Source organism: Euleptes europaea, chromosome 17 (assembly GCF_029931775.1).
Source record: "Euleptes europaea isolate rEulEur1 chromosome 17, rEulEur1.hap1, whole genome shotgun sequence".
Lineage (NCBI taxonomy): Eukaryota > Metazoa > Chordata > Lepidosauria > Squamata > Sphaerodactylidae > Euleptes > Euleptes europaea.
Window position 1 is genome coordinate 18,045,762 of NC_079328.1, and position 66,763 is coordinate 18,112,524.

The 66,763-nt window shown below is 44.8% G+C and overlaps 1 protein-coding gene and 1 pseudogene across 1 annotated transcript; both read right to left on the reverse strand.

Moving 5' to 3' along the window:
* Positions 1–17,483: 17,483 nt before the first annotated feature.
* On the reverse strand, positions 17,484–18,016 carry LOC130489051 (cofilin-1-like; annotated as a pseudogene).
* A 3,822-nt stretch (positions 18,017–21,838) lies between these two features.
* LOC130488990 (zinc finger CCCH-type antiviral protein 1-like) lies at positions 21,839–60,687 on the reverse strand. Its single transcript, XM_056862692.1, has 13 exons — positions 60,386–60,687; positions 43,731–43,863; positions 41,855–42,107; positions 41,328–41,462; positions 37,296–37,400; positions 35,465–35,588; positions 29,973–30,141; positions 29,312–29,432; positions 28,565–28,658; positions 26,679–26,775; positions 23,834–23,964; positions 22,894–23,042; positions 21,839–22,119 (listed from the first exon to the last, which is right to left on the reverse strand). The coding sequence occupies exons 1-13, from the start codon at positions 60,685–60,687 to the stop codon at positions 21,839–21,841; spliced, it is 2,094 nt and encodes a 697-aa protein (XP_056718670.1).
* Between the last annotated feature and the right edge of the window lie 6,076 nt (positions 60,688–66,763).

The following is a 66,763-nucleotide window of genomic DNA, read 5'->3' on the forward strand; positions in this document are numbered from 1 at the left end:
TCGCCATAAGTCGGCTGCGACTTGACGGCACTTTACACACACACACACACACTGTTGCCACATACCGAGAAGGAAGGGCTATTCTACATTGGGGAGGGATTAAAAACAAAACAGTGTGTGGAATGAGGTGAACTTTTTCTTTACAAGAGGGCATGCCATTGCTGAGGATGCTAGCTGGTTTGGATGTATTCCTAGGGTGTCTCTTCTGCTTATTGTTTGAGGCATTAATTAATTAGATGAGCTGATTTCAGTGGACACCACATCCTCCAGACTGACCGATGAAGGTTTCCTTGATTTAATTTTATTCCTTTTTTTCTGTAGAATCAATTGTGAGAGGGAGGCAAATAAATTATCTAAATAGCTACTTTTCCATCCAACTGCTCGGAAGTACATTTTAAACAACAGCAATTTTTTTGCCGTCAAGTCTCAGCTGACTTATGGTGACCCTGTTGGGTTTTCAAGGCAAGAGACATTCAGAGGTGGTTTGCCATTGCCTGCCTCCGCAACACAACCCTGGTATTCCTTGGAGGTCTTCCATCCAAATACTTGCCAAGGTTGAGGCTGAGAACATGTGACTGGCCCAAGGTTACCCAGCAGGTTTCCATGGCAGAGTGGGAATTCAAACCTGGGTTTCCCAGATCCTAGTCCAACACCTTAACCACTACACCATGCTGCTCTCTGAACAACAACATAAACCCCACTAAAATACAAGTGAAGCAGGTCAGTGCGTTTCAGATGACTATACTCTTAGAATCAACCACTTCCTGAGAAGTGGTATGCTTATTCAGTTAGTCACCCACTAAGCAGGACTCAACTACTTTACTCACATAAAAATGAGTCTTTTTATTGAATTGCTTCAATGTAATTTAATGTATATATGTGTATATGCAAGTATTGGAAAGTCTTAAAATTAAGTAACAATGTATACTATAAAGCAAGCAAGTTCTACATACTATTCAGTTTTAAAATCCAATATTTATAACAGTTAAAAGTCTGATTTAGTTCAAAAATTCTGATTCACAATATCTAGAATAATATATTTAAATCCATACATACCCAATAGCCAGTGTTCTGAGACCCTCTGAGAGAGGTCTGAGATTCTAGCCCTTCTGTGCCTTTATTTATACTGTTTAAGCCACCTTCAATGGGCTTGAACCTTGAGCTCGAACAGGATACAGTTGTACTGCACATTCTCTGTGGCTTCTCTTTAGACTACCATATAAGGACTTCCCCTTCCACCAGGCTATTTTGCTAAACTTTAAACAGTCAGTTTTGAGTCATGTTATCTCTATATATTTTTTAATTTTACCATCATTCTCATCACCTGAATAATACGAATAAAATGAACCTATTTATAAGTTTCTACCATCATTTTATTGTATTAAAACCCAATATAATGTTACAGTACATTAGTCAGCAAAATACAAGGTTATAGGACAGACGTTTGTGAAGGTGATGTCCTTTTAGTACAGGAATACAAGTAGAATTCCTGCATGACACTTCAAGGATAGAATGCTAACAGTATTCTAGGTCCTTCAAGGATAAAGGACAAGCATTGAGCTCGGCGACATTTAAGTCTTTCAAGGATAAGGTGCAAGCATTGTTCTGGCTTGTCACATTATCTGTCAACACCATACTTGCAAGAAAGCACATTGTTTTTCCTGTCTACAAAAAAATGTGGCAACAGAATTTGAATTTATTATTCTTGTTATTCACACAGTCTGCTTGCAGGTGCATCCCAGTCCTTGATACTCGCAAAATTCCCAGGGGAGGTTGTGGGTGGCAGTGGCGATGGTCTGAGTCAAAGTACTCTTGTCCGTGCTTTGTGCTACCAGGTCTGTAAAAACCAAAGTGTGAAATTCTCTTTGCTTTCGTAGGGTGACTACGAGGCTGCCCTGACCATTTATGACACTCACGTAAGTGCAAGTATTCTCTTGCTGGTAAAACGATGCCGTTCTCTGCATCCCCTCCTCTTCTTCAAAATCTACCTGGGATGATATCTAATCTTTTCTTAAGAAAGTTATCTCGCTATTCAGGCAGCACATCCTATAATAACTAGACTCTTCTAGCCTTGACTTGCAACAGAGAAATCGCTGTCAAAAGAAAAACTCTTCTCGGTGCCAGAGAAGAGAGAGTGAAAATACCACAGAAGTCACTGTGTTCCTCGCAAGGGGAGGCCTTTCACAGGTCACCAGGCATTAATCAAACTAAAGTCACCAGCTTGACATGTATCTTCCCAGGACACTTAAAGTATGAATAAATGTGTGCTTACTCAACTATATGGTAATATGAATATCATCAGTCTTCCCACACTTATGAATCATGCCAGGAATTACTTAAACATGAGAGTGACCTAGCATACTATTATAGAAATGCTTGTAATATTCATTCTGACCCCCCCAAACAATCTTTGCATACATTGACTGTTCTGTTGCCTTTGACAGATTTTCATTGCTTGTATTATTTTTCCAGTTTTTCAGTTCTAACTTCCACATTGTCTTTCCCTGTTTGATTGAATTGTTTTTATCATATTTTGTAATCTACCTTGCCTCTCAGGGAGAAAGGTGGCCTATAAATAATAAAATAAAAATAAACAAGACCTTATGATCACAGCAACCAAACACAGTCTTTGGACAAGCAAAGATTCATGTACTAGAAGCAGTTCTATGCAAAGTGCAAATTAGCTCACCTTGGTCAAAATTATTAGATTTACAGAAGAGGAACTGATATTTAGGATATTTAGAGAGAATCAAGGAAGGCACTAAGTCCATATGCTTGTAGTAATGAAGTAAGTTTATGAAGAGTGGTGTAATTTTTAGTTTTTAAAATTAGAAGAGCACAGGAGGGGGAGCACCATCCTGCAAGTATTCATGGGGGAGGATAAATCTAATTTCCCTCCCCATTGGCTCCTTCTTCTCTCCACTTGCTTTGTCTCTCTTCCTTGAATATGGCCAATCCGAGTTCTGTCTCTTTTGTGGCTTACAGATTGGGCCCAGGTGCCAGGCGAGCGGGACCATGTTGGATGTCGTTGATAATTGCTCCATGCTGTATCGGCTGCAGCTAGAAGGTACAGAATTGCTTTCTCCTTGCATGTTTTGCAAACGTTGTCCAGAAAAGGAAGCTTTTGGCTGAGCGATAAGCGCCTCCCACTTTTGCCTTCGCATCAGCCCCCTCATCTTTACAAGTAGCTCCTCCGTTTTGCTAAAGGGGGTGCTTGAAAAGCTTTGGTCATATCCCCACCATGGAGTGTTCAGTGCTCTGCCTGGCGGTGGGTTCACATGTGCGTTCTCTCACTACTAAAACCCTCCATGTGGGTCAAAAAGCTCAGTTCAGTTCAGTTTATTTGCAGTAATTTGACTAGCAAATGGGTCGAAAAGCAACACCTATCAAATAGGACAGAGGGGCTAAGGATCCTCCCAGTTTGCCTGTGCTTTTGGACTAGAGAGCAAGGCATCGAGATTCTAATGGGCTGATCATAAAATCATCCTAGGGCATATTTTGCAATTGGTCCTCCCCTTTAATGCCTGGTGACCTTTGATGGGCCTCCCCTTGCGAGGAACACAGTGACTTCTGCGGTATTTCACTCTCTCTTCTCTGGCACCAAGAAGAGTTTTTCTTTTGACAGCGATTTCTCTGTTGCAAGTCAAGGCTAGAAGTGTCTAGTTATGGGAACCTACTCTATGGGAGATCTGATGAGCAGTCCAATAACCTTTTGGGGTGTTTATTTCCATCCAGTTTCTTCCTCATGTCCACAAACACTAGAGTATTTTTTTTTCTTTATAGTCCTCTAGAATCTAGATGTGCATTTCTGCATCCCTAAAATGCAGGGCTCCCAAGAAGAAGACATCTCTATTGAAAAATATAAAGAAAAAACCCTGAAAAGAACCCCCATCAAAATAAGCCCTTTCAGTGCAATTCCCCCCTCATATATATATTTTTTAATTTGGGGGCTGCTTTGAAGAGGGTTCTGTTATTTGTGGTTTGTTTCTGTGGTGTGCTGTTCTCTTCTGTACCATAGAAACAAACTAATACTACTACTACTACTACTACTAATAATAATAATAATAATAATAATAATATTCCAGCATTAGCCTTTTATATGCCAAATGACACTTTGAATTATTTTCTTTTATTTTCTTTGGGAACCCAAATAGGGCTAGTTTAAAAGGGATATCTTTACTTGTTTTCGTTTCATTGTTGCAGAAATACACAACCACACACATTTCTGTCATAGGCGGACCCTTTGAAATTACCCTTTTGCATTTTGTTTTTTGGTTGTGTAGTGTGGGTGTACTTTTTACATTGCAGGCTTCTTCAAGCAGAACTCTGGAGTGGTGACAGAGAAATCTCCTAAGTAAATAAAAAAATATTGTCGAAGGCTTTCATGGTCAGAGTTCATTGGTTCTTCAGAGGAGTAACACTGAGAGACACTGTCCTTCAGTGTTACTCCTCTGAAGATGCCTGCCACAGCTGCTGGCGAAACATCAGGAAAGAAAATACCAAGACCACTGTCACACAGCCCGGATAACCTACAAGGACAAATAAAAAAATACTTCCCTGAGGATCCCTGATTCTTGGGGTTGTAAAAGTGCATGCATATGACACTTAAACTCCCTTTATAGTTTCCACATGAACATCTGAGGAAATGGAAAGGAACATTAGAGCATTAATCCTTGAGTTCTGATCCTCCAAGTTCTCACAAAATTTAACAGAAGATTGTCAGCGTGAAACTCCTGTATTAAAGATGGAGCTGGAGGAAACCACTCTGGCTGGAACCATTTTTAGATAGTTGGGGTTTCTCAACAGTCTGGTTCCGCCCCCTTCTCTTCCCCAACAGTGTGGAACAGATAGTATAAGTGCCAAAGAGCCAGCTTGGCTGTGGTATGACCTGGCAAAGCAAGACCTCCCGGTTCCCCAGCGGCTCTCTTCTTCTTCCCAGCCCTTGGAATACTGTTCTGATGGTTTTGCTACAAATCTTAGCTGAACTGAGCTAGAGGCAGCCGCTCATGTGACAATGACGAAGACGTGGGTGGACCCAAGTGGTCACTAAATATTCATTTGAATAGAGAAACTATGTTCTATATTTTAAAAAGTATTCCGCAACTAATAGATCAATGCAATGTATGGGTCCTCCAAAGTCAATTCCAGTATGTTCAGCAGGGCCTACTTCCAGGTAATTGCATAGAATTGCTGCCTAAGAAATCTGTCTTTTCTTTTGGAAAGCCCGGGCTGGATGCTCTAAATATGTGGCACTTGACTCCTAGGTGTGAAGGTGGGTGACCGGTGGAAAGGAGTAAACCATCTGACAAAGAAACATGCCTCAGATCATGTCCTGATCTTCAATGATGCTCACATTGTGATGGCTTCGTTAGGGGCCAAGGACCTTAAGACAACTCAGGAGATCTTAGCGACTCTCCAGGAACTGGTCCAGTAAGCTGCAAACACTCTTGTGAATACAGATTTCTTTTTCTTGTTCCTTGGTATAAGGACCTTGTTCTAGTTTTTTGCTTTTGTTCTTGTGATCCAGTGTTGCGCACCCAGTACAGTGGCTTATTAACAGCCTTTTATGGATGGGTAGTTAGCATCGCAATTACCGCCGGACTGCTTTGGGGCTTAGTTGGAGTTATGCATAATTTTTCTGACCTTCAGAAGTCACTTTGCTCCCTCCCCACATTTCCCCCACATTTTCAGGATGCTGTTTTGCCACAAATGTAAAGTCTGCCTTGATCCCAAATCGAAAGTCGATCCTGGGCATAGTTTTGCTTTTGGGTTTTTCTCCCCACTCCCATTCTCTGATTTTCCATCCTCCTCCCCTCCAAAGTGTCCTCATGGTCAGTTTTACTAGTGCCTTCAGACATGGGGAATCGAACAGAGCTGCGCTGATTCCCCCCCCCCCCCCGTCTTCTTGGTCAGTTTTACAGTGAGTGCTTTCAGACATCAGGGATCGAACAGAGCCGGGCTGATTTCCCACCCTCTCCTTATATGCATCCTCTTACAGGCACGAAAGGCTTTTTTTCCTATTTGTGAGTGCAAGATTACTGACAGAATGATGAAATAGGGATGCATAATTGATCATAAGGAACTCCTGGAATTTCTTCCGGGAGGGGGAAGCCCCTGTGCATAGTGTTTTGAGAATTCGGATGGAAATACTGTGCAACTAGAGAGTGGCAAATACAGCACAAACTTCCCATGCATAAAAGGCCAATGTTGCAGTTGGTTGTTGTAACTTCTGCCTCTCCTCTGTTCTCCAGGGAACCCGGTAAAGACTATATGCTAAACTTGGCTCCGAGGCTGGGCCTTCCTCTATTGCAAGCATTTGTAGAGTTTGAGAACGGCAACTACGACAAGGCAGTGGATTTGCTCTACCCCATTCGCTACCAGGTGGTTGAGATCGGGGGAAGCAATGCTCAGGTAAGTGGGCGTGGCAGGGCAGGGCTTTTTGAAGTGGAGATTTGGCTGGCTTTGTTCAGTCCAGTGCTGGTGCCCCAGGAAAGGTGGAGGCTGGTTGGAGAGGAAATGTCTTCAGGAGTGCTGGAGGCCATGGTGAAGGCGCAGCTTCAGCTCCGAAAACCATTTATCCAGCATGCCGTCTCTCCCCCCACTTCCTTCTCAGACAGGACTGTACAAATAGCATTGAACTTGGACCCATCAAGTGAAAGGAGATTATGAAAAGGTTTTGCTGATTTTTTTCTGGCCTCATCCAGCTTCTTAATTCAAGCAGTTTTATTTTCCCCTGCTTTCTCTTTTCCCCAGAATAGTGAGTGAGAATGGGAAGGGAATCAGTACAGTGCCTTTTGCCGTGGCCTTTCTCAGCATTTTAGGGGAGAGGCTGTGGCTCAGTGGTAGAGCATCTTCTTGGCATGCAGAAGGCCTCAGGTTCAATCTCTGGCGTCTCCAGTTAAAGGGGCTAGGCAAGTAGGTGATGTGAAAGACTCCTGCCTGAGACCCTGGAGAGCCGCTGCTGGTCTGAGTAGACAATACTGACTTTGATGGACCGAGGGTCTGATTCAGTGTAAGGCAGCACACGCATGTGGCACACCCCTCCCCCTCTGCCCAGGGCAATCCTTCCCCCAGCTCCATGCCTGGGCCTTTCCCTAACTTACAGGTTCCAGGGCACAATACTGTTTGCTCTCATAAGAAGTACAGCCTCTTCCACAGTAACCACAATTAGAGGGGCTCTGCAAAGTACCCACGGGCTTCCGTCTTCTCCTCCGTTAGGCAGTATAAGTTGGAGGTCTCCATTTCCTGCGAGACCGCTACCTTTGAGAGAAGAGTTCTTCAACGGGTAGTACTTCTGCATCCCTTTTGCTGTGTGATGACCCACTAATCATTTTGCCCGTGATATTGATTTCTTGTTCTTCTGCAGAGGTTTAAGGTGACAGCCAAACTAACGCTTGATGGGGGCTGGGCGGACTCAGTAGCAAATCTTTCCTGCCTGTATGTTTAAGTCACTCATAATCAATCATTGATCATCTCTCCTTACACAGCAATCACATTTGTATCTTGAATTTCCCCCCAGAGAGATGTTTTTGCCCAGTTGCTGATCCATGCCGCTTTAAACAGTAAATCCAAGGCTAACCAGAAACTTGCTAGGTGAGTGAGTACTGCTTTCTAAAAGTGATTTCTGGATTTTGTTCAGCTTAAAGGCAGGGATTGATTCATGGGGGGAAAGAAGGGGGAGAAACCTCTGGTAGAAGACAGAAAAAAATGTGCAAAGCACCAGAAGTAACTACTGTGTGATATTTGTATTAGTTATACTTCTGTTTGTTGTTGGATTTCAATGTTACAGTCCAAAGAAGGATACCGAAACAGGATACTAGCTGGCAGACCTGTCACTGTTGTGGTTCTATGTTGTATTATCAACACTTTTGTTTGTGCTTTTGCTCATACTGTTGTGGTTCTGTGTTACATTATCAACATTTTTGCTTTTTGCGTTTGCTCATTATTTGTATACTGTAATATATGCTTTGCAATTTATTTGAACCTTTGTTGTTACTACTATTTTGGAAAAAAATTGGAGTAGCTACAAGTTGTTAGGGATTTATTCATGGACATAGGTGGGGTGTGACCGATATCTCTGGCCATCTTAACCCATTTACCCAGTGGCACAGAAGGCGTTGCCACTGTGTGATTGTTCGTGAGGTTGGTACCTAGTGATGCCCATACACACTTTCCCTTATTGAGACTATGAAAGGTTCTGCTTAGGCCAGTTGCCTGTGAGAAGCCGCTGAGCTGAACTAATGTTTCTCTTCCATCATAATCTTCGCAGACTTTGGATTTGAGTGCCCTTTGGAGGTAGATATGGCATAGGCAGTTTAGACCAACCTGTTTCCTTTGTGTGGTGTTTGAACATTGCCTGGTGTAATAGTCCTCAGTCTTGGGCTAGTGGCTGCAAAGGTTTTTTTTTCAATTGCTATGTAAAGTCCCACCCCCTCCAAAGGCATATTAGTTGAAGGAAAACAAGAAAGTTGTTGATCCTTGGAGAATGAAGGAAGTTTCCGTCTAGACATTAGGAAGAATTTTCTAACAGTTGGAGCTGTTCCTCAGTGGAACAGGCTTCCTGGGGAGGTGGTAAGCTCTCCTTCCCTGGAGGTTTTTAAGCAGAGGCTAGATGGCCATCTGTCAGCGATGCTGATTCTGTGACCTTAGGCAGATGATGAGAGGGAGGGCACCTTGGCCATCTTCTGGGCATGGAGTATGGGTCACTGGGGGTGTTGTGGGGAGGTAGTTTAGAATTTCCTGCATTGTGCAGGGGGTTGGACTAGATGACCCTGGTGATCCCTTCCAACTCTATGAATCTATGAAGGAGCTGGAGGAATGCCATGGTTTCTAGGCGGGATGAATTATTGTACACAAGAGCTTCTTGTAGAACTGAACATAAAAGTCAATCCCAATTCCTGATGTGTCAGGAAATAAATGTTCAAGGTCAGACCCAGCTGCCACCAGTTCAGAAATTCTGCAAAAAATGCTAGGGTAGGGACCATGGGCAGTTTGCCCTTCTCCTTGTATGTCCCAAAGTAGGGAAATGTACATTCTTTTCCTAGATAATGGCAATGCAGAGGCAGGACACGCATCTTCTGCTGTCGAATAGATTCTGCTACTCCTGTATAAAGTGGTTCTGTATCAGTGTATCATCAAAACCCATTTTGTTGTGCTGGTTCACTGGGGTGGATCACAGCTTGTGCCTAGAACAGCTGCAGAGTAGAGCAGCCGTCTTGAATTGGCCTTTGTGTAGTTGGCTGAAGGCACTGTGAAGTCACTTTGAGGACACAGAACCAGCTACATCATAGTTATTAATGTGCATCTCCGCTGTTCTCTAGAAATGACACCTGACCCGCGTTCTAGCCTAGGAGTATTTCATCGCCAGTAAGCTTGGAGTACTAGTTGATTTACACACTGTAAGGTGAAAATGATTGCTGTTCTAATATGTATATTGTATAAATGTAAATGTGTATTGATACGGCACCAGCCAGCGGATATTGTATAAGTTTGGTTTATATATTTAGCTAAAAAGCTGGTAGGTGCCCTTGAGATTCAACTGCGGTAGATTGAGGGCTGCTTTTCTGTGGATTCATCCCTAATAATATTTAAAGGCCTGCCATTGTGCAGGCTGGATCCGTCGTGAGGGTCCTTAGCACTGTGCGGTGGCCCCAAACCTGGCAGGGCAGCACGCGTGTTCAAAGGACCTTGTAAAACTGGGCCAGCCCCCATGTGGTTGGCTCTGTTTAAACATGACAGGAAGTTTGACCACTGCAGCCAAAAATGAGCAGCTTTAAGACAGTGTTCCTATCCCCCCTTTTCTTTCCTATAGATGCCTCCTGATAGAACGTGAAGAACTTAGACCGAATGCACCGATGACTGAGCGACTCATGCGGAAGGCCACGGCCATTCATGCCCTGGGATAAAACTTGGACCTTGGTTGCTCAGAAAATTTCTAATCAGCATTCTTAGTCAGAATCTGTTTCCTGTTATGGCAGTAAGCAGTAATCCCTGCCTAAACGCAATAAGGGAAAACACTTTAAATAGGCTGTGCCTTTGGGAATTGCGATTACAGAGATTCCTTTTCACTCCTGCACTTTCTGGGATGCTTCTTATTCTTGCACAGCTTTGACCTCCTTGTTCAAAATATTCAAAATCAGTTGCTTTCTTTTCATGTCTAGAGAAGGAAAAGGGGAATGTGAGTTAATTGACTGTCTGAAATAAGATACCCTTGCAGAGTTCTGATATTCTAAAACACTACTGGGGATTGTTTGATATTAGGATTACTGAGAATGAGCAAGGCATGGTATATGATTTGAATGTATGGAATGTATCGTTATGATCCACTGGGATGAGCAAGCAAGCATTAACAATCAATGTATTTTGAACAGTTGGGGATTTATTTTGCCTTGTGATTCCTATAAAAAAATTTTTTTTTGCATTCAAGTCACAGCCGACTCAAGACGGCCCCGTGGGGTTTTCAAGGCAAGAGACATTCAGAGATGGTTTGCCTCTTCATCAGGACCCTGGTATTCCTTGGTGGCGTCCCATCCAAGTACTAACCAGGGCTAACCCTGCTTAGCTTCCAAGGTCTGACAAGGCCAGGCTAGAGCAACTATGGGGGTTACCGCACTTTGTATTCCCAGCGATGTATTAAGAGTTTGAAAATGTTATAAAGAATACTGTTCGCACTTTGTTTGGTCCCTTTAGCTGTGAAGACGTCTTCCAACCATTTATTAACCGTGGTATCCAAAAACCCTTTTAAAGTGATGTTTTTGATAACATTTTCAAACTCTTAATACGTCGCTGGGAATACAAAGTGCGGTAACCCCCTACGTGCCACTTTCGATATTCCACTTCATCTATGGATCTGTTCATTTACTTGTGGTCACTGTGTGAATAAATGCTTTCTTACTCCAGGTTTTTTTTTTTTTTTAACTATGGCTTAAATATCCACAGATCTATTTCGATCTCAGGGTACTGTCTCTGGGACAGGATGTGTGGAAGGGATTGGATTCGTGTTGGGTTTTTTATTATGTGTTAAGTACTGACAGTTCTTTTGAAGCAGGAGGAAGATGGCTTTCCTCTGTTGTCTGCCTTTAAGGTGGTACGTGCCGCCTTGGATCGGAAGGGCAGGGGAAGGAGATCAGCAGAATCCAGGACAGCTGAGAGAATCAGAGGAAGTGGGAAGAGACCTTGATGGACAGGAGAAGAGGTGGAAACAGGCCAATACAGCCCTACAGGGGAGAGTAATTTTTCCACAGGAAATTTTTACATCTGGCACGCTAACCACAGTACAAGATGAATGTATAAAATTACCACATGATTGTGTTGGGTTCCTCAGATCTACAATATGTTAAGGTTTTCTTAAACTCAGAATGATTGTATACACGCGCACTTCTGAATATATCATCTAGAAAATCTTTATAGTCTATGGCTGTGTGTTCTTGTCCTAGAATTGTTGATGTTTCATGGCATTTGAATACCAATTGCTAAACAGAAACAGCTGGTTCAGTTTCCTCCACATTTTCTTCTGCTGCAAGGCAGAATGAGGATGCCACGGCTGTTACAAACAGCAGAAGCTGGTAAAAAACAAACCCCAAAAAAAGCCAGTAATTGTTGTGCCTATGAATTCCTAGGGGAGGAACCATCTGAGTGGGAACATACTTAGCATTAACCCTGGGCATCTGCTGATGTTGACGTGTTGCAAATCAGAGGACCGCTAAACCCTGATACATTTCTGAGGAGCTCTACCTTGAAAGAAATTATAGAAAACTGAAGCAGCCCCCTCCCATTTTGTGGTAAGCCACGCTTGCATGTTGGTAATACAGGTCTGGGTATCCCTTATCTGGACATTCAATATCCAGACTGACTTTAAAAGCAGACTTTTTGAGCCCGCATGCAGGCATTACTCACAGGCCTTCAGCAGCACGCCAGTTTGCTTTCTGATGTTTCAATGCACACAAAATTATTTAAAATATTTTTTAAAATTACATTCAGGCTCTGTGTTTAAAGCTTATAGAAAACATAAATGAATTTAATTATGTATATGCAAATACCAATATACAGAAAGATCTGAAATACTGACCACTTCTGGTCCCAAGCAGTCTGGATAAGGGATATTCACCCTGTACCTGTGTAGCAAGGGTCAAGGAGCTGCTGCATTGCAGCCTCAGCCACTGTGCCCCCATTCCTGCATCCTTTGGCTGGGCTTCTGTTGCTGACAGCCCCAAAGATTATGAACAGCTAGCCACAGAAACTGTCCCGGGCATGAGAATGCCCATGGCCCTGAGTTTCTGCAGCCCGTTGGGGCTTCATGGCATCCCTGGCCTTGTACACACTTGGTCTTGGGGGAATGGTAGTGCGGGGGCTGTCCCTCCTTGCTCCTTCACACCACACAATATCGCACTGTTGAGATCAAGGCTGCCTTCTCTGTCTGCAGTGGGATTCTTGCCTGACCACCACTTTCATTGCCATTGTGTTGGAGAAGGTGGTTCTGAAGTCCTGGAGAGCCACTGCCAGAGTCAGACCGGACCACACTGGGCTAGGTGGAGCAGCGACTCCACTTGATAGCAGGCCGCTTTAGACGCTCTGAAGCATCCTGGTGTACAACACAACACAACACACGCCTTTATTGCCATATAAAAAAGGAAGAACATACATTAGGATAAATCCGAATACAGATAAATAAAATTGAATAAAACCATTCCAAATTGGCCATTAAGGAAAGCTACACTCCATTCACGATATCTGACTGCTAACTGTAAGAACCTTGCAACTTATTCAATTATTTTTGGGTTTTGTGTGGTCATAAGTTAGGATGTCCTGATTTCATCAGAAAGCCATTCCCTGTTTACAAACAGTGGGTCAATTAATTGGGATCGGCTATAAGCATAAAAGGAACAATTAAAAAGGATATGCACAAGTGATTCTATTTCACCATTCCTGCAAAGGCAAACTGTATCTGCAAATGGGATTTTATGAAATAAGGCTCCTGTACGATTGGTTCGTGCCCCTGCTGGTCCTCCTCTTCTGCCTGGCTCAAGAGGAATCCCTCTGCCAGGGCCACCACCTGGGAAGTGGTTTCCGGCCCACATTCCCTGACCCAGCTCTCCATCTCCGGGGGCAGGACAGCCAGGAACTTCTCCAGGATCACCAGATCTAGCAGCTCCTTCTTGGTGTGCCTTTCTGATTGCAGCCACTGGCGGCAAAGATGATGGAGTTGGCTGCACACCTCCTGGGGGCCCTGAGCATCCTCGTAGGAAAAGCACCTGAATTGCTGGTAATGCATATCTGGAGAAAAAACATTTTTCATTTATTTTATTTCTATCCTGCCCTTTCCTGGCTAAGGCCAGGCTCAGGGTGGCTAACAACAATACAATACCACATTCATTGAAACACAATGCAATTTTTCCCACAGAAGGAATCAAAGCAGGCCTTCTTGATCACGGCACAGATTTGTTTGCCTCCCTTTATCACTGTCTTCTACTAGTGGGAGAAATCCTTTTGTGTGTCGTTCCTTCACTAACCCTTATTAGCCCTCCGGGTTTGTGTGTTTTTATGTATTTATATTACGTTTTATTTAAATGTTTTACATAAATTATATACATTTGCATTCTAAATGCTTTGTAATGGCTCAAAGTCTTTGTCTCGCTGTTTTACTATTCATTGTCTTGGGGACGCTGTATTGGGTGGAAAGGTGGCAGAGAACTGTTTGAAATAAATAAAATAAATAGAGGTGCTTTTAAGAGAAGGGTCCAGCGGCAGGAAGGGGCAAGGTGACATTGAGGCTCATATCAGATCATGAAGATGAATTGTAGGGGCATAATTAAATGGTTCCCATCAGAGACTTTTGTGCCACTACAAGGTTTCCCTATTCCTGCTGTAATCAGTTGTGAGTTAACCGGTACTCTGTATACATGTGTGGCAGTGACACGATGTCTATCAACTTTTTCCGCCGATCAGGTTCAGATCGCTGTCTATCAACCAAGCAAGAGTAGTTCAGAACGCTACAAAACTCTAGAGAGTATGGCACCTAAGAATGTTGTTTGTACGGTACAATCCTATGCAGACTCATTCCAGTCTTAAGTCTATGGAGTGAATGTGTTTAGAACAGAGGACCTCTGCATAGGATTGCACTGTGTTTTTTGACAATAGAGGAAAACAACAAAGGAAACAGAAAGAGTAACAATCCGGAGTGAGCAAAAGAAGGCTGGATTCCGAGAGTGACTGTCTTACAGCATGCTTAAAAACTCAACGACAACCTTGTTGCAGTCCTTACAACGGCCCTGTAAGATCAGCCAGTTTTATCACCCCACTGTATTAAAGGGTGAGAAGGGAGACTCAAACCAGGGGCACGGAGACATCTGAGCCTCTCTGACACATCGGCTTTTTCAATGAGGCCATGACTAAGCTAGGGGATCAGCTGCACAAGGACATTCTGGATGGGGTAATTCGACTTCCCAGTGGTTTAATAATAGTTCCCCAAGGGAACCTTGAGAACCATAGTTCTCAGGTGCCCAAAATCTGAGGTCTCCTCTGAAGTCACCCTCATGCCATGGTCATCCCTAAGGCCCCGTTACTCCCTGACGAGGTCAATGCCTTCTGTTCATTGTTGGCTTCCTGGTCTTACTTTGGCCTCCAAGCATGGACCATGCACTTGTGAATGGAGATCCACCACTTGACAGCCCACGTGGTTTTTTTGCTCCTAGGGCATAAATTCCGATAACAGTTGATAATAAACAATGATATCATGAACATTTTGCTGCCCTGAATTCTGCAACCTGGATATGAAGACAGAAGCAGCAGAATGTCTCTTGTTTGGAAAAAAAACGTATTCTGCCATGCTTTCTATTTTTTTATATCCTTTTGGTTGCCCTAGGTCCAGGAAAGAGTGAGGAGCTATCCCCTCACCACTGGAAGCTCTCTTGACAGCTCCCAGATTTCCAACAGCCATTGCTCACATTAGGTTGGATCTCACCAGTGTTTTTGGTGGTGAAAAAAGGAACGAGTCCCTCAAAGAAGGCTATGATGAGGATCACTGGACCTGCCTGGACAAAAGCCACATGGGATGTGGGCTGTAGTAAGGAGAGGAGTTGGGTGAGAATGAGTCCAGCTTGCTGGATCCCAAGCCATTGTCATGCATACCTTTACCACCCTATATCTAGAAAGGTAATGTTTCCAGAGCGGATATTTTCAGGAAGCAAGATTCCCCACTCAGCAAGATATTTTCTGGTTCTCCTACTCCCGTGGACTCATTGTATGAACAAAGTGCTGCAGAGAGAGATAAAAGGGCCGCAGGAGTATGTGGTGAGAATTTTTGAATTGAACATTAGTTTGTATTAAACATGAGTTTGAGTTAAGAAAAACCATCCTATATACCTGAATATTATAACCTGTAGCTTAGACTATGGCCTTCCTGAAACAGACCTTTAACTGATGCTAAATTCCAAACTAACCCCTGACCTTAAAGGGGAACAGGATAAGGCATTACTAGGAGTCACTCAGCTAAGACACATTGGGTGCCCCACATTATGTTATGAGAACACGGTCGCTGAGGCCAGCAGCAAATTATCTGGAGAATTGTTTTTGCAGGTCTGATGGGTAAACAGGGAGCTTGTCAGGGACCCCGGATCCAAGAAAGAATTATTTTGGAACATTATATTTTAAAACAAGATTAGCCATGATTTGTGAAAAACTCATATCCTGAGGAATTTGAACAGGAGGGGTCCAGAGGAGACCCTCTGTCACGGTTTTACCTATAAAAAAGGAACCAAATTGCCACAGACTTTGTCATTCTAGGGAGAAGACCAGGGTTTCCACTTGAGGTTTCCATTTTCGTCTTTTCCTTACAATGGCCCAGAGTACTCTGATTTAGCTGTGTGTCTGTTCTGTGTGAGGTCTGTGATATCTACTAAATATTGCTTTTATTTCTGTCTTTTTATTTCCTTGTAGTCTAATAAACTGCATGAACTCAGTCAAGCGTTTGTGTGCTGTTTATAGTGTCTTGTGTGCAAGCTCTATCTAATTTTCCTATGAAGACTCTGATTCATGCTTCTGGTAAGTTAAGCAAGCAGAGAACCCAATCTCAAGAACCATCTAAGAGGGAGGGAAAAATTCCTCCAACAATTTAACAGTAGATAAAAATAAGGCCAATGGTGCAAAATGGATTAAAAACTTTTATATAATCGGTAGTTATAACAGTACTCCTACTGTTATAACTACATATTCCCCTGAAGAAGCCTATTGGGCAAAAAGCGTAGGGAATTTCTATTCTGAGTAATAATTTTTTTTAACCTATTTTACGCCATTGAACAAAGTGTTGACCATGCTTTATATTTCTGCTTGGGAACCCAGGACACAACGAAAAATGTAAATAAATGGCAAAGGCAAACCACCCCTGCAAGATACAAAATACAGGGGTTTTCAGATGTTTCAAGGCTGCCATTGCCATGTCCAGTGGCTCCAAATATTTCAGCACTATCATGGCGACCAATATTGCAAGGATGCAAATAGTAGTGGATGCCAGTTTATGCCAACTCAGTGATCACACAGGAGTGAATAGGAACCAAAGAATAATACTTGACCCCTTATACATGGGGTATTGCCATTATATATGTGTGCAGAATATGGTATTGTGCTAGTTGCTAACCCTTATACCCCGGGCTTAGCATCTTTATAAGTGTGAGTATGCGGACTGAGTATAAAAGCATACATTTCCAATAACAATGACGATTATAGGCATTACAGCCTTAGCAAAGCCATTGCCCTTAACTTTTTTTAGCATTAATTTTTTTTATTGAAGATCATTTATTGGTGCGGCTTCCATATTTTGTTACGTTTCACTGGGTGGGGCAATTCCACCCCCAACATTGAGATGGATGCAAATTTCCTTCACAATATATCATTTATACACAGTACTACATACAAGCACAAAGCCACTCTGGCAGATAAGGGGGGGAGTTGGTTGGGAGGGGGGGAGAAACACAGCTGCCATCCCACATGGTTTTCCAAACACACAGAGAAAACCAATTAAAAAAAATTACACACCAGGCAAGATGGACTGGTTTTTGGAATGAGGGGCCCACAGACCCTCTGGCCTTCAGATGCCCTCTGCCCCCCTTGAAGCCTTGGCCAGAAACAGAGTCCTGCTTGGAGTGGTCCCATGGCTGGAATGGAGAAAGCAGGTGGTCCCACATGGGGGGCAAAGGAGGCACAGCCAAGGACTGGGGCCCAGGGGAATGTGGCCTTCAAGACTGGGCCCGGGAGTGGAGGAGGCGTGAGAGAAGAGTCATAGATGGTTTGGCAAGTTTCAACAGCAGCTGCAAGGTTGGGGGCAGCTGCTTTTACAGGAGCACCAGACGGGTGAAGATGAAAAGGCAAGAGAACTGGAACATAACTAAAGAGGAGGAACCCACCCCACATCCTGCGCACCAACCCCCAAAAAGGTAGCACAGGGCCACTAACATGGAAGCTCCAGAAACACTGGCACAATGGGGGGGGGCTTACAAGGGGTTGCCCTCCAAGCTGATGACGGCATTGCCACCCAATTTCTCTGCCATTGTGCAGCTGTCCTGCACTTCTTCGCAGCTGTTTGCTTGCACCTCGTACTTGATCCCTGTAAGTTTCTTCATGCCATCCTTAGAACTGGCATAAATCATCTTGCTCTTGAGGGAGGCACACTCAGGTGCCCAGAAGACGAAGACAAGAGGTCTTCCTTTTTGCTCTCCTTGGTCTCATAGGTGGCATCATAGAGGGCGTAGCAACAGTTACGTTCAGGCAGCATCTTGACAAAGTGCAGGTACTTAATGGTATCCCCGACAACCCCCACCAGAATCTCCTTTCCCTCTTCCAGGATGATGGTCTTCATGTCTTCACTCAGCACTGCCTTCTTGCGCTTTTTGACCTCCTTGGGGGTGGAAGCCGTACGCACTTTCATGCCACTGAAGACCTTGATGACTCCATCAGAAACAGCTACGCCAGATGCCATGGTGCTGCGGGCGAGGGAGGGAAGGAGGAAGGGCGGACAGGTGGCGGAGGCCCTTCTAGAGCTGCTTCTCACGCTCCCGGCTTTCTCAGCGGCGACTCCGGCTCCCTTTCCATTGGTCAGTAAGAAGAGCCAATGGAGTGCAAAGCCAGTGGCTGACCCCTATATTTATTTATTTATTTATTTTTCAGAATTATAGCCCACTCTCATTCCCAGCCAAGACTGGGCTCAGGGCAGGTAACAACCTTTCAATACATACAACCATAACAGTAATTAAAATCCAATTATTAAATCATACTAAAATCATAAAAAGAAGGCCTTGAGGAGTAGGAAGGCCTTGAGCAGTAGGTGCTGCCCACCGCTACATAGGTCTTCCAGTGAGCCAGTGGTGTAAGCATTATTCCGATACTGCACAACACAAGCTGGACCAATGGGATGAAGAACTCTGATGAAACTTGTCAATGAGAAAGCTTCCTTGTTGCCCTCTGGAACATCTCTCCCCTTTCAGATGCCCAATACTCTCTCCCCACACCCCATTTGTATATGTATACATTTATCATTTCTGCTTCTTTATAAATCTTACAGTGCATCTGTTATTTATTGTATGTTGCTTTTTGGATTTGGCAAAGTTTATTCATCTGTAGAGTTAATATAGATTACTTTCCAGATAGACCGTTTCAGGGGAATTTTTTGTAGATGTGTTAACTATGGAAAAACGTAATAGTGTATATATTTTTAAACATATCAATTTCACAATTAAAGTTCAACTTTTAAAAAGAGAAAAAAGTCTTGGTGATGGTTAGATACAGATGCCAAAGGTACATCTCTTCTTCTGCATTCTATTTTAACCTCTATCCAAACTGTAATATTTCTGGGTCCGCTAATAAAGACTTCCAGATTGAGGGTTGGCGTAAACTCCAATATCGAGAGCAACTAAAATAGCTTTATACAGAAGTCCCGAAGCCTTGTTCTAGAGCTAAGTTCATGTAATCTTCGGGAAAGTCTTTAAACTAGTACCGGTAGTTAAAACTAAAACACAAGAAAAGATTTCAAAATTATAAATGCAATCACCACTTCCTCATTCTTAACTATAATATAACAAAGTAAAATAATATATAACTATAAATCATATATAAATTATGTAATACAATACATTATTTATAAAAATTACCTTCACCAGTTAATATAAATTATACTGCGTTCATCATACATTAACATCACATGTCTAATTCTGAACTTGGCCACCATGCTGATGAAACCCCCCAGAGAACAGACCCAGGTTTAGATATGGGTCTTTATAGTAAGTAAAAAAAAATTGTATGTGACCATAGGCCTTCACAAAACATTATCCACAAAGTAGCACAATGTAAAAAAAGAAGAGACGTGTTTAGGAAAGTAAAATCTAGTAGAATTAACATTGATATGAACCACCAAAAACAAAATCATTTATGGGATTCTGCTCTAGAGCTATCTATTTTAGACCTTATTTTTCTTGCCAGTGCAAACAATGATGTTCTATGAGAAATATACTCATTGGAGTCCGACAACAAAAATATGATCTCCTTTTCAGAGTAGAGGTTTGTACCCATTAGTAGCCCATCAAGAAACTTAATCCTGGACTGTACATAGACCAGGGGTGCCCAGATGCGGCAACAGCTTGCTAACCAGTTGAAACTTGCAAAAGGCACTCCTGGCCACAGCTGCCACCTGCTTATCCAGAAATAATTCTGTGTCCAAAACTACAGACCTGGCCCTTCAAGGGGAATGCACCCCAAACGGGTGACACCCCAAGTCCCCAGTCAGACCTTCCACTCGCCAGTAGCACTTCCGTTGTGCCAGGATTACGCCTCAATTTATTAGCCTGCATCCGCCCTAAAACTGCCTCCACGCACCGGCTCAGGGTTTCTACAGCCTCCCTGAGATCATCTGGAAGTGTGTGACAGGGCTGAGCGACACCCAAACAGGGAGGGAAAATGGACTTTTCCTCTTTCTCCCATACCAGGACTTGGAGGGATCCAATGAAGTTGATGGGCAACAAAAATATTTATTCAAAAAGTATGGAATTCACTGCCAGTGGAAATTGTGGACACAAACGTAAAAGGAATTAAAAGAGGATTGGGCCAACTTATGAAGGACAGTTCCATCAACAGCTACTAGCAAAGATGACTAAAGGGAACCTCCATATCCAGAGGCAGTCAACCCGAAACCCAATGCTAGGAGGCAACATCAAAAGGGATACCTTGACCTCCATTCCCTGCTTGTTGGCCCAGCAGGACAACCGGACAGCCACCATGTGAAACAGGAGACTGGACTAGCTGGACCAGCAGTCTGTTTCAGCATGGCTCTCCTTATATTCTTATCTGAAGTGGTTACTGCACTCGGCCCTGATTTGGGGCCTTGCCATACTCCATCTGCCTTCCCCTTCTGGGAAGTTTCAGCAGACAGATGAGCTCCACAGTCCACTCACTGAGGACAAGGAGGCGCACAAATAATCTGACTGGTCTCCCTTAACTCCCTCAGCAATGGAAACACAGTACTTTTGACTTTTAAGACTTTTCTTGCTTGGAGTATCTGGGCAGGTGTGGGGGTATTGCTTGCTCTACCCTCTTTTTCCTCCTCTAATGTAGGAGGGTGAGATGTCCTTCGCTTCCAGCTGCAAGCCACCCTAAGACATACCCCTGCAGCCTCCCATTCACTACCTGAGGGACACAAACCTAGGGTTGCCAACCTCCAGCGGGGGCCTGGAGATCTCCCAGAATTACAGCTGATCTCCAGATGACAGAGATCAGCTCCCCTGGAGAAAACGGCTGCTTTGGAGCGTAGACCCTATGGCATTATACCCTGCTCAGATTCTTCCCCCCTCCCCAAACCGCACCCTCCCCAGGGTTAAAAAAACACACACAAAAACCACCAAAAATCCCACAGCATGCTGATTTTAAAACCATTTATTTATTTATTTTCAAAACCTTTACCTAAACATTCATTTACCTTACCCTACAGTAACACCCCCCTCCATACTACTTCCCCTATTTTGCGGCACCGTATAAGGGAGAAGAACCTGAAGGGGGAGGATCTAAAATAAAGGTGAGACCACCACCAACTAATCACAACATCCTCTAGGAAACTGAACAAGCCTTATTACATTTGTCTGGAGCATATTTTCTCTGGCTGGCAGGGTGGCTATTCTGACCACCTATGCTGCCATTACTGGTAAGGTAGAACTTCTTAGCAGTAATTAAATGCAGATGTAGCACATATGCCCAGGATAGCTTGATCTGAGTATTCCAATTATCCAAACTCAAGAAAAGTATTCATGTGTTTGATCGCGACTGTGTAATGGAGTGGCCAAACATATTTGAGCTAAGTTGTCTCATGACCAAAACCATGTAGCTGTTTGCCATTAATCTGTCACTGTAGACTAATCTATGAAATACAGATTATCAGGAACAGCAAAACATCTTGCAATGCTTTTCAGTGCCAGGGTCAACAGCCATGCTGAATGTGTCCCTGGCACAGCGAAAATTAGTATCCGTCAAGTAAGACGTAGAACATACACATCTATCTATCCGTCTGACATCATTTGATGGGTACAACACCCATCCATAAAAATCATGTAACGTTAAACATTAAAATTCAAAAATTCTTAACTTCTTTAAAAATATGAAATCGCTAGTACCAAACTGATTCATTTTCCCCAGAATAATTTTATCAGCTTTTCCTTACTGCGGTACATATTAACATTACTCACTGTTAGAATTCAGAATATATGGTTCCTAGCTTCCTCAACATTTCTTATTCATTTTAGGAGGTAAAGATTGCTGCTTTAAACCTGAGCTTACAAAGTAGCTACAGGTGTCACAGCTTTTTCGTCATTTATGCCAAAACACATTTCTTATCATCAGTGTAACTGATCACATATGCAGGGTAAATCTGATGCTTCTCAAAGATGATGAAGATGGACGGGTCCATCATCCTGTCCACGCAGCTGTCATAGCAGTTGGTCACATCAGATGATTTTGGAGGGGGGCGATTGTAAGTTGAATGCCCGACCACGAAATCACCAACCAGAACGCGAGCCACAAACATACTCTTCACCTTGGCATCCACCTGACAGTACTGGTGGGAATACCGTGCATCTTTAGCAAAGTAGCTTCCTAGGAAGAAGCGGGAAAGACAAGTCAAAACGTTGACTTACGACAGAGTTCAATTGCAGCAAAGCACTTTATATATAGTTGTGTGCAACTGAAAGATTTTGTCCCAGAATTTGCCAAAAAATGTGATTGCAAAAGAGTCGTTAGCTATGGAGCTGCTAGGACACCCCAAGAAACTGTGTTAACCTTTTCCCACCTGGGCTCTGGATTAACGTATTCCCTCTGTACTACAAGAGGGCTGGGGGCGGAAGTGGCGACAATGGAGGGATTAAAGGGGACAGGGCCAGAATGCGTGTTTTGGGGGGGGAGTTCTTAGCCAGTGTCCCCTCATTTCACCCCTGCAGGCAGAGGTAGCAGGAGCTGGTTGTAGAATCCGGTCCCGACCATGCGGAGCAGGAGCAACCCTGGCGTGTGGCTGGACGGCTACACCAGGCTGGTGCAACAGACCATCCTGTACCACCAGGTGGGCGAGTGCACCACTGGTTGGATGCCTGCCCTCTTGCCCACGCCGGGGGGTCATCTGGGGCAGCTGCCTGCTTTGGGCTTAGTCGGCTAATTTTTGATAGTTGATATTTTGTATGGCCCCACTCCTGATCTACCTACACCATTTCCTTCTAGAGTTGAAATATCCATTATGTCATCATAAAATATGTCATCAATCTAAGAACAATTTGTCCCAGAGACAGTGTTCTCCCTCGGAAATCAGCAGAGGGATTGTGGGCTTTTAATTCTGTCTTACAGACAGCTTTACTCGGGTCACCTTCATGTCCTACAGACCTTTCCCATAGACTGTTCCGTTGGCCCCACATATTCTCCAGTCAAAGTTGTCATTGCAGATGGCTTCCAAACTAGACTTGGTTCCATGAAACAGAAACTTCTCCTCTACATCCAGCCCTCCTTTCTTCTTCTTCATCTGCTCCTTTTGCCTAGTATGAACACGAGAAATAAATTTTGCATGAACTCTCGACAGAAAACAGTGGAATTTTCACATGCGCTTCCTTCTGTCGCCATTTTATCCTTACAACAATGCTGTGAGGTAGACCGAGTTGAGAGAAAGTGAATGGACCAAGGTCACTTCAGCTAACTTTCATGGCAAGAGTGGGGATTTGAACGTGGGTCTCCCAGATCGTAGATTCTAACCACTATACCACTCTGGTTTTCAACTTTCCCTCCTTCCATTCCTCTGGTAGCCTCTCCCCCAGTGAAGTCAAGCCAAATTGCAAAATTCATGCTATAACAAATTGCTCAGTTGAACTGTACGGTGTCCGCCGCCCGCTCGGCCAAACTGCAGAAGTTGCAGGGGCGTCTCATTTTCCCAGTATCCCCTCCCCCCACTACTTCCTCTTTGCCTTCCCTGGCAGCCCCCAGCCCAGACTTTTTCTCACACATCAGCCAGCCTACCTATATCTGCTTTCCTCCAACCCTCCCCTGGCAGCCTCTTCCTGGGAAACGTTGGGCCCAATTGCATGGTGGCCCTTTCAAGGGCTATTTTGGCCTCCAAGTCCATTCCTGCTTGGGAGGCTGCTTGAGCCGAAGCATAAAAGTTAAGCAGCTCCTTCCCACTACTGTTCTTCTGTTCTAACCTCCCTGGCAACCTCCTGCAACTGCTTTAAAAAATCCATTAAGGAGTCTGGTACTTCCTATGTACCAGACTGTTCAACTGCCTGAATCCCCTTGTGATACTGGCTGGGATAACATGATAAAATGGGATACAAACCACTGGAAGACCTGCCAAAGGGATGGGTTCTGAATCCTCCTGATGCTGACGATGACATAAGCATCCATTGTCTTCTTAAAGAGTTTCTCAATTGTTGTGTATTCTGAAGAGGTTTTGCTGAGTTCCACAGCCTAAACACAAATTGTGCATAAAAATGTATTTTTGTGGCTCAATGCAGTTGGAGTACACTGTCCATGCATTCCTAAGAGGAATGCCTGCGCCAGGCTTAGGAGGCAACGCAGTGGCGCTGCCTCCTACGGAGGGTTTGGCCCGGCCGAAACCTCCGCCCGGTGCCAAAAATCCGTGCAACCCTATGTGGGTTGCACGGAAGATACGCCACCTGAAAGGTGGCTTTAAAAATAAAATAAAAATAAAAGGGGACATTCCCAAGCCGTAACGGTTTAGGAGGCCGCCTAATGGCAGCCCCACCCCCGGCCAGCACCGTGACGCCCCGGAAACGCCTCCTGGGATGCCGGTGCGGCCTTTGCCGGCATCCGGGCCTGCACACCAGCACTGTGGCCACAAATGCCGGTGTACACTACCTGGATGCCGGCGCTGTGGGCCCTTGCGCTGGCGCAGGTCTTCGCCGGCCTCCAGAGGCCTTTTGTCCTGGACGCCGGCGCGGCTCAGGAATGCGCTGGGTGCCTCCCTTGTTTTGTTACCAAAATAAAGACTTAACGTTCCCAAACATGCTCCTGTCAGATCTGTAGAGGCTCTCTTTGGAAGGCATGCAGTGATGATATAGCTGCCACAATGCCCAGTTTGGAATCTGCTTCAGTTCTGCCCTCTCCCCATCCCTGTTCCACAGGGACGCAACGTCCCTGTGCATCTTCACCAGCAAAGGGGAAGGAAGAGACGAAAGGAGAAAGTGAGGTGTGCGGACAGCAGAAAGGAGAAGGAACTATAGGCACAGAGACCGAGAGGTGGGCAGGTAGAAAAGAAATAAGGCATAACATTTGAAAAAATCAGAAGTGGGTCTCATGTTTCGCTTGGCACTAAACATGAGTCTGGAATGGCCACTAGTGTAGACTGCCACAAAGGTTGCCTTTCCCAGATCTGGACAGCAGAGACAGAATTTACACTGAACAGAATACAACAGAATTGCCTTCCGTTGTTAAGGTTCCCACACCACACAAGGAGGAGAAGTGTTGGTTTTTATATGCCGACTTTCTCTACCACTTACGGAAGAATCAAACCGGCTTACAATCCCCTTCCCTTCTCCTCCCACGACAGGCACCCTGTGAGGTTGGTGGGGCTGAGAGAGCTCTAAGAAAGCTGTGACTGGCCCAAGGTTACCCAGCTGGCTTCATGGGGAGGAGTGGGGAAACAAATCCAGTTCACCAGATTAGCCTCCACCGCTCATGTGGAGGAATGGGGAATCAAATCCGGTTCTCCGGATCAGAGCCCACTGCTCCAAACCACCGCTCTTAACCACTACACCATGCTGGCTCTCAGGGAATGTCTAATGGGGGGGGGTCTAAGCATCTTCCCCCCACAACCACCTAAAAGAACAGAACTGAGGCAGATGCTCCACACAAGGTAGCTGCAAGCAAACTCCAAGCCGCAGGACTCTCAATCCCACCTTTTAGAAAGAGAGGGGTTAACAGCAAAAACTAGACCATTGTGGGCGGGGCCCCCACACCGATTGCTCTCCCCAACTGTTACTGCAGTAATGATATAGCTGCCACAATGGCACGTGGAGGTGAGGGGCGCACAGAGACTGATCGCCTCCACAATACTTCACTTAGCACCATCTCCATCATCTGTAGACTGAAGTTTTATCTGGATTTTCTGTGTTGCTCATTTATCACTTTGTTTAGTGTCAGTACTGAATTTGGAGGGTGGGGGGAAGGCGGCACAGCATAGCCTGATCTGGCCAGATCTTGGAAGCTAAGCAGGGTCAGTACTCGAATGGGCGAACTGCAAGGAAGACTCCGCGGAGGAAGGCAATGGCAAACCACCTCTGCTTCTCACTTGCCTTGAAAAACCCTTCTTGGGGTTGCCCAAAGTCAGCTGAACTTTACACACACAGAGAATTTGGATGATGCTTCCATTGGTTTCAATGGAAAAACCATTCTGCCAATCATTTTTTTTTGGGGGGGGAGGGTAAGTCTCTTAACCAAGTGGGATAAAGTTTGCAGGGATTGCACCCTTCACTAAAGGATCCTCCCTCCCAAACTTCACATCAACAGGAGAAAAACCTCCATGGTTCTACAGGCAACAAGAGGAAGACGATATTTTCAGTGAGTGGGTAGGTACAAGGAACAAAGGAGGCAAATGCTGCTAGACTATAGGTTGGATTTGTGGGATCACCTGATTGGACATGAGAACCGGAGAGCAGAAGTGGGGCGGAGGGGCCGGTTTGAAACAATGACCATTCGAAGAGAAATCCACCCATTCCGAGTGGATAAGGACCACTCCCAACTGTAAAGAGATGGGCAGATAGGATTACAAGAACACCAGACCTAATCCCCCCAAGGCTACATTGTCAGTGGCAAGATTTGTTTCAGTCCTTATATCCCTCCAACACTAGATATATGCTGCTTAAGATCAATTGATCAAGGAGCTTCTAAGGGATAAAAGGAAAAGGAGACCTAATCAAGAACATGGTAGGCAGAACTAATGAATGGGTTGGATCCAGCCAGCTCTTACACTCAATCTTGTCCAGTTCCCCTCCTTGCTATAGCTCTTGTCCCACAAGGCTTTTGTTCATGAACCTCAGTATGGCCATTATTGGGTGGTCAAAGGTGACCCCCTCCTTCCTTCTTCGCTCCCCAAAAACCTGATTGGATCCAACCTGTCACCTGCAAAGGGTTGCCTTTACAAACATTAGTAACACATTTACCTTGTACCCAATCTCAGGCAGCGCAGATTTATCCCAATCCTTGGGATAGTTTTGTTCTGGGATCGATGGGATAGGTGCCGAAGAACGGTCCTTGTGGCTGTTGAATGCCCCAAAGAAAACCACAGGTAATAACACATTCTTATTGTCTGAACCTTCACAACAATCCCCCTCTTTGCCTCAGTTTAGCTAACACAGCAGCACAGACTAGAATTTTCAGGATGCTTAGTTTACAAGCCAGCCATTATTTATGGTTCTGATCAATCCCTCTCTTTGGGTCTTTATTTCTCCCTCATTGCTGGGCGTTTGCCATACAAAGACCAGTGCCTTTCTGCCTCCATCAACAGCCTAGCAGAAAGTGAGAAAACTCACTATGCATTTCTTTCTCCCCCAAAGGCTGCACTCCTGCAGATGCCGGTAACATCCCTACAAAAACCCAGCAGGAAGGAGATCTGTGCTGTGCTTGTGGGGGTGGGTTTGGCTACTGCAGGCTCCTCTCCATCTCTGGAAATCTGGTAACCTCTCCCACAATGTCCCTGAAGCCTCATCCCTTCTTTAGAGGCAGCAGCTGCAGTGTCAACAGTTCAACAGGCAGGCAGGAAGACTCCATCTAGCAGCTAGAGGACCCTCTCCCAGCTCACCCGAGAACTTCATAGTCCTTTCAGGGACCTCATTCTACGGCTTGAGAACCTTGGCCCTGATGCCTTACTTACACGGTGGCTCATGCAAAAGTACAGAAGGGTATAACATACTGGTAGAAAAAATACCCAATGAAATTCACCTTGAGCCCACTAATAAAAATAATCAGGGCGCTTCCACACATGCCGAATAATGCACTTTCGATACACTTCAACGATCATCTGCAAGTGGATTTTGCTGTTTCACACAGTAAAATCCAGCTGCAAAGTGCATTGAAAGTGGATTGAAAGTGCATTATTTAGCATGTGTCGTTACAGAATTCAGATCCCAATGCCATTAATAACTACGATAACAATGAACTAAATTACCAGGAGCAATGTAAATACACTTGAAAAAATTAACGAAGAATTAAATGTATGACAATTGAATAGATAAACCATAATTTTTCTGGACTTTTGCCATCTATTCAATTGTGATATATTTAATTCTTTGACTATTTTCATGCATATTTATATTGCCTGAGGTGGTTTCATTCACCCAGACGTTATACCCTTCTGTGCTTTTGTCTTGGGCAGTTTGAATGGTTTCCTCTTTTCTTTTTTGGTTGCTGCTCACCCTACCACATTTCTATAGTGGCAGGAGCACCATTCGCGAGCTATTCCTGCCACCAAATGTAGACCTTGATATAAACAGGGTTGCCAAGTTCCTCTTCACCATCGGCAGGAGGTTTTTGGGACAGAGCCTGAGGAAAGCGGGTTTTTGGGAGGTGAGGGACTCCAATGCCATAGAGTCCAATGGCCAAAGTGGCCATTTTCACCAGGGGAACTGATCTCTGTCAGCTGGAGATCAGTTTTTAATAGCAGATCTCCAGCTAGTACCTCGAGGTTGGCAATCCTATTTGCCAGGTCCTCCTTTGCCACTGGTGGGAGGATCTTGGGGTGGAGTCTGAGGAGGGGAGGGACTCCAATGCCATAGAGTCCAATGGCCAAAGCAGCCATTTTCTCCAGGTGAACTGATCTCTATCAGCTGGAGGTCAGTTGTAATAGTAGGAGATCTCCAGCTATTACCTGGAGGGTGGCAACCCTAGAAATAAAACTGATACAAAAATGACCCAACTTATTTCTGGAGTGATCAGTAAGCTATAAGCTTGGATAAGTCAACGTCACATGTAGCTCACTCCTCAATACACACTATTTCATACAAGGAATGGTCTGCAAAAGACCCTGAAAAGATAAACGTTGATGTTATACCCTTTCTTTTTCTTCACATCTTCAGGGGAAACATATTTTGGGCGCCTCCGGACTTCTCTCCGAGTTTGGTAGTTCAAATTTTTCTGGATCATGTCTTGAAAAAAGATGCATGTTCCATCAAAAGGGTGCAAACGAATTTATTTGGTTTATTCACCGAAGCTGATAAAACTGCCTCATGGGACAACACGTTAATCTCAATCCTTACAACTACATCGACTGGACTCACTTTTCGCTTTACACCCCCCTCCTTTCCCTGGCCACAATAAAACAGTTAAAACAATGTTAAAAACCTGCCTGTACAATCAATAAGCAATAATATATTATCCAAAAAGGCGCAACTGAAGTGATATATAGGCCACATCCCCAAAGATAGAACAGTTCGAGGGGGGGTGCAGGTTAGGGAGGCTAGAATTGATAGAAAGAAACCGTAGCTGGCCTTAACCATAGTCCTGGTGGAATAGCTCTGTCTTGCAGGCCCTGCAGAAATCCCTAAGGTCCCGCAGGGCCCTGGTCTCATTTGAGAGGCTATTCCACCAGAAAGGGACTTACAACTTCATGGGAAGGGAATTCCAGGTACTGAGGCAGGTAACCAGAACGTTTCCTTATGCACCCTTGCAAACCTGCATTGATGCACAAATTGTAAATTAAACGGGTATTCCTGGTCCTGACATGACAGGATATTGAGGAAGTCTGGCCTACAGGAACTGTGAACACACCACTGTCTACTGGGGCGAGCCAGCACATTACCTTTAAAGTTCATTTCGTAAGTTTGGGAGCCTGCTTGGAACTGGAAACTGCCCTCTGGCTGTGACAAGAACACATTTTCCAGATCGTCAGAAGTTAACGTGGAGCCTTGGCGCTGTCCATCCTAGGAGGGGAAACACGAAACGGTTCAAACTGTCGGAAATAATATTTCCTTTGGTCATTTGCAAGTACGGCAGATCTGCTTCAGTGGTCTAGTTTAGCAAGAGCGGGAAGACCCTTTCCTTCGTTCCACACGGATTTATGGCACTACTTTAATTTCCTTGTAACAAAACAGTACAAAAATGCACTAACACTGATTCTAGAAACAGTGAGGCATTACTGGTACAGCACTGTACCTCTGCGTAGCAACCTTGGTATTCCTTGGTAGTCTCCCATCCAAGCATTAACCAGGGCTGACCCTGCTTAGCTTCTGATATCTGACAAGATCAGGCTAGCTTGGGCCATCCAGGTCAGGGCAATCAATGCACTACAGGCTAGGTTATAAGTTACCTTCACCTCATAAGGAGAAGAGAGGGCACAGAAGAATCTGAGATACTTTCTGTGACTGAGGTGGCCTCCTAGAAGACAATATCTGAAAAGGCTCACGTATGAGGGAAGGAGCCGCTCTTCAGTGTATCGGAAGACTAACAAGCGGCCCACTCACCTGTTCACCATATTCAATCCACTTGCCCTGGTCATTCTTCCAGTACCACAGCCACTTGGTTGTGAAGACAAATCTAGCAGGTTTGGTGACAGATGATGGTGTGGACTGACGTCGAACTGGATTAAAGTAAGACATCATGGTGCTGAAATTGATGTTCAGCTTTGGAAGACTGCGAGAATGAAAGAGAGAGATTGCCAATGAACAGGCTTCAACTATGAATACTCAGCTCAAACCCAACCCCTTTCTGACTATATATTACTCTTCCTACACCCTTGACACTGAGAGACACTGTCCTTCAGTGTTACTACTCTGAAGATGCCTGCCACAGTTGCTGGCGAAACGTCAGGAAAGAAAATTCCCAGACCACGGTTACACAGCCCGGATAACCTACAAGAACCAATGAACTCTGACCGTGAAAGCCTTCGACAATATTATGAAGAACAAACCTCATCTCTTCTAATCTGTAAAGGACTCATCTTCCTTCCATACACACACACACACACACACACACACACACACACACACACACACACCAAGACCCCGGGAGCAGGACTTGCCTAGTAAGGATGGCCCAATTGTCAGAAGACCCCATTGAATCATACAGTACTGAATAACTTGATTTCGGTCAAGAGTGGGCAAAATTTGCTCCTTACTCCAAGCATTAGAGTTGTGGGTTCAGAGTAGTTTTTCTGGTGGAGAATTCTTGCTGGGCAGGAGGAACCCAACATCTTATGTGAGATTCTAGAGGGAAGGAGACATGTGGAAGGAGACGAGTGTTTGGAAGGGGGTGATTTGTAGCATTCTGGAACAGCTGGGGAAGAGGCTGGGGCCCCTTGCCCATTGTTCCAAAGGATATTTTCCAATGCCATTCACTAGGTCAATGTCAGGGTTGTAGGCAGAAAAATGATGCTTGATCATATAGGGGTTTTGACTCAGACAGATAAGTTTAAATCCCTGATCAGAACCATCGCCCGTCCCCTCCTATTGTAAGATACAGATCTTTAGAAAGCTGCTTTTTCCTTTGCTCTGCTTCTTGCTCCTCCTCCCATGCCTTCGCCAAGGCCCTGTTTTCATCAAGGAGTGGATGGGGACTCAGCACACACTAGCAGACACAAGGGTGGCCTCTGGTTCCATCAGGGCTGGGGTTCTAGCTCCTGGAGGCTCAGCTGGCTGCAGTAACCCCCTTGAATTACCGGAAGAAAGCTGAAACCCTGCAGCACTGGTAGTCACCAGGAAAGGGCAGTGTTTTCCAGATCCCCCTCATGCCAGCTGCAGGTCTCCTCTACGGTCACAGAAAATATATGGATCCACGGGCACTTCATTTTTTTTTCCATACAAGGAGGTGTCCAGCTGAAGGAGCAGCTGTGGAAAACTGGCTACTAAGGAGATGCCATGCAAAGCAGCAAAGGCGTTGCACAGTTGGGAGTGCCTGGGGACACCTTATCTGTGCTATGATTGCGAGAGGGAGAAAAAGAAAGAGAGAACGAACGAACCTCAGGGGAAAATTACACGTGGCCCCAAATGAAGTCTCAAAATATGAGCTGAGAGCCAGGATGCCCCTGGTTCCTGTAAGATGGCTGCCATAAAATAGTTCCACAAAGCAAAACAAGAAGACCTTTTCCTAGTGTGCTAACCAGTAAGCATTATTTATTAAGAACACAGCAAACACCTAGCAGGATCAGACCAAATACAACATTCTTTGCAAGAATCTCACTAGGAAGTACCAGTCACTAGGAAGTCTTCTGGAAGCAGGCCAGCTCTCCATGTCAGGACTGTGTTTTATCTTCTGCTCATATCCCTGATGTAGCCAAGCTACTGTTTTTTCACCTTCTCCCTACACCTGCAATCTCAGGAGATAATGGGACTAGACTACCATACAGGGTTGTCGAGCGAACAGCCGAGATATCGTGCTCATTCAAACACTCGAAAGCGGAAGGGACACCTTTGACTTTCTTGCGTCCAAAGTTGGATGTGAAGCTCTGTGTTGTCAGGGCCCAAAACCAGGTTTGGGGGTGGGGGGAGATATTGGAGAATGTCAACAGGATCCAGGGGGGACTGGTCTAAACTGCAAGTTAGCAGACCATAATATGATCAATTTATTTAACATCAGAAATATGTTCTGCACCCCTCCTAACTCCTTTGTTAAAACAAATATAGACTGTGCTCAGCCTCAGTATTGATGTACCTAGGGTTGCCATCCTCCAGGTGGGCCCAGAGATCTCCCGAAATGAAAACTGATCTCCAGGCAATAGAGATCAGTTTCCCCAGATACTTTGGATTGTGGACTCTATGCCATTATACCCCGTTGAGGTCCTGCCCCTCCCCAAACCTCGCTGTCCGTAGACTCCCCTCCCCCCAAATCTCCAGGTATTTCCCAACCCAGAGCTGGCAACCCTAGACATACCTCATGCTTCGCCCTGATGAAAGTTACCTTAGACTGGATAGCATCTGGGAGAAACAAAGGACAACTACTGACTGCCAAGGACACAACACCAGAACAGAGGGCTGGGCAAGGCACCAGACCCCGCAGTCATATGCCTGCATGCTCCATGAGTAGGAAAGGAAGTCCTGATACCTGGACCAGTTAAGACAGCAATGTCTGACATAGTAACAGGTCCTTCCGAGGATGCCCCTTTGCTTTGTAAAGTGACTTTATGAATGCCCATAATGCAGAATCAGAGTCGTGCTTCTATCACACCTTTAATAGTATGCATGAATGAACAAAATACATATTTACACAGGCAAGAGAAAGCCATCGTGATGTAGCGGTTAAGGTGTCGGACTAGGATCTGGGAAACCCAGCTTCGGATCCCCACTCTGGGTTCATACCCCTGGCTCAGTTAAAAACCTTACAGGCTGCCAAGATGCCAGTGGGCTTGTAGTAAATACAATTTATTTAAAAAAAAAAGATTTAGGAAACTGGCTATGCTTCTGAGATACAGCATGGCGTAGTGGTTAAGAGCAGTGGACTATAACCTGGAGAACAGGGCTTGATTCCCCACTCCTCCCCATGAAGCCTTCTGGGTGACCTTGGGGTAGTCACAGTTCTCTCAGAACTCTCTCAGCCACACCTACCTCACAAGGTGTTTGTTGTAGGGAGGGGAAGGGAAGGAGATTGTAAGCCGCTTTGAGACTCCTCATGGTAGAGAAAAGCAGGGTATAAAAACCAACTCTTCTTCTTTTTAAGACTGCTGTTAGGAGTCTTTTCTTCCACTCCAAAAGCAGGACTGGTAGCAGGCAAAGAACAGCAGAAGGAAGTGTTCTTTCACAAACTGTACAATTAACTGACAGAATGCATGACCACAATTTTGGATTATGAGGGTAGTTTAGATGGTTTCGCAGAGGCAAATGCATAGAAGAGAGGCCTATTACTGGTTCTTGGCCACACAGGAGTGGAGTGGAACATTAAAGCAACCCAGGAAAGAGCTGAGCAGTCCTTGCAGCACTGAGGGTCCTGCAGGGACTCTGTCCGAGGGGAGACACACCTTACAGCTGACCTCGATCCCGTCACCATATTTTAGCAACCTCACAGGGTTGTTGTGAAGATAAAGGGAAGGGGGTAGCCATGGCTCACACCCAAAGCTCCTTGAAGGAAGGATGAGATAAAAAATGAAATAAACCAATAGTTATTCATAAAAGAGCCCTGTGGCGCAGAGTGGTAAGCTGCAGTACTGCAGTCCAAAGCTTTGCTCACGACCTGAGTTCGATCCCCACGGAAGTTTATTTCAGGTAGCCGGCTCAAGATCGACTCAGCCTTCCATTCTTCCGAGGTCGGAAAAATGAGTACCCAGCTTGCTGGGGGTAAAGTGTAAGGTTTGCTGAGGGTAAAGTGCAGCTGGGGAAGGCAATGGCAAACCACTCCATAAATATAATCTGCCTAGTAAACGCTGCAATGGGGCAGGGCCTGCTGCTGTTTGTTTACTTAGAATCACCTTCACTACTACCCCTGAAGGCATGTGGTTTTACATCTGGTAGTTTGACTGGACCCAATCCCAGATTTTTTTTTAACAATGCCTTTATCCTTGACAATAATATATTTTTGTTAGTCTTTAAGGTGCTACTGGACTCTTGCCCTTTTTATCCTTGACAGGTGCAGAAATTTCTCCACGCCTACTATCCCTCTGCATATCACACCTAATCCAACCACACCTGCTAATGTCATTTACTTGCTTTTGACATTTACACACTATTGCCATTGTGGGTCTAATTCACTCTTCCCTACATAAGGACAGATGAAATCACATTCGAGCAGTACCTGAAGAAGTGAGCTGTGGCTCACAAAAGCTCATACCCCTGCCAGAAATTGTGTTAGTCTTTAAGGTGCTACTGGACTCTTGCTCTTTTCAGCTGTGGAAACGGAAGAATTAAAAAACAGCAACTGAAAAGCGCATTGAGCAACAACACTAAATGTTTTGTGGCTGGCGACAGGCAGTCAGAATGTGACTGCAAGGAAAAGAGAATTCTTAGATTTACTGCTGGCACAAAGCATTCATGCCATCATATTCCCTATTACTATGTATGGGTGTGAAAGCTGGACAGTGAAGAAAGCTGATAGGAAGAAAATAGATTCCTTTGAAATGTGGTGTTGGAGGAGAGTGTTACGGATTCCGTGGACTGCCAAAAAAACAAATCAGTGGGTTATAGATCAAATCAAGCCTGAACTGATCCTAGAAGCTAAAATGACTAAACTGAAGCTGTCGTATTTTGGTCACGTCATGAGACGACAAGAGTCACTGGAAAAGACCGTCATGATAGGAAAAGTTGAGGGCAGCAGGAAAAGAGAAAGACCCAACAAGAGATGGATTGACTCAATAAAGGAAGCCACAGCCTTCAATTTGCAAGATCTGAGCAAGGCTGTCAAAGATAGGACATTTTGGAGGACTTTCATTCATAGGGTCGCCATGAGTCGGAAGCGACTTGACAGCACTTAACACACACACACACAAAGCAGCTGGTCACGGGGAAGACCCTGAAGGGCTTCTGCTTTGGGGGAAGCGATAACCGTCTTAAAAATTAACACCGTCTCTCCCAATGGCTGCCTTCACCCTTGGGCTCAGCTTACAGGTAAACATTACAAAGGATAATTAAGACTCTATCTTTCTGTTAAGGATCCTGTTAAAAGCTGCACCCTTAAAGTCCTGCCACTCAAAAGCATCATGGGTATAGATCCCAATCTAAGGTGGATAGACTTATGGTAATCATCCTGCTATATCTGTACTCAGGGGTCACAGAGACTTATAAACAACTTTTAATCCAGTTCCCAAGAATGAAAGAGGAGGATGCGGTGTTCGTGTTTTTAAAACACAAGAGCCATCTTCTGGGGAAGCTGCAGCAATACGCATGGGACTGAGGAAGGCAGCCAGTGGAGAAAGCTCATTGTTGCCATCTCGCTTTAGAAAAGGGAATGAGGTTCGCACAGAGAAAGCCGAGTTGTGCTTCGAGCAATGCCACAAACAGAGCTTTTCCTAGGGAAGGAGAGATTGTCTTTATACCTTGTAATGGAGGGATCACAGTACGCTTTTTCAATTTCCTCCATTTGGGAACAGTCATTCCAGGCGGTTCCAGTGTACACTTGCCATCGATAAGGCAGATGGTAATGGATCATGTCACAGTTAGCTGCAGAGTAAGTAACAGGAAAGACAAACAGAAGCTGAGTGTAAATTCCTCACCCCCACCTTGGGTGGCCACGTCAGACTGGTCTGGTGTTTTCTGATGAAATCAATAGACAGGCTCTAATAGGTCCAAAGAGCAGGGAAAAAATGATCTATCACTGATTTATAGGGCCAAAGAGCAGGAGAAATTGATCAAGCACTGATTTATAAGTTAAAGTTCATATACCTATAAATTGTCCAACATATAGTTTACCAGGCAGTTTTAGGGTGCGTTCAAAAGTGCATACATCGGCAGTGTTACTAGTATACACAGACATACACTTTGCACATTGGTTCAGAAAAGTTTCCTGCTACTCACTGCCCTAAAACGTTTTGGCTGGTCTGGAGGTAATTTTTACTTGCCAAAGGCAATAAAGGCAAGTGGACGGATATATGTGGTTGTGCATGTGCAGAAAAATACACGTCCAACAAATATACCAGCAAATTCAGCTTTTATCCTAGCACACACTCCATCTGCTTCAGGCATCTTCCCACTCTGAGAAGTCCAGGAGCAGCCACAGTCCCTTATTCCATCCCATGTGTGGTTCCGCTTGCTCAGCAGCAGAGAACGGCCTTTAACTACGAGGCACGCCTCACAAGCTTGTTTGCCTGGGAAACGGGACAAAGGCAGCACCCTTGCAGCTTCCCACCATGGTCATGGAGACCGAGATCTGGAAAGTTCACAAACTCAGCAACAGGAAAAACACACACCCCTTCCCTCAGAACTGGTTTCTTTGGAAGTGTTTACCATCAAGATGTCACACCCCGTGGCTGATCTCAATATGTATGTTTTCGTGCTAGATTTTTGGTGACATCTGGGCATGTCCAGAAAAAGATGGCACCCTCTGGTGGGTGTTCAGTTTATTTATTTGACCAGCAGATAAAACATCGTTACAATTGATCAATACAGAGCCAGAATTACAATTTGGATATGCTAACCAGAGCTCTCCGCACTGTAGTGGCAATGAAACAAAACGTTGCCACTGTGCAGGAAATGTTGACATCTTTATCCTCAAGTAAATATTTAATAATAATCTGGTATGTGTGTGTTTTGCTGTGAAGTCCCAGCTGACTTATGGCAACCCTGTAGGGTTTTCAAGACAAGACGTTCGGAGGTGGTTTGCCATTGCCTGCCTCCGTGTCACACCCCTGGTATTCCTCAGAGCTCTCCCATTCAAATACTTGACAGAGTCAAGGCTGACTGGCCCAAAGTCATCCAGAAAGCTTTCATGGCAGAGTGGAGATTCGAACCTGGGTTTCCCAGATCCTAGTCCGACACCGTAACCACTACGCCACGCTGGCTCTCACCCCTCCGGTACTAAGCCGCAAAAGTATGAGAAGAACAAGTGCACTAATGTTGGGCTGTAATCTGCTTCCAAACCCGTGGCTGAAATAGCCCTTGATGAAATGCCAATCGCATGGCTGCTTAATTTAACTGGGGGAGTGGAAATGGGGAGCTCTAGCCCCCCCATCCCAGCTTTTTCCCATTCCCCTACTGTTTGTGGGGTCCTCTGCCCACCTCCTCCCTGCTGCTGCTTCCAACACTGTTTCCTTGGACGAGGGACAAGGAGACACAGGAAAGGTGAACGACGTGGAGCAAGCGTGCTAAGGGGGCATTACTCCTAAGCAGCCTAGATGGAGAGTCTGCCCTAACTTTCTCTGTTGGGCTTACTTTTCTGTTTGCAGAACTGCCAGACGTAGAACAGACAGATCTCATCACTTTTCTTTTTCTCTTCTTTCTGGGGAGGTTTAGGAGGAGGAGGAGCGGCTTTTACACCTGTAGGAGAAAAGAAATAAATCAATTAATTACCAAGAAAAGCCAAATGAGGGCTGTGGGCCCAATCAGGCAGCAGCTAGACCCGTGTTGGCGAACCTATGGCACGGGTGCCACTTCCGGCACGCGTAGCCCTTTCTGCCGGCACGCACGGTTCCTCCAAGCCACTGGTCTTTCCGGCTCTGCCCCACCCCGGATGGGGGAGGCTGTAGCCCAGGGGTGGGGAACCTCCGACATGATTGGCGGTGGCCCCCGGACTCTCCCACAGAAGCTGCCGCCATTGCCGCCGCTGGAGCGTGCGCGGCCAGCCAGGCGGGTGGGAGAGCGGGGAACAGAAGCCGGGCGCCCACACTCGGCATGGCCGGCGGCTTCTCCGGTGCCCTCTGGGCCTGTGCGGGCGGAGGGGCATGGCTGGTCGGTGGGTGCGAAGGAGGCGCCCTCTGCCCCACCCTGCTCGCCTCTCACAAGCCTGCTGCCGCGCCCCACCGAGTGGCAAATCCAAGGCAAAACCTCCCATGCATAAATGGCCTCTTTCTTTTTCTGTCTCCCTCTGTCCTTTTCTTTCTCTCCCTTGCTCCTTTTCTTTCTCCCTTTCTCTCTCTTTTTCTTTCTTTCTCTCCCTCCCTCCCTTCCCTTCTTTCCTTCCTTCCTTCTTTCCCTCCAGCAGCTTCTCCGGCGCCCTCTGGGTCTGTGCGGGCGGAGGGGCGTGCAGTCCTATTCCACCTTTGAAGTGCCCACAAGCTATCCTCCAAACACCTTTCCATTTGTCTTGATATGTAGAGAGAAAACACTAAGGAACTAGTTGCCAATTTCCAGGTACTAGCTGGAGATCTGCTATTACAGGTGATCTCCAACCAATAGAGATCAGTTCCCCTGGAAAAAATTGCCACTTTGGCAATTGGACTCTATGGCACTGAAGTCCTTCCCCAAACCCCGCCCTCCTCAGGCGCCACCCCAAAAACCTCCCACTCATGGCGAAGAGGAACTTGGCAACCCTAGCCTCTCCCTCTGGGCCCCCTCTGGGGGTGGTATTCAGGTTAAATTGCCGCATTGGCACTCGGCGATAAATAAGTGGGTTTTTGGTTACAGTTTGGGCACTCAGTCTCTAAAAGGTTCGCCATCACTGAGCTAGACGGTCCCCCAGTTCAGGACTTCAAACCAATGCCAGTTATGGTTATGTGGGGTTAATCCTACTTGACAGCACAAGAATGCTTTAAGCAGAGCGCTGATTTTCACTGGCAGGTCATGACCCACCACGGAGTCGAAAGTTTACCTGAAACAGACGGGACCCGTAATGAGATCCCCATCTCCTGGAGGGAGAAGTAGAAAGAAAGGGAAGGGGAAAGACTAAAAGAGGAACCCTGGGAGCCACGATTATCTGGTTATGAGAATGGGGACATCAGGAACCTCTAGCAGAGAATTCTTAGCAAAATCACCAAAGCACAATTCCCAAGATACTTGGGGGAAACCATGACAAGCTAAACTGACATAATAATCTTGGGGTGGGGTGGGGAATCTGACCACTGTAGTCATCTTTGGAGGCCCTGCTTTGGGTGCCTTCACCTTCTGAGATTAGGCTGGTGGCAACTTGGGAGAGGGACTTCTCAGTAGTGGCACCAATATTCTGGAAATCTCTCCCCAAGCAGAATTGCCTGTCCCCTTCTGTTGTCATCTCCTGACAGCGGGTGAAGACCTTTTTGTTTAGCATAGCGTTCCTTCAGTGATCCCTCTTTCCTGCCCAATGTTTTAATTGTTTTAAATATTTTAATCTGTTATCATGCCAATTTTTTTAGTTTATCTATTATATTTTTATCCTTCCCAACTAAAGCTGGGCTCAGGGCAGTTAACTGTATAAAATTATTACAATTAAAACCATAAATACATATATATAATTAAACATTAAATTATTAATAAACAATGGTGCCCCGATTGTGGGTTCCAGATGATGGATTGATTTATGATTCGTACCCAGCGTGGGGAGCCACTAGATGTTAATGGATGGGAAAGGGGGGGAAAGGAGGGGAGGGAAAAGGGAAAAGAGGGAGGGGAGAAGAAGGGGGAAGGGGATGCCAGCTAAGAACTGTTGCTGTCCTCAACTGCAAGCCTTCGTCTTGCAAACCCAGTGGAACTGTGCTAGGTTCCGCAGGGCCCTCATCTCATTTGACAGAATTCCACAAGGCTGGGGTCAAAGCCAAAAAAGACCTGGCCCTGGTCAAGGACAGATGGATAGGTTTTGGACCAGGGACCACCGGGAGATTGTTATTTGCGGAATGCAATGTTCTCTGGGGAACATAACGGGAGAGGTGGTCCAGAAGATACGCTGGATGGATCCCTGGTGGGAAGCTACAGGAAATGAGGTGCCAGCTTGGTTGGCACACTCACATCATATGACAGTGCTCTGGCCAAAGTTTCTGCCTGTGATCTCCTGACAGAGCAGATAATCTTGCAGGAGGCCAGAAGATTCCAGAGAACATGAGCATCATGCTCCACTTGCTTTAAAAGGAATGGAAAGGTGGTTGGCGAAGACTCTTTCAGGTTCCCACGTTTGGCTGTGCTGGGCAGGAGTTGCAGAAAGGGGATGGATGGGGAAGCCCCTCCCAGTCTGAGGCCATGGGGAGACAGGTGGCAAGCCATTAGCCAGCAGTCATGAGGTGGACATTTTCTCACAAGTAGTGAACTTGCTCCACTCAAGTTCCTCTGTGATGCATGCTGTCTTGAGCAAATTTTCAGTTTGTTACCAGCTGTGACCCTTCCTCAAGAAAGATAATTTGGACAATATCCAAAGCTCACTTGTAGGTTAGAACACTGCAATACACTTTGTGTAGGGCTGCCCTTGAAGACTGTCCAAAGTTTCAATTGGTCCCAACTGGGGCGGCAAGGTTGAGGACAGATGTAAATTACAGAACATTCATCTTGGCAGTGCTACAAAATGCACACTAGTTGCCAGCTCATTTCTGGGCACCCTTCAAAGTGCTGGTCATTATCTTGCTTGCCATATACCAGCTGGGAGCCGCTGCTTCCACATGAGATCAATGAAAAGATATACCCGCTTGATTGGTAAGATTACCTCTGACGGCCCTGCACAGTGTAGCACCATCTTCTGATATATGATGTGTGGACACAAGAGGCAGGGGGCTGTGGACTGCCATCCCCACAATTCTTTGGTTTGCACTGAGACAGTTATGTTTCCAATGCCAGCTTAATACTCCTTAAAATTTACCCCAGACATCTGATGGAGTTTGTTGTACTCTCTTTTAGATTTGTTTTAAAAATATATGATTATATCATGTAGGGGAAAATGGCTTTAGGCTGCTATTACGTATATATTTTGTACTTCATTATTATTTTTAGCTTTTTGCTTAGTACCATGATTTTAGTGATACTGAACTGCTGTTTATTTGTTTTAATTTTTTGATGGCTGCTATTTTTGATTTTTATATTTTATGACAATCATTGTTTCAATATTATTATTTGCGAGTCTCCTCCGAAACCTCTGAATGGAGAACGCAACCTAAAAGGAGAATAAATAAACGAAAAACAAAACAAGTAAATATGGAAATAGTCAACAGTGAAGCAGGATTCTTATCACTCCCAGGCAAATTCTGCGAATATCTGAAAATATTGATACATCCCAGTAAATACCAACAGTCAACTAAAACAGATTGTCGGCATTCACTTCTGCGCATCTCAAGAATGGCGAAATTACATCTAATTTCACAAAATGCATCTGGAATCATCAGCTTGCTGAAAAATATGCGACTATTCACTAAATTCTGGACGGTCACTGCAATGTAGAAGTCAACACAGACTGTTCAACAAAAACAAAACTAAAAGTGAATCCCACGGTACAAGTGAGGACTATGGCTCAGCCCTCCGTTTGGGGACACAGAAATTATCTTGGGCTCTATATTGCAAAGTAAGTTGGTTCACCTTGCTGAATACCCCAGTTCACTGAAACAAATGGAAGAGAATCTTGATTAGGTGACGGTCTGTATTCTTCCTGGATTACAACACTTGTTTTCTGTTTCTCTCCACTTGTAGCAGTTGTGGGGTTCGAGGAAGGCACTGTTCAATAAAAATAAAACTAAAAGTGAATTCCACGGTCCAAGTTAGGTCTATACCTCAGCCCTCCATCTGGAGAGGATGAATGCCAACCTTTGCCATGGGGACACAGACGTTATCTTGGGTTCTAAGTTGCAAGGTAAGCTGGCTCACCTTGCTGAATATTCTGCTTCATGAAAGTGAATGGAAGAGTAGGTGGCGGTCTGTATTCTCCCTGAATTACAACACTTGTTTTCTTTTTCTCTCCACTTGTAGCAGTTGGGGGGTTCAAGTTACGCACTAAAAGGAAGAAGAACACATTTGGCAACAGAGGTTAAGAAAGGGTACTTCTGCAAACCAGACTGCAGGAGTGGGACACAGTCAGCTCCACCTGCTCGCAAGGCATCAATACTCACTTTTTTGCGGTGGTAATTCCTTGGCCAATTCAGCAGTTTTGTGGGCACAGATGGTCTGAATATTCCAAGCCATCTTATCATCCACCCCTTCTGCAAGCAGCAGCTTAAGTGCATTTGGCTCCAAAAGCTTGTGAGACCTCTTGCATTTGGGGAAACGACAAGTTCCTCTGAGAAAGAATCGGCAAACATGAAGTCTGTTGCAGTCATCTTGTTGGGGGCAATTTCCGTCGCCTTTATTGTACAAATTACAAACCTGGAACAGGATAGAAGGAGAAGACATGGAGGGATTTCCCTCTAGATCATGTTGCATGACGTTAAGCTACACACAGGGAAAGTAAATTTAACATTATTCGCACCTATTTTATGTCTGATGTTGCGACCCTAGCATTACTAGCATTCCCCTCTCTACCTAAGACCTCCTACCATTCTCACCAAACTCCCTTTTAAAATGGCCAGAAAACCCTGACTTTCCCTTCCCTTTCCTGACTTTCCCGTATGTTATTCGTGCTTTTTCCACAGCTGAGGGTCGATTGGACAACCGGCTAATCTTTACCATGGATACAGAAGCCTGTGGTTGCTTTGTAAAAATTTAGAAAACATTGTTTATTGGAGCTGATGAAAGCCTTGAAACGTGCACCAACGACTAGCCACACGTTCTCCTTGATTCATTGAACCTTTGGACCTAACTTTGATTTTTGGACTATCTGTATTTATATTCGTTTTAGGGACGGGCGTCTCCCGCTCACTTTGAAGTTCCTCGCCATTGAGGATTGTATGTTGTTGTTTTTGAATTTGTTGTATGGAATTTGAGAACTCGATATTTATGCTTGTAGTAGTTATTTTCATTGTTTGCATGAAGTAATGCTCTCATTATAATTTATATGAATATACCAATGTGTTTTTGTATTATTGAGCCTCCGTGCTGCCAATCTCTTTAACTACGTTAATTCTGGCACAGGTGTTTTGTATTACTGTAACCTCCAGGTAGTAGCAGGAGATCTCCCGCTATTACAACTTCTCTCCAGCTGATAGAGATCCCAGACAGAACCAATTTATTCAGCAGAATCAAGCAGTGAAACATTTTCTGGACTGTACGATGTCAAACCACAGGGTGGTGGCAATTCATGTATGAATTACCTACATATGAAAAACACGCATAAAAGTAGCATGGTAGAAGGGTAAGCTGAACTCCGCTCCAATTTTTTATATAAAAGCAGCTCCCTTCCCCGATGAGGGATCATTCAAACAAGCTATCCACTTGTACACAAGCTGAGAAAGATCTTTGCTACATGCATCTCCTCTCCATACTGTGAACTGCCGCAAACGCTGAATTCAAGCCATCTTTATATCTACAGCGTGATTCCAAGATCATGAAAAGCTACCATCACAGATCTGTTACCATGGTCAGCTTAGGCAGGACAGAAGCTTATTAGTTCTGTCTCATTGACTTGCCGTACCCTGTTTAAAAACACCCCTCTTATGGCTCTGCTATGGCTAACTAAGAGTTGGTTTTTATATGCCAATTTGCTCTACCTTTTAAGGAGAATAAAACCATCTTACAATCTCCTTCCCTTCCTCTCCCCACAACAAACACCTTGTGATGTAGGTGGGGCTGAGAGTTCGGAGAAAATTGTGACTAGCCCAAGGTCACCCAGCCAGCTTCATGTGGAGGAGTGGGGAAACAAATCCAGTTCACTGGATTAGTGTCCACCGCTCATGTGGTGGAGTGGGGAATCAAACCCGGTTCTCCAGATTAGAGTCCACCGCTCCTAACCCCAAACCACGCTGGCTCACTTACACCATGCTGGCTCACCCTGTGATAAGAGACCCCTCAGTTGACATATCTAAACAGTGCTATAGGATCAACACAACTCACATCAGTCAACAGAAAAGGATCGTTCTGGAGCAGCAGAACACGCAGCTCATCCTCATTGAGGCCAGAGAGTTCATGGCTCTTCAAGACGCTACGGTTCTTCTCCGAGAAGATATCATGAGAATACTTACAGGCCCTGAGAATGAAGGGGAATGAGAGGAAATCACAAACTAGCAAAAATGTCTGCATTATGCCATGACTAGGCGTGCGGAGAGCAAACCTCCTCCACCCTCCCCTCTTCTGTGCTTCAAAATCCATCCTCATTTCCTTGGAGGAACGTAATATTTAACCAAACATAAGGTCGGTTCCAAAATCCCGTCACTCTCTAGAGCAGTTTCTTAACCAGGGTTCCCCGGAAACCTAGGGTTCCACGAGAAATAGTGATGAATAGGCTAATCATATGTAAACCATATGTAATCATATGTAGGGGTTCCCTGAGACACGAATATTATTTCAAGGGTTCTGCAAGGGTAAAAAGGTTGAGAAACGCTACTCTAGAATGAATTAAAAACGGCCGCCGCCACCACCACTCAGAGTTCAAGGCAGAGACCTGCAAACAACGAACCAGAGCTATGAAAGTAGTGGCAGGATTGAGCAGCAACGAAGGACCAGGGATAGTGCCCTCCCCTTTCCAAGGGTGTCCCAGTTTGAACTGCCTCAATTATTCTCAGTGCATTGAATGGTTGGCATTTGCATGCTGCAGGAAGGAAGTGCTTCACCTGGGGGATGTTGTTGAGATACAGGCAACATTTGCCCTCTAAGCCTGGCAACACATGGCCGGGCCTTTATTGATAAGGACCCCACAGGGAGAGAGACACAATGTTTCTGTGCGTAAGCAAAGAGCTGCACGGCACCAGGGTTGCAATATACAGGCCCTTCTTACACACACACACATATGTTGACATACAGTTTGCTAGGAAATAAAGAATCGCTGGGGACTTCCCGCTTCTGCTATGCTGAGATTTCAATTCAGGATATATATTGAAGAGGGAGAGATTTTGGACTTTGGTTCGACAGCATTTTGCTGGAGATCAGAAAACACACAGAGACCTTTGTAAACAAACAATAGTGAAAGTTTAATGTTTACCCGGGCAGGAGAGGTCTATTTTGACATCTCAAAGAATACAGGCAAAATCAGGCCAAAACAGATGACCTTCAATGCATCAGTTAAATTCTACTTATGGCAGGTTTGGTACAGGGAATAGTTGTGGGAATTGAATGGTATGAATCAATAGCTGAACTGAGTTAAAAACAAGGCCAAAAGATGTTGAAATTTTGCTCCTTGCAACAAATTCTGCTGTGTTTATCCAGGCAAACTGTCAACAAAGTCTGCTGAAAAGGAGAATTTGGGAGGAACCGCATGCCTATTTTATGATACTTTTATAATACTTTAATGATACTGTTCATACAGCCAATTCAGATCCGAACAGTGTCAAACTAACACTAAAATGAAATTTTTAATATATATCTGCATCATCAAGGATTAACACACACCTATTTTTAGTGACCATTCTATACACACAAAATTTTGAGAACTGCAAAACCAAACATCTGTGGTAATACCTTCTAGACAGAAAAACTGCTGAAAATAATCTTACAGAAACCTTGGGAAGAGTATAACATTGTGAATGGATTAATGGAATTCATTTACCAAAAAAATTAAACATTACATGAATATACCGACTCAAGTAAATAATTAAAAACTAATCATTTCATGACAAATAACCTTTGGACTATAATGCATATTAAATAGGAAACTATTTAAACTATCTTTACATAATTTTTCCTCCAAAAGCATTTTATTTATAAATCCAATTTAAATTAAAGTTTTTAAAATCTGATTTTTTAATTTTTTTTTTAAAAAGCAGATTTTTATCCACCCTGAAAAAAATCTAAGGCCCCACCCAGACAGTCAGATCTGGTGTAGATCTGGACATCTGGTGTAGGCATGCCCAGCAATCTGAAATGGCTCTCCTGTCTTATCTCAGGCAACACTGGCACAAGATTTGGTGCCTTGGCAATCTTTTCCCCGCACTTTTCATTTTCAGACCATTCTTGTGTGGCAAACTTAACAGCATCTCAACTCAGAAAGGAATTAAGATGCCCGTGGACCCTTAAAGACTGAAACATCAATTGCAGGATATGCGAGGAGTTGAATACAGTATATTACATGAAATCACAGGAAAAGGTAGTGTGGTAGTGGGCATATAATTTACAATAAAATCCTAAAGAGAGTTACTGCAGTCTAAACCCATTCATTTCAATGGGCTTAGACTGGAGTCATTTTGCATACGATTACACTGTTCGTTTCTTAAGAATCTCAGTGTTCATTTATCAACACAAGTTTCTAGTCCTGAATAGCTATGATAGACATGAAATTGTATGGGCAAAACCTGCTGAAATCTCAAAATTCAAAATGGTGGATGAACACGATTTTCAGTGGTTGAGGGAGGGCTGTCACCGTCCTCACCCTCTCCATGAACAGTAAAAATAAATTAAATCAGTCTTAGCCAGAAAAGCAAACTGTAAATAAAGATGCAAAACAGCAAAAATACAGAAGAAAACGAAAAGAAATTATGCAAACACAAATAGAGACTATAATTTTTATAGGTTTGCAAAATGCCGCTTTTCTCCGTGCAGCATTGGACTGCCTAAATACAAAACGTTATTTTTTTTAGCACAGATCGCACACCAAGATGATTTTGTCAACTTGTTTGTATAACTGTGTTGAATAAGCATGGCAATGTAATCTGTTTGATTCTATTTTTATTCTCCCCCCCTTATTTCTAATGCTGAAACCCCCTTTTCCCCATTTTTCATTATATGGAAAAATAAAAATAAAAAAGTACTTAGTTATTCAAAAGCAGTCTTTCTTGCTTGTCTACCTTCTTTTATTAGTTGTTCTCTCAAATTTTGATGATATAACAACCATGGAATATTCTTTCCCTTATCATTAACTGAAGAAGTGAGCTGTGGCTCACGAAAGCTCATACCTTGCCACAAATTTTGTTAGTCTTTAAGGTGCTACTGAACTCTTTTCTACTTCATCTCCAAATGTTTGCCAAGATCTTAGTTTTCCTTGTTTATTCATCAATATGCTTATAAGTTATATAATTACTTTTCATCCGTGTCCTGTTATCACAATAAGTGTTAACTGGAGATGTCAATAATGAAGTTGGCGGACTTATTCTACCTCTACCCTGGAACCATACATGCTCGGATAAAATCTTGTTTGCCTTTAAAGCACCACAAGAGTTCTGTTTACTTTCGCTACGATACAGTTACGTGGTTACCCATAACTGTTTCCTCCACACCCCATTAATACCTTCACTACTCACTTTGGTATGTCACAGCTACTCTGACCAGGAAAAAAAAACATCCACTCATGTAATACCTTTTATTGAGGCCAACCCAAAATGACACAAAAGACTGTGCAAGCTTTCCAGGCCTACAGAATGCTTCATCAGGCAGATGTTCCAAAAATTAAAAAAAAAAATTAAGGAGGCAAAAAAGCTAATATTTCAGGTCTAGATCTTAAGACCCTGTTGTGTCAGCTTTTGAGGTAGGACGGTGGCAGGCTCACAGTTTGATGGCTTTAGGTGTTGGATTACAACACTTGCATTCTGAGAAGAAATAGGCCCCACGGAGTGCCTCCGCTTCCCCCACGTGCACCAGCGTGTCCTTTGCAACTATCTTACTAGTCTGCTTCATGTAGGCTCTAACCCATGAGAACTTTTTCCTTGCCATGTGACTTTATATATTTTTTTCTTTTTTTGCTGCAACAGACTGAACAAGGCTACCCTTCCAGAATGCAATCACATACACAATTGTATTTCAAAATTAGTTCACATTTCAAAGCGAGAATCCAGCACAAGGCTGGGAGAACGTACACTTGGAAGCAACTCTAGAGGAGTCGAGTGGAGACTTCAGCCTGAAACTGTTGAATTAAAGAAGCTTGATACCATTTCCCACAAACTTAGCAAGAGCAGTGGGAAATGGTGCTATTGTAAATAATCACTGCTATTGTAAATTAATTAAATTAAAGTAAATTAATTACTGCTATTGTAAATAATCAGTATTCTTCTTCATTGCATTTGAATGTCACTTAATCATATGCTTCTTTGTACTTCCTGAATTCCATAGCCATTTATAACTTTTTTGCTTCTGCATTCCATGGTGATATATAACATTTTTTCGTCATAACCTCATACCTATAGTGAATGCATACCTCAAGTATTTGACACTTTGTTTGTGGGCTTCCTAGAGGCACCTGGTTGGCCACTGTGGGAACAGACTGCTGGACTTGATGGGCCTTGGCCTGATCCAGCAGGGCTTTTCTTATGTTCTTAAGGAGACAAATGGTGCAGAGGGAAACAAATTATTTAACAATTTCGAGTCTTTCAGATTCTGTTTAGTGGAGTCCCCATGCATGCATTACTAAACATTACTAAAAAGAATCTGAAATATTTCCCCTGACAAAACCACAAGAAAACACATAGGGTTTGCAAAAAATTATTAAAGAATTCATTTCCCTCTGCACCATTGGTTTCCTTGCCTTTGTTTTGCCCTGGTGCGGCCCCCTTCTTTTCTTCATTGTGGGCTCCAGGCCACGAAGGTTGTGCTAGAAGACTCCTGCTTATTGAAGTTTGGATAGGGCTAAAATCTAAGAACAAACGATTTCCCCTCAAAATATGCTGTGGGGCTCATGAGTGCACAACACTCTTCACATTTTATATTTATTTAGTAGAAAAGAGCAAGAGCCCAGTAGCACCTTAAAGACTAACAAAAATATTTTCTGGCAGGGTATGAGCTTTCTTGAGCCACAGCTCACTTCTTCAGATACCTTCAGGTGACAAGAGTCACTGGAAAAGACAAGGGCAAGAGTCCAGTAACACCTTAAAGACTAACAAAAACATTTTCTGGTAGGGGATGAGCTTTCGTGAGCCACAGCTCGCTTCTTCAGGTACCTGGTATCTGAAGACGTGAGCTGTGCTCACGAAAGCTCATCCCCTGCCAGAAAATATTTTTGTTAGTCTTTAAGGTGCTACTGGACTCTTACTCTTTTCTACTACTGCAGACAGACTAACACGGCTACCCACTGTATATTTATTTAGATATTGACTCCCCCCCCCATACACACTTTTTGCACCATCGGGGAACCAAACCAACTTACCACGTCATTCTCTTCCGTGTTATCCTCACAACCACCTTGCGAGATCAGTTAGACTGAGAGCAGATCTCCCAGATACGAGTCTTGATACTTAAACCAGTGTTGGGGTTCCGTGGGGAAATCGCTAGGGGTCCCGCGAGAAATAGTGATGCATAGGCTAATCGTTATGGGCACTTGCCCACATGCCAAATAATGCACTTTCAATGCACTTGAACGATCAAGTGGTTTTTGCCATTTCACACAGTAAGATCCAGCTTCAAAGTGGATTGAAAGTGCATTCACGTAATCGCATGTGGGGGTTCCCGGAGACATGAATATGATTGCAAGGGTTCCGCAAGGGCAAGAAGGCTGAGAAAAAGTCGAAACACTGTACCACACTGGCTTGCAACATTAACTTGACAAAACATTAAGCTGTTCTCTCTCTTACCCCCCTCCCCTGAATAAACAAGCACTGAGCTTCCAGTGGGATAAGAATGGCCTCTACTTGCCTGGGCGGTGGCTCCCAAGCCTTTGCTCCCTGCCCGACCCAGCAACCATCCCTCTGGGTCAACAGCTGGTTTGGAACCAACAACCCCCCCCTTCCTCCTTCCTTTCCACTCACCCTCTGCCCCAGGTAGGCCTGTGGCATCTGCCCCTGATGTAGTTCCTGCAGATGTGCAGCTGCTCGCACTCCCCATCACACTCATTCCTTAGGCACAGCCTCACCGCAGCCACCGCCAGCACCGGGCAGGACTGGTCCTGCGGGCTGACCAAGAAGCGCTCGGCCCCTGCATCCTTGAGGATCTGCTCCAGCTGCTGCGCCGGCAGCTGCAAGTGCTGGGGGAGCTCCTTGGAGTCGACGGCCCCCCCTTGAGCACACAGGATCTTGGTGATGAAGCTGCACACGGCAGGGTCGCACATCCTCCCTCTTGCAGCCCGTCCACTTCTGGCCGAAGGAGCTCTGAGTTATGAACCGGAGCACATCAGGCTGCACCTTCCTCCCTTCGGCTTGGAAGGAGAATCGAAACTAAAGGCAAACTCTACAGCCCCACCCCATCAAACTACAGACAAGGAAGGCAGCTCGCCAGGATAACCGGGAGGCCATTCAGGCTGGCTGGTTTGCCTTGGTTGGATGGCTGAGGCCAAGCCTTCCTCTTTTTATGGTTAGCATCTGCATTTCTTTCCCACTGGTATTTTAAACTGTGCTCAACTTACAAAGGAATTTTAAAGGGAGATTGGAAGGAGAAACTGCTGAATTACAGTTGATATTCAAACTAAAGTCAATGCATTTACCTGGGCTGAATAAAGACCTTGCATTCATGGCCCATTACCAATGCTGATTTCTCCACGCCCATCTCTCCCCTGGACATCACAGACTCTTCTGCATACCACACCTAATCCCATCACGCCTGCTATTCACATTGACATACTGTTAACATTTACATGCTTGTCTGAATTCACTCTCCTCTACTTAAAGACAGATGGATTCACATTCTAGCTGTATCTGAAGAAGTGAGCTGTGGCTCACGAAAGCTCATATCCTACCAGAAAATATTTTTGTTAGTCTTTAAGGTGCTACTGGACTCTTGCCCTTTTTGACTACTGCAAACAGACTAACATGGCTACCCACTGTGAATTATCAACTTGCAATTGTTAGGCTGCTTTGGCAGTCCCTTTCTGGGCTGAAAGGTGGAGTAAAAACATTAGCAAAATTTAAAAAGGGCATGCTCCACAGGACACAGCTATGTATTGATATGGTAAACCAGAGGTTCGTGGGGGAAATAGAAACCCGAACTGTTATATCAAGAAAACAGTTTATTCTGGCAGCTGCGACCCAGAGGCCCTCATGGGCAGAAATCTCTGAGTCCCGATTATACTGGGGAAGAGATATTTATCCAAATTCAAGTTATGACGATGCATCAACAAGTTATGCATATCTGATTGTATTACAGACAGAAAGGCGACTCAGTACAGTTGCAGTTTCATCCAGTTTCTCCTATCGTTGTTTATCGGTCACTCTGACACTCCATGACTCTTAACCCACTTACTTAAAGCACACAGAGAGCAAGCCTGTATCTAGGTAGACATTCCTTCCCCCAGCTTCCCTAGCAGTCTGGATGCCAATTATTACCGGGAGATCTTTTGGGCCACTGTTACAGTATTTAGGAGAGGATCAATGATTAGGGTTGCCAACCTCCAGGTGCTAGCAACAAAAGTAATACCTATGCTGCAATGTATAAATACTAGAAAATGATACAGCAAAAGGCTCCAAAGTAATGGAATAAATTCACTATAATTCCTTCAATGTAATAACAATCACTCCATTAGTATAAATCATGTAAATTTTTAAGTGCATTAAATATTCCTATGTGTAACACAATATCAATCATTCATTCAAGTATAGAAAAGAGCAAGAGTCCAGTAGCACCTTAAAGACTAACAAAAATATTTTCTGGCAGGGTATGAGCTTTCGTGAGCCACAGCTCACTTCTTCAGATAGTGATCTGTGGCTCAAGAAAGCTCATACCCTGCCAGAAAATATTTTTGTTAGTCTTTAAGGTGCTACTGGACTCTTGCTCTTTTCTACTACTGCAGACAGACTAACACAGCTACCCACTGTGAATTATCATTCAAATATATTTCATTAGTGCAATAAATATTCCACAGATAGAGACAGTTAATTGCAGTACATGCTGCCAACATACACTAAATTAGTGCAAAACCATGTAACAATTCCAGACTACACCAAAAATCAATTTGTACTTACAGAATTGCAGATTACACTGTTAAAGCTGCTATGAGCTATACAAATGAAACGGGCATAAGTACTTGTCAAACCTCCAGGTGCTAGCTGGAGATCTCCTGCTATTACCACTGATCTCCAGCCTACAGAGATCAGTTCACCAATCTCTCCCCTGCCCAAACCCCACCCTCCTCAGGCTCTGCCCCAAAAACCTCCCACCGTGGTGAAAAGGGACCTGAGAACCTATCAATGTTGCACTGCCCCCTTACACTAGCCATTGAGCACAGCTCTTCAGCCCTTCCTTACTAGAGGAGGCTCACTTATGCCTCCACCCAGGGGTATGTGCATTGTACACAGAGACAAAGGACAGAGGGCTGTGTTGAGCCCTAAGCTAATACCCTCCTGCCAGGGACAGTCTGGGGCCCTGGGCAAAAGTCAAGGATGTGGCCCCAACACCCAGTGACAGTCTTAGCTATGAGGCAGCCTGGCCAATTGCTAGATCAGGCTATGGTTTGCTACCATGCTCAACTTAAAAGACAATAGCCAAACAGGATAGATACTAGGCATTTGTGGATTTTAACAAGCAGAATATAGAGGTGAAGTCCTTCCCCGCTGTTGCCTCCCTACCAGTGGTATTCCGAGGTGATTCTTCAGTCCCATTGGAGTTAGGGTTGTCAACCTCCAGGTGGTAAACAGAATACAAAGCAGCACGGAGGCTCAAATTGTAGCAAAATATATAACATACAAAAACCTTACATAATGCCAATGGGAATCCACAAGTGTAAATACAAATCCAATCAAGTGTAAAAACCAGCGGTATATACAAGTGTCACAAATAACACAAATCTAACAATAGAAGACAAGAAGTCCAATCCACAACATGTGTGCATAGCAAAGTAGAAGCACACAGCCCGTATGAAGCGTCAGGTCCAACGGAGCAGGAATGCGAATTCTAGATAATTAAGTGCGTTTTGAAGATCCTTCTTCAGCTTGTCCGTTGTTAATACACACGAAATATCAATCTTCCAATCATGAAATGGACGGATAAATCTGCAAACAGACCTCCAAGGGTTCAGTCTTACTCCTCTCCCTCACTAGCGGTCTTTAAGCAGAGGCTGGACAAGCACTTGTCAGGGATGCTCTAGGCCAGTGGTTCCCAAACTTTTCGGGCCACCGCCCCCTTGGTTCCAGAAACTAAACCCCACGCCTTACCCTATCCGACGGCACAGTTGAAGGGGCCCACCTCTAGCTCCCCCCTGCTGCCCCCTTGCCTCTTAGTGCCCCCTAGGTAATCCCACCGCCCCCCAGGGGGTGGTACTACCCACTTTGGGAACCACTGCTCTAGGATGATCCAGCATTGAGCAGGGGGTTGGGCTAGATGGCCTGTACGACCCCTTCCAACTCTATGTTACTATGAATAATTCCCCCTAGAGGATTAAACAGGCTGTTTTCTCCCCCCCACCCCCTGCCCATGTTTTTCCTTGACCCCTCTGTACACCACTGTCAGTCCTTATCAGACTGGTTTGGGTGCTTCTTTCTATTGGATAAATTGCAGAGTCATGTTTTTCTGCAGTGTGTGTGGGGGGTCCCCTGAGTACACAGACACTCCAGTTTTGCCTGTGAGTAGATCAGTTGTGCGGCTTTTGTCATCTGCACAGGGACTGTGAGATATGTGTGGGGAGGATGGCATAATCCTCAAACCGACATTCTTCCTTTTTTAAGTGTTGCCGAAACAAGAAACGTGAATGATCACAACACTACAGTGTATTTGCAATACCGGATACAAAATCAGCAGTTGTTCAGACGCCACACAATTAGAAAACTAGCCTCATTGCTCACAGCTCCCTGGAAATGTAAGCAGGTGACACAACATCACCACTGACCTGCCTAAGCTTTGCGTGTTTAAAAGCCCTTTCGTGGAAGAATATTGGAATATGATTTATTCTAGAGCTATTGCTCAAGGAATAGGTGAAAAGTTACCTTTCCCTCCACAAACGTTTCTTGTTAAAGCATGCAGACTTCCTTTTAAATGCCATAACCTCTACAAGATTAGTTTTTGCCAGATACTGGAAATGGAATCTAATTCCAAATAAAGAGGAGCGGTCGGAGAATCTAAAGGAATACGTAGCTAAGTAAACTAAACTTGCACGTTGCATGATAAAAGTTCCAAAAGTTTGATAAATGGAATGTTACCGGTATTCTGACTAGCATGGTGAAATGAACTTAGTAACGTCTATACGACTTGCTATTAGAATTGGAGACAAATGTGTAAAGCTTTGTAATCGACTTATCTTTTACTGAATACATTTTTAATTTACAAAAAAGCTTTTCCATTTTTTAACATCCAGCCTGATGAGCTCTAGAGAACTTGAACCTTGGGCACTAATTGGGAGATTATTTTAGTTGGTCCTAATAAGATGTATGACGGACCATTCACTTTTTTTTCAGACAGATCTAATGGGCGTATATTCCTGGCAACCGCTGAGAATCTGCTTCCATCAGCAGAACCTTACTTCAGCTTCCATTTTTGTCTTCAAGAGAACAGGGGCTTTGTCACAGAGCTGTGTTTGCCTTCGGTTTTGATTCTTGTTCAAGCAGAAAGTCTGTATGCTTCTCACTTTCCCATTCAGTTCTTGGGTACCAAGCAGTCTGGGAGACATTCAAAAAGGAACTAGTCCTGCCAGTCTCCGTAACTGATGCCTGTATGTTTTGGGGGTTCATTGCCTCTCCATTTTAGTGTGTATTAAAAATAATATGTTGTCATGAAGAGTCATAATATTTATAACAACTGAGGCACCGAAGCAAAAAGTGTCATAATATTTATAACAATTGAGGCACCGGAAGCAAGAACTACCAAAGAAGAAATTGAGTTGTTTAATTTTTTCTTAGTAGTATATAACTCTTGTGTTTGGGAGCCAGTGTGGTGTAGTGGTAACAGTATCGGACTAGGATCTGGGAGAGCCAGATTCGAATCCTTGCTCTGCCATGGAAGCTCGCTGGGGAACCTTGGGTCCGTCACGTGCTCCAAGTCTAATCTACCTCACAGGGCTGTTGTGAGGATAAAACAGAGGAGAGGAGAATGATGTAGAAGCAGCACTGGGTACCCTTTGATGAGAAAGGCGGAGTATAAATGAAGTAAATAAATAAATGAATTAATAAAAGAGCTGTTGGTCAAACAGTACTGAAACATCACAGCGTTCTCAGAGAAATACTGTTACAGAAAGGCATATACTCAGTTTAACCAAATTATCTTCAGAGTTTCCAGTCACCTCCAACTCAGCCTGACAGCGCCTGTTTTTTTATATATTTTTTATTTTTCTTCATTTAATATATCCATAAAAACAATATAATAATAATAATAAAGAGAAAGACAAATAGTATTTCTAATTGAACAATCAAATGACTTCCTCCTCTCCCTCTTCCGTCTAAAATTAAATTGTATAATCTTTTGCTAACGGAACTAATCCCTATATTATTTTAATTAATCTGTTCTTGTCGTATCCAACAATATAAAATCAATACCTAATATAAAAATTAATACAAAGTATGAATAAGGGATTAGATCAATGAGTATCCTTGAAATGGTCCCGTTAAAAAATAATTTTCACAGTACATTCTCCAAGCCTCCCATTCCCCCCCAAAATTGTTCATTATCATTCTGATTTATCAAAGCTGTAAGCTTCGCCATCTCGGTCAATTCCAGCATCTTTTTTATCCAGTCTTTTTTGTCTGGTATCTCAACTGTCTCTGACAGCGCCTGTTTGAGTGAAACTCCACATGGCAGAACCAACGTTAAGAGTTGATCAAATTGGCCAGGCGTTCCAGAAACAGCAATGCCGGGGTGGTCAGTCTATTTCTCCTTGAGAACAGTTGTCTTCGGCAACCTTATACATTTAACCAGTTTGTTCTCCCTGAGCCAGACCTCCAGACCCTCTCCATGGTCAGACCCTAAAAGGCCACTGTTGGGACTGACAGCTTCCTGTTTCATTCTTTCCCTCCAAATGGGCAGTTACGACCCATTCAAAACTTGGTGACAAGGGCTGGTACATGACTCAAAGGACAGGACAGCCATCCATCAGTCACATGTTGTGTCCCCCCCCCGAAAATGTATGCTTTTCCCTGCATTCATTTTAGTGGGGTCTGACAGACTCACTCCAATTACATTTTGTGTTAAAAGCCGTCAATTCCAACTCATGGCGACCCTATGAATCAATATCCTCCCAAATGTCCTATCTTTGAATCAATGAATCAGTGTCCTCCCAAATGTCCTATCTTTGAATCAATGAATCAATGTCCTCCCAAATGTCCTATCTTTGAATCAATGAATCAGTGTCCTCCCAAATGTCCTATCTTTGAATCAATGAATCAGTGTCCTCCCAAATGTCCTATCTTTGACAGCTTTGCTCAGATCTTGCACACTGAGGACTGGCTTCCTTTATTTTTTTAATATTTTTTTTATTTTCAAAAAGTAATAATTAATAACAAAAAAGAAAAAGGATAAATATAGGATACAATATAACATCATTTGATATTTTTAACAATTTCTATCCCTAATTGAGTCTAATTCAACTCTCTATCATCTGTACTATTTAATCATTTATAATAACCTATAAATTAGCTATATAAAAGTAATTTACATAACAACTTAGTATACATTATAATATTACATCCAAAAGAAAAGAAAAAGCAAAGTAGAATATAAAATATACCCACCATCCCCATCTCCTGTGAGTCACCCCCTCCTCCAGTGGTTGGCCTCCAGTGAAAGCTCTCTTAGATTATAATTATTCTGGGTTTTTTACCCTTTTCATTTATTTATTTTATTTACAATCCTTTCATCCTATTTTTAAAGTCAATTTTTGCCATTTTCCCACAATATACTTTATTGAGTCCATCCATCTCTTGTCGGGTCTCCCTCTTTTCCTGCTGCCCTCAACTTTTCCTGGCATGACTGTCTTTTCTAGTGACTCTTGTCTTCTCATAATATGACCAAAATATGATAGCCTTGGTATAGTCAATTACATTTTAGTGCTATGTAAATAAAACCCTCCAGTTTAAACTTAAACAGTGAGCAGTGGAAGGAGCTGAAGACCACAAAACAAGCACCCCCCATTTATAAGATGATATATGAAGCGGAACAGGTTATGGAGAAATTGTTACCTCGTTCGTACCCTTTGGAGATAAAAGATGGAGGGGGGTAATACTGATTTTTTAAAAAAAGAATTATACTATTATGGGGCACACATCCCTTGTTAATGTTCAAAGCAGAGGGAGTTCCACAGAACTGCCAGCATAGATCACGGCAGCCGTTTTGTGGTTCATTGCCCGGTTCAAGGCAAAGGCAGACATTTTGATCGCTGATCAATGCTACAGAATGTCCAACACAGAGGCAGATCTTATTGAAAGCTAAACACATGGGACATAACTGAGAAGTGAGGAAGACCCAACAAGAGATGGATTGACTCAATAAAGGAAGCCACAGCCCTCAATTTGCAAGATCTGAGCAAGGCTGTCAAAGACAGGACATTTTGGAGGACTTTCATTCATAGGGTCGCCATGAGTCGGAAGCGACTTGACGGCACTTAACACACACACAATTGAGAAGTGAGGGATATTTCTGGTGACCAACTCTGGCTTGTTCAAAAACAGGGTTCCATGTAGAGAAAATTAACAGAAAGAAATCCTTTTGCCCAACCAGCTGCTGCCGCCTTTGGCTGACCTCAAGCCACCAACTCAGTTTGGTGTAGAGTTTGTCCCCGCTGCCACCAAACAAATCAAGGGCCATAATCCAGGGTTGTTCCTCAAGTGGAAATACTATTCTAGGCAGCAGGGCTGTTTCTGAGCAGATGGGGGATATATCAGTGTGTCCCATCCAGGCTATAAAACCCAAGGGCATCTGACACCCTCTTGGAAAGAAGACCTCCCCCCCCCATTCTGTGCTATTCCACCCTTTGCAGACTACCTTTTTTCCAGAACGGGGCTGGAACTCATAAGGAAAGTCACACAGGCTGACAACGGTCCTTGAGAAAAGATCCCTCTCATTCAAAAAAATGGGAGGGGATTGGGCAAGGGTGGGAGAACGTAAGAAATGCCAGGCTGGATCAGACCAAGGCCCATCGAGTCCAGCAGTCTGTTCACACAGTGGCCAACCAGGCGCCTCTAGGAAGTCCACAAGCAAGACGGCTGCAGCAGCATTGTCCTCCCTGTGTTCCACAGCACCTAATAGAATAGGCATGCCCCTCTGATACTGTGGCGAATAGGTATGCATCATGATTAGTATCCATTTTGACTAGTATCCATGAATAGCCCTCTCCTCCATGAACATGTCCACGCCCCTCTTAAAGTCTTCCAAGTTGGCAGCTGTCACCACATCCTGGGGCAGGGAGTTCCGCAATTTATGCGTTGTGTGAAGAAAGACTTCCTTTCCTGTTTTGAATCTCTCACCCTCCATCTTCAGCAGATGACCCCACCTTCCAGTATTATGAGAGAGGAACCATGTAGTTAGGCAGAGCAGCGTTAGAAGAAATGTCAAACTAACATTTTGGCTGCGGCTGCTCTGTCCAACGGTTTAAAAGGTCTCCCAAGTGCAAAACATTTTTTTTAAAAACGTAGACATGAATACAGAAGTCACTTCTGTCTCCAATCGGGAAGTTTTCTGACAAAAATAGGTGGCATGCATAAAGCTGCAGTCTAGACCTGTGGAACCTTTCAGTTTAGCTTCCAACCAAGTCCTGGAGTTGGAGGTCTTACTCTTGAAATATGCTTGCTAGGTGCCATCCAGCCACGACAAAGCACTTTTCAATCCCGTGGATTCCAAGAAGAGAGAGCATGCTTTTAGGCCATTTATGCATGGGAAGTTTTGCCTTGGATTTGCCACTCTTTAGATGCACATTTTCTCCATCCATGTTCTCAAAATTCAACAATAAGCCCCCCTGAAGAGTTTTGAGAATTCGGATGGGGAAAACGTGCATCTAAAGAGTGGCAAAACTTCCCACGCATAAATGGCCTAAAAGCACCCACTCTCTTCTTGGAACCCACGGGATTGAAAAGTGCTTTGTCGCGGCTGGATGCTGCCTAGCAAGCATATTTCAATTGAATTGAAATTGAATTGACAAAATTTGCATCTAGAGAGTGGCAAATCCAAGGCAAACTTCCCATACATAAATGGCCTAAAAGCATGCTCTCTCTTCTTGGAACCCACGGGACTGAAAAGTGCTTTGTCGCGGCTGGATGCCACCGAGCAAGCATATTTCAATTGAATTGAAATTGAATTGACAAAATTTGCATCTGGAGAGCGGCAAATCCAAGGCAAAACCTCCCGTGCGTCAATGTCAGTTCCCCATCCAAAGCAGTTGGCAGCCAATTGGTTCGCCGCTGGTTGCAACGCGCCCCTAGCAGTTTGATTCTCACCCACCTCCACCGGCTTCCCTGTAGGGCAGCGGTTCCCAACCTTTTTTTTGACCAGGGACCACTAGGACTTTTTTGTTCAGTGCAGGGACCCCAAGGTTCAACATAAAGATTCCGAGAATCTGAAAATAAACTTGAATCCTAACTGTCAGTTGAACATTCAACTTCGAATAATAGTTGAATGTATATATTTTTATAATAGAGAACTTTTAATTGAAAATATTAATTCATTGTGGGTTTATCACTTTGTTTTGCGGACCTTAATTTAGTTCTCGCGGACCCCTGGGGGTCCATGGGCCCCTGGTTGGGAACCAGTGGTTTAGACTTTTGCTCAGCCTTCTTCCCCTTGCGGAACCCTTGCAATCCTATTCCCGTCTCAGGGAACCCCAGTAAAGAAGTAGGATCCTTTCATCATAGTTGGTGGACCTGTGAAAAAGCTAAGAAATTTTGGGAGATGAGACCCAATGAAATAAGATTGACTCTACAACAAAATATTACAAAAACACCTGTAACGATGTTATTAAGTATGATACCGGACACTATATTTACTCATCGGATTTTTTTGATGTATGCCACCGCAGCGGCTCGAGGGATATATGCAGCTAAATGGAAAACTGACGAGATACTGACCAAAAAAAGACTGGTTAAATAAGATGCTAGAACGGACAGAGATGGCGAAACTAACAGCCTTGATAAATCAGACCGATAATGTACAATTTATGGGGGAATGGGAGACGTGGAGAACTTACTGTGAAAATCAATTTCTAATGGGTCCATTTAAAGGATATTCTTTGATTTAATCTTCATATATACTTTGTACTACGATTATATTAAGTTGTTAATTAATATATCTTTACCAAGATAAGATATTTACACTAAGTAAATAATACGAGGATTAATTTTGGTAGCAAGAGTATATACAAGTTATATTTCGAGGGAAGGGAGTGAAGGGGAAGTCAGGGAACCCCAGTAAAGAAGTAGGATCCTTTCATCATAGTTGGTGGACCTGTGAAAAAGCTAAGAAATTTTGGGAGATGAGACCCAACGAAATAAGATTGACTCTACAACAAAATATTACAAAAAAGCCTGAAATGATGTTATTAAGTATGATACCGGACACTGTATTTGCTCATCGCATTTTTCTGATGTATGCCACCGCAGCAGCTCGAGGGATATAGGCAGCTAAAGGGAAAACTTTTGTTTCGCGGACCTTAATTTCGTTCTCGCGGTTGGGAACCAGTGCTGTAGGGCAAGAAGCCTTTTCGGGGTGGGGGGAACCAAGCAAGCCGCCGGAGCCTCGCTCTCCGACGGGGGCTCCTTCCGACCCCCCCCCCTTGTCCCTGCCCCGCCGGCTCTTACCTGACCCGGCACCTGCCCAGGAGGTTGAGCTTGCAGAGGTGGAGGCGATCGCAGCCGAGGCACTCCCGCTGCGGGCAGAGGCGCACCGCCGAGACGGCCAAGACCCAGCGCGAGGAGGGGTCGCCCGCGCCCCCGGGCTCCGGGGTCAGCAGGAAACGCTCGGGGGCCCCCTGCTCCAGGATCTGGCGCAGCTGCTGCGCGGAGAGGCCGGGCAGGTGGCTGGGCAGCTGGCCGTACTGCAGGCGGCCCCCGTGGCCGCACAGCACCTTGGCCAGGAAGGCGCACACCGCCGGGTCCGCCATCGCCGCTGCTGCGGGGGAGAAACGAAAGCGAAGGCAGGCGGGCAGGCGGGCGGGCGGTGCTTGGGCGAGCCCCCGCCCCGGCTGGGAGGCCAAGCCGCGCAGGCCAATGCAACAAACGCAGGAGTCTCCTTCCCGGGGGCTGTGCATTCATTCCCTCCAGGGCAGGGTTGCCAATGAGACAGCAAGGTAGACTTCCCCTGACTATGGAAGATCCACTGACTTAGCAATTGGTAACCATCTCTTTTCCTTTCTGTAAATGTATTAGGACAGCAAGGGGATAGCTTGTTGCTGGGCGGGATATCTCCGTGTGTGTCTGTGTGCTAGTAGCTGGGGCAAGAGTCACAGAGGGTTACAGGAAACCATAACAAGAACTGGGTGAAACTGTTCCCCTACTGCCGCCTCTATGTCTGTAGTGCTTATCAGCGTTACCCTGAATGTTGATGGGTTGTCGCATCTTGAATTTGGATACATCTCTCTCCCTCAGTACAATCGGGACTCAGAGATTTCTGCCCATTGTGAGTCAGCAGCTGCAAATAAACTGTTTTCTTGAAATAACGATCTCAGGTCTCTCTCTCTCCCCACGAACCCCCGGTTTACCACAACACCAACCTCCAGGGGGTCAACCATCCAAACAAAGTGTGGATAGAAAAATCATCCAATCCTAATGGTGTGTGTTAAGTGCCGTCAAGTCGCTTCCAACTCCTGGCGACCCTATGAATGAAAGTCCTCCAAAATGTCCTATCTTGGACAGCCTTGCTCAGCTCTTGCAAACTGAGGGCTGTGGCTTCCTTTATTGAGTCCGTCCACCTCTTGTTGGGTCTTCCTCTTTTCCTGCTGCCCTCAACTTTTCCTAGCATGACTGTCTTTTCCAGGTAGAAGGTAGAAGGTAGTTGAAGGTAGAAAACAAATTCCATAGCAAACAAAAGGAAGTATATTACCGGTATTTGGACAAAAATTGCTCTCATACACTCACAATAGGCAAGACTGCGTTTGTGTTGTGTGTTAAGTGCCGTCAAGTCGCTTCCGACTCATGGCGACCCTATGAATGAAAGTCTTCCCAAATGTCCTGTCTTGGACAGCCTTGCTCAGCTCTTGCAAACTGAAGGCTGTTTAAACCCGCCAAGAAAATACAACAGATGCTACGATCAGCAAAAGACAAAAAGAGACCCCCCTCACCTCTGCAGGAGTATATCCTATACCTTGCAGCTGTGGACAAGTTTACTTCGGGACCACAGAACGCAGCATACAAACAAGGATAAAAGAACATGAAAGGTACTTCAGGCCAACCTGAGACATCAGCAGTGGCTGAACATGGACTGACCCAAACAGGACACAGGGTCTTATTCCAAGACACTGAAAGACTGGATAATTCTACCAACTATTTTATCAGATTGCACAGAGAAGCCATTGAAATTCATAAACATCAGCACAACTTTAACAGAAAAGAAGAGAGTTTAAGAATGAATAAGGCTTGGCTTCCTGTCTTGAAAACCTCCAGACTAACAAAGACTACAGTCCACAATAGCCATGCGGATTAGCCTTGGATTCCACATGTTAACAGATCACTTCAGGATACAATGGTTCCATATTAACATACCACACCCTCATTAGCACATTATCTTGATACTTACAGGACAATGATTAGCACATTACCTTTGATACTTTTTGCAGGACAATGATTCAGCTCAACCCCAACCCCTTTCTGACTATATATTACTCTTCCTACACACTTGACACTGAGAGACACTGTCCTTCAGGGTTACTCCTCTGAAGATGCCTGCCACAGCTGCTGGCGAAACATCAGGAAAGAAAATACCAAGACCACGGTCACACAGCCTGGATAACCTACAACCGTGTTGGCGAACCTATGGCACGCGTGCCACTTCCGGCACGCGTAGCCCTCTTTGCTGGCACGCGTGGGTGAGCTCCAAAAGGTCTCCTGGGTCGTCTGTGCCCCTCCCTCTCTCAGCTGAGCTCCCCCCCCCACCGTGCGTGCGTCGGCGGGTCAGCTTCCTGCCTCGCACGCAGGCGGCTGGCTTCTTCCTCTTCCCCCCCTCTTGCCCCGCAACAGCTGATAGGCGGTGGGGAGGCCAGCAGCAACGAAGCGGGGCCTCCTCCTCTAGGCTCCAGCAGCAGCTCCTTCTCACTGCCTTCCTCCTCCTTGTCCCCCTCAGGCGGCTCCCAGCAGGCCAGCTCCAGGCTGCCGCCGCCATCGTCGTCCTCCTCAGGCGCCTCTCCCCCTGCCGTTTTCGCCCGCCTCCTCCTCCTCCTCTGGGTCCTCGTGGAGGGCCAGGCGGCCCCTCAACAGCCGCACGTCCACCGGAGAAAGGCCTGCCATCTCCCGCCGTCCTCCCCCTCTCCCCCGTTCGCGCTCATCCCTGACTCCTGCGGTAAGCTTGTGGGGTAGCCGGAGCCACGCTCGAGTCCTCCGGCTTGGGCGTGGCTGCGTGGCCTCTGCCTTCTCCCTCCCCGCCCCCTAAGGTCGCCCACAGGCTGGCGGGGTCGCAAGTGTTGGCGCGCTCGCCCTCGCCGCCCCCTCCTCCCCTGCCCCCGACAGCAGGTGCCTAATGCCACTGCGCCGGGGCCCAACGTCTCCGCCGTCCCGTGCTGTCACCTCGCTGCCTCCCCAGAGCTGCCGGTAAGGGGGGGGGGAGAACTTCAGGTGTGCATCCTGGAGCAAGTCCTGGGTGGGGCTTGAGGCCCGACCCAGGACACTTCCTTCCTTCCTTACATCCTTTCTTCCCCAGTTCCTTCCTTCTCTTTCCTTTTCCAGTTCCTTCCTACCTTCCTTCCTCTCTTTCTTTCTTCCTCTCTTTCTTTCTTTCTTTCTTTCTTCCTTTCTTTCTTTCTTTCTTTCTTTCTTTCTTTCTTTCTCTTTCTTTCTTTCTTTCTTTCTTTCTTTCTTTCTTTCTTTCTTTCTTTCTTTCTTTCTTTCTTTCTTTCTTTCTTTCCCTCCCCCTTTCTTTCTTCCTACATTCCCCAGTTCCTTCCTTCTCTTTCCTCTCCCAGTTCCTTCCTTTCTCCATCCCTCCCCCTTCCCCTACTAGGGCTGCCAACCTCCAGGTGGTGGCTGGAGACCTGGCAACCCTAGCAATAATGACCAGTATTCAGGTTAAATTGCTGTATTGGCACTTGGCGATAAATAAGTGGGTTTTGGGTTGCAGTTTGGGCACTCGGTCTCTAAAAGGTTCGCCATCACTGACCTACAAGAACCAAAGACGCAGGAGTCTCCCTCCTGGAGGCTGTGCATTCCCACTAGGGTAGTCAACCATACAAACTGTGACAGTACCCCAGAGATCTCCCGGTAATAACTGGCTTCCAGACTGCCAAGAAAGGAATTTCTGCCTAGCTACAAATTAAGTGCCTATAAACTTCATTTATGGGAAAACATATATTGTCGAAGGCTTTCACGGTCAGAGTTCATTGGTTCTTGTCGGTTATCCCGGCTGTGTGACCGTGGTCTTGGTATTTTCTTTCCTGACGTTTCGCCAGCAGCTGGGGCAGGCATCCTCTGAAGATGCCTGCCCCAGCTGCTGGCGAAACGTCAGGAAAGAAAATACCAAGACCACGTTCACACAGCCCGGATAACCTACAAGAACCAAAAAACATATATTCTTTCACATGTATGTACCCTCATAGCTTTATGAGGTGCTATGCTCAAGTATAAGGGCATAGCATCAGGCACACATATATTCTGCTCACATATGTAAAGGCAATGCCCCATGTATAAGGGGCAAGAAAACTAATCTTTGGTTCATATTCACTAGTGTGTGAATATAAATTAGCATAAGCTGGCAGCCATTGCTATCAGGTGTCAGTGATCTCATCCTGCAGGCCTGGTACAACCAGGCTCCTTAAAAAGGCCTAAAACCCAGTGATTTAAGACACCAGAAGTGTCAGAAAGGAAGTTTCGGTTCTTCATGTAGCCACTTAAATTCCCTCCTCAAACCACACTGATAGGCCTATGCTAATCCAACATTGGGTCTTTGTGTCCAACATTGGGTCTTTGTGTATCTATGCTCTATATTACGTATATTGTAACACCCCTAACCAAAGGTTATAAATGTTGTGGCAATCCTTTGTTCTGGTGTGCTAGCTGTCGTGCGCATTTGGGAAGCTCCCACCCGGTATGTATTATTAAGCTTAATAAACAAACTGCTTTGAATTATCAACCTCTTCCTGTGTTATGGTTATTGGGACTTAATACTATAACGCAGGCGCATCACAAGCCTGCTCTGTGCACTGGGTAACTGGGCTAAGACTCATGGAGTGTCAGAGTGACCGATAAACAATGATAGGAGAAACTGGATGAAACTGCAACTGTACTGAGTCACCTTTCTGTCTGTAATACAATCAGATATGCATAACTTGTTGATGTATCGTCATAACTTGAATTTGGATAAATATCTCTTCCCCAGTATAATCGGGACTCAGAGATTTCTGCCCATTAGGGTCTCTGAGTCAGCAGCTGCAAATAAACTGTTTTCTTGATAACGATCTTGGGTCTCCCTCTCCCCCGCGAACCCCTGTTTTACTGCAACATTACAAAGTGTAGATAGAAAAATCATCCAATCCTAATTACATATATACAAAAAATGCTCATTAGTTAAAATGGATACTAGTCATGCTGCATACTCTATTCTCTCTAGTATCAGAGGAGTATGCCTATTAGTTCAGTTCAGATACCTGTTTGTTGGCATATCCAACATGCATCCAAGTACAGTAAGGACATAACATATTACAAGGAAGAGCAAATTGCCATCACACCAACAAAAAAATTAGCCACAATTTCTATGATTTTAGGGTCCTGGTTATTAAGAAGGGTGAAAACCTTTGAACAGTTAGAAAATCCCTCCGACTGAATCAGACTAGTATTTAAGAGTTTTAATCGTAATCTGTGATACAGAGGGCACCGAAGAAGAACATGTTGAATTGTTTCCATCTCTTCCATAGAGCAAGGGGACAGTCTATCGGGAAGGGGGACACCAGTATAACGGCCAGTTAGTAAGGCTGATGGTATGCCTATTATATTAGGTGCTTTGGAACACAGGCAGGACGGTGCTGCTGCTGCAGTCATCTTGTTTGTGGCTTCCTAGAGGCACCTGGTTGGCCACTATGTGAACAGACTGCTGGACTTGAGGGACCTTGGTCTGATCCAGTAGGGCCTTTCTTATGTCTTGTGTGAATTTATAAATTTCTGGCTTCACCATGGTCCACATACTGGTACCACCGGGAAGAGTCCCACCCTCAAGGTAGAAGGGAATATGGCCGTTTCGAAGTCTTCTTCAGTCCCGCTTCAAATCATTTTTCAATACACGCTTTCCAGCTTACAAATTTCCAGTATAAAGGTAACAGCAACAATCTTCTTACATCAGGATGGCTTGCTAGTTCCTCATCAGGATACCCAAAGTACATCGTCGTCATGCGGACCATGGTGAAGACAGAAATTTATAAATTCTCACAAGACCTATGAGAATTTTTTGTATATATGTAATGAGTACCCAGCTTGCTGGGGGTAAAGGGAAGATGACTGGGGAAGGCACTGGCAAACCACCCCGCAAACAAAGTCTGCCTAGTAAACGTCGGGATGTGACGTCACCCCATGGGTCAGGAATGACCCTGTGCTTGCACAGGGGACCTTTACCTATTTAATAGATGCCTGTTGAATGTGGGAATTCTGACAAGAGTAGGGTTGTGAACATGAGAAGAGCCCTGCTGGATCAGACCAGTAGTCCCATCTAGTCCAGCATCCTGTCTCACACAGTGGCCGGTCAGTTCCACTGGAGGTCCAGCGGCGGGGCATTGAGGCTGAGGGCTTCCACTGATGTTGCCTCCTGGCACTGGTATTGAGAGGTTTACTGCCTCTGAACAAGGAGGTTCCCTTTAGTCACCATAGTTGTAGCTACTAATAGACCTTTCCTCCATAAATCTGCCTAATCCCCTTTAAAAGCCGTCTATGCCTGTGGCCATCACTACACTTTCTCCAGGGGAGCTGATCTCTGTCGCCTGGAGATCAGTTGTAATCCCAGGAGATCTCCAGCCACCACCTGGAGGTTGGTAATAGCAGGCAATGGGC

What these genes read in the sequence shown, in the direction of transcription:
- LOC130488990 (XM_056862692.1), bottom strand. Translation starts at nt 60,687, where the DNA reads ATGGCGGACCCGGCGGTGTGCGCCTTCCTGGCCAAGGTGCTGTGCGGC. An exon ending in TGTGATCCCTCCATTACAAG is followed by an intron (nt 30,142 to 35,464) that starts GTATAAAGACAA and finishes TCATTCTCGCAG; the next exon opens with TCTTCCAAAGCTGAACATCA. An exon ending in CTTTGGCAGGTCTTCCAGTG is followed by an intron (nt 23,043 to 23,833) that starts GTTTGTATCCCA and finishes TGTTCATACTAG; the next exon opens with GCAAAAGGAGCAGATGAAGA.